We start from the raw sequence: 60,948 nt of genomic DNA on the forward strand, positions 1-60,948 counted from the left end.
TGAGCTACTTGGCTCACTTAGCTCCTCTTCATGGCTTGAATTTGAGCTCTCCTCATGGAACTTTGCCAAGTTGTTCCACAATTCCTTGGCATCGTTGTATCTACCTATCTTATGCAAGATATCACTAGGTAATGAAAATTCAAGAATTTTCGTTACCTCGTCGTTGATTGTGGATTGGTGGATTTGCTCTTTCGTCCACTCCTTCTTCTTGATAGGTTTTCCTTCCTCATCCATCGGTGGGGAAAACCCTTCTTGTACACAAAACCAATTTAACATATTAGTCCTAAGAAAATACATCATCCTTACCTTCCAATATGTGAAGTTGTCGTGAGACTCGTAGAAGGGTTGAATCGTGACATCTTCTCCATAGAGATCCATCTCTAGCCCGTGCTCCCCCGGGTGTTGATCCGTCGAAGAGCGGCCTCGCTCTGATACCACTTGTTAGGATCCTTCGTACTCGGCTAGAGAGGGGGGTGTGAATAGCCGCCCCAAATCGATCGCGTTTCTTCCTACAATTCGTTAGCGCAGCGGAAAAATAAACAAGGAAACGAAAACAAGAAGATCAAACCTCAACGCGTCGATGTAACGAGGTTCGGAGATGATACTCCTACTCCTCGGCGTGTCCGTAAGGTGGACGAAGCCTCTCAATCCGTCGGTGGATGAGTCCCCGGAGAACCGGCTAATACAAACTCCTTATGGGTGGAGAAACCTCGCCACAACACACTCTTGCAACAGCAAGTAAGGAGAGTACAGAAATACAAAGAAAGACAGCAAGAAATACAACAGTAAGAAAACTCTTGCTTGCCTTCTCTTCGACTGGAAGAAGCAGCAGCTCCAAGCGCCTACCACAGCAGGTGACACCGTCGTGGCATGAAGCTCACGCGAAGCTTCGGAGGAGCTCAACAAAGCTCAAGCACAGCAGCACTTAGAAAAGGAAGAAAGAGAGGCTCGCAGCAGCAGCCCTCTATAACCCGCGAAGAAAGCGAAGAAAACACAGAAGAAATCTAGCCGCTGCGTCACGGCAGTTGGATCGGCCTATGGACCGATCAGCCTATGGGTCGGTCCACGACCGATCCATTCCCTAACTTCGCTTCTGCTCTGATCGGTTCATGGACCGATCAGAAGCTCCTGATCGGTCACGCACCGATCGTGGAACCTCTCGATCGTTGTCCGACGGCCCGCATCGATCAGAATTAACTGATCGGTCACCGCATCGATCGAACAGAGCTTCGGTATCCGATCGGTCACCGCACCGATCGTAGCAACAGATCACCGATCGGTCCGTGATCGATCCGAGCTTGGTTTTGCCCAAACCAAGTTCCAAGACTTCCAAACCAATATCCGGTCAACTCGACCTCATCGTACATCCCAAGCATCCGTCACCCTCGACTCTCGAACTCCTCGCCAAGTGTCCGGCCAATCCTTCGACCTACTTGGACTTTCCAACACCAAGTCCGATCATCCCCGATCCATCCGGATTTTCCTTGCTCGCTTCACTCACTGTGACTTTCACCGCTTCACTCACCAGATTTCCACATCGCCTAACATCCCGCCAGACTTTCTCACCGCCTGCTTCACTCATCGTGACTTTCCACACCGCCTAACATCCCAGCTAGGACTTTCCCATTGCCTCGCTTCACTCACCAGGACTTTCCAACCGCCTAACATCCCAGTTAGGACTTTTCCACCGCTCGGCTTCACTCACCGGACTTTCCACACCGCCTAACATCCCAGTTAGGACTTTCTCATTCACCTAGCTTCACTCACTAGATTTTCACCGGCTTCACTCACCAGGATTTTCCCGAATGCCCGGCTTCACTCACCGTGACTTTCACCTTCACCTAGCTTCACTCACTAGGATTTTTCCCGTGCCAAACTCCTGCTTGGACTTTCCCCGCCAAGTCTCCATACTTGACTTTTCACGCCAAGCTCCCTCGCTGACTTTTCCGCCAAGTCTCCATACTTGATTTTTCCAGCCAAGCTCCTCGCTGACTTTTCCGCCAAGTCTTTATACTGGACTTTTCGAATCAGTCAACCAGTCAACTCGACCTACGGTTGCACCAATAATCTCCCAAACATCTATTCTTGTCCCACATCAAGAATAGAACTCTCTCACGAGTGTCAAACATCAACATGCAACACAACTAGGTCAACCTTGACCTAAGGTTGCACCGACAATCTTCCCAAGTCAAACATCAAAATACAACTCGAGTCACGTCAACTCGAGTCGGGTCAACCAGGTCAACCTTGACCTAAGGTTGCACCAACAGATAGGACTATTCGGAAAACCTCGAAAGGTTGGTTACTTCTAATGACGTCCAAGTGACTCACCAAGCTTAGAAGTTTATTCGAAGAATGCCTATTTGTTGAGACCAAAACTAAACCTGAATCTAACACAAGTTAAACCAAACTCTGTAATTAAATCTAATTCATCTCACAAAATTATAAGATTCCCTGATTGATAATCTAGATCGGGTGAGATGAATAAGGATTAAATTAATTAATTTTCAAACGAAATTAAAATTAATTAAAATTAAAATTGGAATTTCAAATTCAAATTAAATTAAAATTAATTAAAATTAAATTGAATTAAAATTATTTTTTTTAAAAAAAATATATATATCTATTTTAAGGATTAAACTTATTTTCTTAACTTAAAAATTTATTTTAAATTTTTTTTAACTTAAAAATTTATTTTAAAACTAATTTTTTTTAAAATTTATTATTTTAAATTTAAAAAAAAAATATTTTAACCTAAAAATTATTTTAAATTAAAAAATTTATTTTAACCAAAAAATTATTTTAAATTAAAAAATTTATTTTAACCTAAAAATTATTTTAACTTAATTATTTAAAAAATTCTTTAAAAACTATTTTTTAAAATTCTTTAAAAACTATTTTTTAAAATTATTTAAAAACTATTTTTAAAACTCTTTAAAAACTATTTTTAAAACTCTTTAAAAACTATTTTTAAAATTATTTAAAAACTATTTTAAAAATTTCTTTAAAAACTATTTTTAAAATTCTTTAAAAATTATTTGAAAAATTCTTTAAAAAAAAAAAACTATTTTAAAAATTCTTTAAAAACTATCTTAAAAATTCTTTAAAACCTATTTTTAAAATTCTTTAAAAACTATTTTTTAAAATTCTTTAAAAACTTTTTAAAAAAAAATTCGTTAAAAACTCTTTTAAATTTTTTTTTTAATTTTTAAAAATTATTTTAAAAACTCTTTTAAAAATTATTTTAAAAAACTTTTAAAACATTTTAAAAATTATTTTAAAAATTCTTTTAAGACATTTTAAAAATTATTTTAAAAATGATTTTAAAAACTTTAAAAATTCTTTTAAAACCTTTTAAAAATTATTGTTATTTTAAAAATTATTTTAACTAAAAATTATTTTAATATAAAAATTACATTTTTAAAATTATTTTAACTTAAAAATTATTTCAAAAATTATTTTAAAAACTTTTAAAAATCATTTTAAAACTATTTTAAAAATCATTTTAAAACTATTTTAAAAATTATGTATCATTTTGAAAAATTCTTCTTATTTTTTCACTGTAATAAAATTCTTTTAACTTAAAAAAAAAATAGTAATAATAATAAATTATTTCTATAGACTATTTTCACTTTCAAAATTATTATTTTGACTTTAAACTCATTTTTAATCTTAAACATCATTTTAACCTTAAAACTATTTTTTAATTTAACCTTACTGAAAATTAAAACTTAAATTAAAACTTAAAAATTTAACTTTAAACTTAATTATGTAATTAATAAGTAGAACTTAACTATTTAAGTTTAACTTTATTTGAGAACTAAGCTTGATTTGATTAGAACCTAGGTTTAACCTGAGTAAAAATATTAAAATTACTCTAAGTCATTTTTTTTCAACCTTTAAAATATTAATTATTTTTATTAAAACATAATTAAAGTTTGACTTAAATTGAACCTTACTTAACCTTGTTTAATAATGAGTTTAACTTCAAATTACTACCAAATTTAAACTAAGTTAATCCAACTTAAAAGGAAGTAAATGAAAAGTTAAATTATAACTAACACCTTCATCAATTAATACAAAATTTAGATTATATTAAATTATTGAATCAAGCAAAATTTAATCAATAAATTATTAATATTGATTAATTATTGAATTAATAACAACTTATCTTACTTAACATTACACTAAAGGTTAACTTATTTCAACTGAATATAACGTTAATTACGTTTAGTCAAATTTAAATGAACAATTTTATAAAGATAATTATACAATCACCTAAAACACTTAGGTACGAAAATATGTTATGGTTGTAAAATTTTATATTAAGGGGGAGTAATAAATAAGGAGGATTAATAAATTAAAGGAGTATCAAATTCAGGGGGAGGTTTTTAATTATCTCCTTAAGTGTTATTTTTTTAATCTTCTCTTTAAAATTTCTCTATAAAATTCTACCTCAAATTTTTTTTTTGAATATATTTAGCAAATATTTTCAAAATTTTATGTCAGGTTCAGGGGGAGAAATAAAACTAATTCAGTTTTTCAAATCGAATTTTAAACTTAAATTTGAAAATCAAAGCTTCAAAATCAATTTTCAAAATCAACCAATTTGAAAAGCTTATGCACTTGTGTTTGAGATTTTGTTTATCTAAACTTAGCTATTTTTCTAAAAGCTAAAAGCTAATGCTTTAAACAAGTTTTCAAAACTTTAAACTACCCCAAGTCAACTTGACTATTTTTTAACTTGGTGTTAAAAATTGCACTTTTATCTTTCAAATTTTGAACCAAACTTAGTTATCTTTCAAAATTTGATTACCTGATACAGTAACTCTTCACTATGATTATTTACCTTTGCTTATTTTTGATGAATGCCAAAGGGGGAGAAGGGTTAGGTGGTTAAGTTAGCTAAACCAATTTGAAAACACAAACTAACTTTAAAACCACACAAATGCATGTTGTTTCGTACATATGCTTTCACTAACTTAACCAGGTTGTCATTCCATCAAAAAAGGGGAGATTGTTGGTGCGGGTAGCACTAACGGTCTAACCCAGGTTTTGATGAATGACAAATAGGTTAAGTTAGTTGTGTTGTTGTCTGACACTTTGATCGAGTGTGCAGGAGAAGTCCAGACAGGTCGACGGGCCGACAGTCCAGCTAGGTCAATGGGTCGACCGGATAGTCGGCGAGAAGTCCAAGCGTCGACGGGCGACCGGACGCTAGAAGTCCAACTAGGTCGACGGCTGACCGGATAGTGGCGAGAAGTCCAAGCCGGTCGACAGCCGACCGGACGCTTGGCGAGAAGTCCTAGGTCGACGGCCGACCGGATAGTCGGCGAAGTCCAGACGGTCAAGGGCCGACCGACGCCCCGCGGGTAAGTAAGGTAAGTCACCGAGGGGAGTGATCGCGAGGACGCGCTCCGGAAGGAACATTAGGCCGATCCGCTTAGATCCATTTCGGATATCTAAGTCGAGATCGTGACTAGATTCCGGCCTCTAAAGACGGAATCTAAGTCATACTTTGCTTATCTATAAAACTGCGCTAACAATCTTTGCTGCAGGTACATTTGCCTCGGACTAATCTCTTCTGCAGGAGAAGGACTTTCTGAAGGAGGTTCTGGCGCCGAGGGTCCGGGCGCCCGGAGGCAAGTTTTATCCCTGACGACGCGACACTTGGAGCATGGTTGGGAGTGCTCGTCACATTCCAGTGCGCCCTAAGGGATTCAGCGCCGAGCAAGATATAAAAGAAGCCCTGCAGGAGCTTCAATATATCGCCTTCCGAGAACTCGAGTCCAATCACTCGCCGCTCAAGGCCCAACGACGTTCACAAAGCTCCGACGACTCACTCCGGCTCTCTTTTTAATTCATTGTTTGTCGGTTAGCTTTGTTTTCTTTCTTTTCATTAGCAATATTTGTACGTAAATTGTAATTATCCGAATTGCTAGTGAATTGCCCAACGAAAGTACTCAAGGAGTACGGGCCTTCGAGTAGGAGTCGTCACAGGCTCCGAACGAAGTAAAAATCAACAGTGTTCATCTCTTTACTTCTTTACTTTTCCGCTGCGTTTTAACTCGAGATTTTCGAATCGATATTCACCCCCCCTCTATCGAATCTAACGGTACAGAAATATCACAAGAAACTGCAACACGTATCATAAATGATACACAATTACAGACAGTGTCTCATCGTAGTGGGAGGGTTGTCAAGCAACCTAAGAGATTCATGTTTTGGGAGAGTCTTTGGACTTGATCCCAAAATGAATATGAGCCTGATCCCGGACATATGATGAAGCACTCCAAGATAAAGATGCAGCATCTTGGCTAAGAGTAATGAATAATAGAATTAGAATATATGTATTCTAATAAAATCTGGAAGCTTGTAGAACCACCAGATGGTGTAAAAGCCATTGGGTGTTAAACAAGTCTATAATAGAAAAGGAAGGACAGACGGGAAAGTGTATACTTTCAAAGCAAGACTTGTTAAAAAAAAGGGAAACCTTTTATCGGTAGTCATGCTAAAGTCTATCCAGTTTCTTTTTGGCAAGTGGATGTCAAGACAGCTTTCCTTAATGGAAGTCTTGAAGAAAGCATCAATATAAAGCAACCAGAAGGGTTCATTACAAAGGGAAAAGAGCATCTTATGTGCAAGCTCAATCAGTCTATGGACTGAGGCAAAGCTTCAAGTTCTTGGAACATCCAGTTTATCAAAGTAATCCAGACCTATGGATTTATTTAATAACCGGATAAGTCTTGTGTATACAAAAAGTGTGATGGAAACGTGGTGGTATTTCTTGTACTATACGTAGATAACATTTTTGGTAGTTGGAAATAATATCAGAATATTGTCAAAAGTAAGGGTATGGTTGTCCAAACAATTCGATGTGAAGGACTTGGGAGAATGAATATATTCTTGGGATCAAAGTAATAAGAGATCGCAAGAAAAGAATATTGTACTTATCCCAAGCTTCATATATCGAAAAAAATCCTTGCTCGTTTTAAGCATGCAAAACTCCAACAAAGGTTTCTTACCTTTTTAGCATGGAGTAACTTTATCTAAAGAAATGTCTCCGTAGACATCAAAGGAGATAAAGGAAATGAAGGCAGTTCTTTATGATTCGGCTGTCGGAAGCCTAAAGTATGCTATACACGAGATCAGAAATCTGTTTTGCCAAGGGCATAGTCAGCAGATATCAAAATAACCCTAGACAAGGACATTGTGTAGGACTGATGCGGCCGGCTAGAAGGGGGGGTTGAATAGCCCTGAAAAATCAAACACAACCCTTTCTCGTACGATTAAGCTAACACATAAAAAATAGATTAAACAGAAAATAAAGCATAAAAATGAGGCACCGAAATTGACTTGGTTACAACCGGGGAGGTTGTTAATCCAAGGATGAAGATCGCACTAAGAGCTCCTTCAGGCGGAGAAGCCTCGTTTACAGCAGTGTAAGCACAGAAAGACAGAAGCTAAACTAAACAGTGGAAGCACACAAGTGTTGTTTACAATTTCTGAACTGATGAAGAGCTTCTGGACCAAGGCTATATTTATAGCCTGGGGGGATAAAGTTTTATCCCCCAATGTTCAGATCGCGTAAATCGTGATCTTGGTCAAAATCAGGGTCCGGGCGCCCGGAAGCATTCCGGGCGCCCCGGAGCAAAAAGTCAACTGTGGTTGACTTTTTGTCCGGGACCACTTCTCCGTTAAGTCCCGCTTCAGTCTTCCGCTCCGGATCCGCTTGATTGGGTGATCTCGACATCGAATAGGGCTCACCCAACCCATCTTCCGGTCTTCTCGAGCGTGCTTCCTCCCGCCTCGCCCTCGGACTGCGTGTCCTTCTCGTCCACCAACAGACTCATCCGCAGACTTCGTCCCTTGATCGCACTGCGCCGACCTTCGCTAGGCCTCTTGCCCCGAGCAATCTTCCGCCTCAGCTTCTCAACCATCGCATGCTTCCTTCTCGTGTACTCTTCCGCAGCACTGCCCCTCGAACGCACCGCGTCCTTCTCGCTTGCCTTCCGCCGAGTACCAGTGCTCCTAAGCTCCTGCACACTTAGACACAAGGTTAGAAAACAACAGAACCTAACTTAACTTGTTGGTCACACCAAAACCAACCTTGGGGTTCCAACAATCTCCCCCTTTTTGGTGTGATCAACCCAAGTTAAGCTAGGGTTAACTAGACATAAAAATAAACTAACTAAATTTACAATTTAGTGCACAAAGATAGAAAAAAAAAATAGTTTTAGGCTACCTCCCCCTAGACCAATATTTATCCTTCTCCCCCTTTGATCACAAAAAATGGGGTTCCAAGAAAAAATCTAAGGGTTAAAGACTTAGAAAATTTTGAAAAGCTACCTTAAAAAAAATTTCTAAGTCAAAAGAATCTAAGATAGAAAAAGAATTTTGCAATCAATAAAACTTAATTAAATATTTTGAAAAATATTTTTGAATCAATAAAAGCAGAAAAAACTCTAAGTAAAATTTTAACTTAGGAAAAAATAATTTTTGAAAATTTTTCTAAACACTCTAAGTAAAAATTATTTTTGAAAATAGAATTTTAAAAAAAATTAATTATTTAAAAAAAATTTATGTCAAAATTTTGAAACATGTTTGAATAACTTTTTAAAGCATTAAATAATTCTAGTATTAATGTTTTATTAATTAAACATTTATTTCAATATTTGGCTTCCAGGCAGTGGCGAGGCACTAGGCCTTCTTGGTTATTGGAGCAACAACCACTTTCTAGTCAAAGCCCATAAAGAAATTTTTGTTTAATTTTCTCACTTAAAGCGCTAACTTTGATTTTAAAATTTACACTAAGCAAGATTTAGGAACCCAATAAAGGTTCCAACCTACTGGATTAACTAAAAATTTCTTAGGGACATATTTTCTAGAGATATTTTTAATTTGTCCCTGGTGATATCTATAATACCAATTCAAATTATTGAACCTTCTAAAATTGGTTTTAGATGAGCAAGCAGAGTTTTTCAAGTTTTCTACTTGAATTTTTAAATTTTGAATTTCTAATTTTAATTTTTCATTTTCTAAATTTGATTTATCTAGCATTTCTAACGGACAAGATGTAGCTAATATTGCTTTTAAATCTTTATTTTCATTTTCTAATTTGCAGCAATCTTTTGTTAAAATTTTAATGAATTTAAACATTTTATCAGGAGGAAGAGATCGTACCTCACTTACCTTGTCGATCTCGTTGTCGGTTTCTCCCCCTGAACTGCTGCTTTCTTCGGACGTGGCTCCCCCTTCATCGATGCTTTCGATGCTCATTTCGGAAGAGCTTGACTCGCAATCGTCGTCTTGATGACTCGCCATTAACGCGAGCCCGGAGAACTCCTCGACTTCCGATTCCGACGACGTATCGTCCCACGTCGCTTTTAGGGCCTTGCGCTTTTGGATAGGCTTCTTACCCTTGTCCTTCCCTTTGTTCTTCAGTTTAGGGCAATTGTCCTTGACGTGCCCTTCTTCATCGCAATGGTAGCAGCGGATGGTTCTTTTCTTTCTTCCCTGCGGATGGTTAGATTTCCTAGATTTACAAATATTTTTAAATCGCCTTACCATCATTACCATTTCCTCGTCGTCGAGAGAAGATTCTGACTCAGGTTCGTCTCTCGAAGCTTTAAGAGCGACATTATTCTTGGGCTCCTTCGGACCTGCACATCTTGACTCATGCACTTCAAAAGTTGAAAAGAATTCGTCTAATGAAATTTTTTCTAGATCTTTTGAAATGTAAAAGGCATCTACTAGTGATGCCCATTTTGAGTTTCTAGGAAAGGAATTTAGGGCATACCTTAGCGAATCTCGGTTACTTACCTCTTCTCCGAGATTCGTAAGTCTAGTGATGAGTTCCTGAATTCTCGAGTGTAGATGTGCAATTGTTTCACCTTCTTCAAATCGGAGGTTTGTAAGTTGGTTACGAAGTAAATCCCGTCTTGCAAGCTTGGCTTCGGATGTTCCTTCGTGTAACTCCAGGAATTTCTCCCAAAGCTCCTTTGCCGAGTTGTAGGTACCGACTCGATTGACTTCTTGTGTTGGAAGTACACTTAGCAGATGGAATTCTGCTTTCTTGTTTGCCACGTGGTCAGCCTGCTCCTTCTTTGACCATTGATTTCTTGCTTTGCCCTCTGGTGCTTCATAGCCAAATTCCATTGTTAGTAATAAATCATAATCTGTTTCAAGAAATACCTCCATTCGATTTTTCCAGCTAGCGAAGTCCCCTTCGAATTTTGGTGCGTAGATGTTGGATCCGGCCATCTTGTTGCTTCGTTCGGCGGTTAGTCCTCCTGAAGCGCCTCGGCTCTGATACCACTTGTAGGACCGATGCAGCCGGCTAGAAAGGGGGGTTGAATAGCCCTGAAAAATCAAACACAACCCTTTCTCGTACGATTAAGCTAACACATAAAAAATAGATTAAACAGAAAATAAAGCATAAAAATGAGGCACCGAAATTGACTTGGTTACAACCGGGGAGGTTGTTAATCCAAGGATGAAGATCGCACTAAGAGCTCCTTCAGGCGGAGAAGCCTCGTTTACAGCAGTGTAAGCACAGAAAGACAGAAACTAAACTAAACAGTGGAAGCACACAAGTGTTGTTTATAATTTCTGAACTAATGAAGAGCTTCTGGACCAAGGCTATATTTATAGCCTTGGTCGGGGCGCCTGGAAGGGTTCCGGGCGCCCTGGGGGGGATAAAGTTTTATCCCCCAACGTTCAGATCGCGTAAATCGCGATCTTGGTCAAAATCAGGGTCCAGGCGCCCGGAAGCATTCCAGGCGCCTGGAAGCATTCCGGGCACCCCGGAGCAAAAAGTCAACTGCGGTTGACTTTTTGTCCGAGACCACTTCTCCGTTAAGTCCCCGTTTCGGTCCGGGTCTTCTGCTCCGGATCCGCTTGATTGGGTGATCTCTGACATCTGGAATAGGGCTCACCCGAACCCATCTTCCGGTCTTCTCGAGCGTGCTTCCCTCCGGCTTCTCGTCCCTCAGAATTGCCGCGTGTCCCTTCTCGTCCACCAGCGTACTCATCCGCACCCCGTGCCGACCTTCGCGCTAGCTGCGTCTTTTGCTCCCCGAGCAATCTTCCGCTCCGGCGTTCGTACCTCGGAACCATCGCGCGCACTTCCTTCTCGTCCGCCGGTGTACTCTTCCGCAGCGCCTCGTCCCTCGGACGCACCGCGTGCCGTCCTTCTCGCTAGCTGCGTCTTCCGCTCGAGTACCTATGCTCCTAAGCTCCTGCACACTTAGACACAAGGTTAGAAAACAACAGAACCTAACTTAACTTGTTGATCACACCAAAACCAACCTTGGGGTTCCAACACATTGGACTGCAGTAAAGCATATATTGAAGTACCTTAGAGGCACTAGAGATTATATGCTAGCTTACAAGGCAGTTAATTTGGTCCCTGTGGGTTGCACAGATTTTGACTTTCAATCGGATAGGGACAATAGTAAGTCAACCTCGGGGTTTTGTGTTTATTTTAGGAGGTAAAGTCATAACTATGGAAGAGTGATAAGCATAGGTGCTTTTCGGACTTCACCATAGAAGCTGAGTATATAGCAGCCTCTGAGGAAGCCATAGAAGTTGTATGGCTCAGATACTTCAAGATAGACTTAGACATGATTTCTAGTTTGCCCAAAATTATTATAATAATAGTGGTGCAGCAGCAAACTCGAAGAAACCATAAGTCTATAAGGCAAGTAAACATAATAGAGCGCAAGTACCACCCAATACGAGAAATCGTATAAACGAGGAGAAGTTGTTGCCGCCTAGATTGCATCAGGTGATGACCTATAGATCCTTTCACTAAGGTCCTTAAGGCAAGAGCTTTTGATGGGCATGTTGAAGGGTTGGGAATCAGATGTATGGCAGCAGATATGGCAGCTTAGTCTTTTAGTATAAGTGGGAGATTGTTAGGATGTATACTAAAAGCCTAGCTTTTGGTATAAACATTTATCTAGAAAAAAGAATCACATTGGTCAAATGTTTACATTTATGATAAATGTAGTTGTTCAATTAATTTATATTGTAGATAACATGGTGTGTGGTGTCACACACAGAAGATCATGTTATCGGTTCCTTATAAATTATAAACAGTAGCTCACGACCAAGATGGAAAGGAACAAACCATTGGAAGGTCGTAGTGTAATTAGGTATTAGTTTATCTTAACTATATAATTACACTAGTACACTTAGAGTGCATTGAGTAGGACCATTAGAGGTCGTTCCTTTTATACTGACTTTATGAAGGAACAAAGACCTCAGTTATTATGGAAGTGTGTGCTCTTAATCCTAATATAATAACAAGCACATATATTTAATATTTATTTCTTTAATTTATCAATGGGTGAGATTTAGTTCGATAAATCAATAAGCCCAATAAGTTGGGAAATGATATCACTTATAGTGTGTGTTGTTGATTATAGAAGGAAACTGAGTCCTAGTGATCTAGGTTGAGAATGTCCCCAAGATGAGCTCATAAGGATTGTCATGTTAAACCCTGCAGGTGGACTTAGTCCAACATGATGATGAAGTTGAGTGGTACTACTCTTGGAGCTAGATATTAATTAAATGAGTTGTCAGTAACTCACTTAATTAGTGGACATTCGTAATCTTAAACACAGGGAGACTAACACACTCATGATAAGAAGGAGCCCATAATGTAATTTGGGATTGGTGCGGTAGTGCGGTAATAACTCTCTAGTGGAATGAGTTATTATCGATGAACTTGAGTTGTGTGTTCGGGGCGAGCACGGGATACTCAAGCTCATCGGAAGGCCAAAACCAATTTCTCCTCTAGGTCCCTGTTGTAGTCTCAATAAAGCCTCAAGTCCATCCAAACAAAAGCCTATCTTGGTGTCCAAGAAGGGGTCGGTTCATTGCTTGGTGACCAAGCAATGGCCGGCCACATATTCTCTAGAAGTGGTCGGCCCTTGCCTTAGGCAAGGGGGTCGGCCGCAATATTTAAATTAGGAAGGTTGTTTTTGAATTTTTAAATTTCCTCAGATATTTACAATTTGTAAAAAAAGAGATTTTAAAAATTTATAAAAATTTTCTAATTTAAATTAGGACACAAGGTTTTAAAAGAGAGTTGTAAATTTTATAAAACTTTCTTTTAAAAAGAAATATTATTAGAGATGTTTTAAATTTTAAAACTTGGTTTTAAATTTTAAAACTTTCCTTTTAATATCCACATTAGAGAAAAAAAGGAGAGTTTGTAAAATTTTATTAGAAGTTTTCTCCTTTTAAATTTTATAAAAATATTTTCTTTCTTTCCCTTTTAATAAGTGGTCGGCCACCTTTCTTGGTGCCCAAGCAAGGGGCCAGTCAAATAATTAAACATCAACAAATAGTTATTTAATTAATAAATCAATCTAGGATTGATTAATTAAAAGGAAAGAAAAAAAAAATTAAAAGGAAATAGGAATGAGTCTAATTTTTTATAAAACTCTTTCCATAATTTTCCGTTAGGAACTAATATAAAATGGGGAGAAGGGGAGGCCTTGAAAAACATAACAATTGATATTGTGTTGTCGGAGATCATCAAGTGGTCGGCCCCTCTCCCTCTCTTCCCTTTGCTCTCTTTTGCTCCTTTGTGGTGGTGGTGGTCGAATTCTAGAGAAGGAGGAGAAGCTTTCCGGGTGGTGTTCGTCTTGGAGGATCGTCGCCCACACGACATCTAAGAGGAGGCGAGGGATACGGCAGAAGATCTCGAGGTTTTTTAGCATACAAGGAAGAGGTATAACTAGTATTTAATTTCTGCATCATACTAGTTAATTTTTCTTTGTATAAATACCAAATACAAGAGGCATTCGATTCTTGTTTTTCGAATTTAATTTCGATGTTGTGTTCTTTTTCTTTTTTCCTTGTGATTTGATTGTTCCTTTTGGTTAACCTAGAGTTATATAAGGAAATTAAATATTAACTTTCCTTAAAAGGCTTTGTCTAGTCGGTGGTGGTTGCTCCCATATCCAAGAAGGCCAAGTGCCTTGCCTTGCAGTACTGGAAGCCAATTTTGGAAACTAATATTTAATTGAATTTATAACCTAGGTGATTTGGATCAAACGTGTTAAGTTCCGCAAGAGATCCAAATATAAACCTAAAAGAACATATAAGTTAAACTTAGAATAAAACGTGTTAAGTTCCGCAGGAGATATAAGTTTAACTTAAAAGAACACATGGTAGCTAGGAAAGGTTCAGATCACGTACAAAATTTTGTACAGTGGAGCCATTGGGTTTTCCGAGTAGCAACCAACAATTGGTATCAGAGCTAGGGTTTTGCCTCTGTGCATTTGGTATTAGTTTAATTATGCACATGTCATACATAATTTAGGTAGGTTAATAGTAGGATGTGCTAACTTTGTGGACGCAGGATCCAACTATTATGGCTTATAGTTATTATGTGTGTGATTGGACTATTGGACATGTCAAGGGCATTTATTATGTGTGTATGATTGTATTATAAAATACAGCAGGAGCTGTATTTAGTTTTATTAGGATTTTATTTTTTGATCTAGATACATATACATTCCTTTTATGGAATATAGGATCGATGGATGTAACCGTCCGCCAGTCATTTGGAAATGTGAGCCCCTCCATCCGGTCGATGTGAGCGACCAGAGATACCTGCTCGATTGGCTGCTGGATGACGATCGGTGATATCGAGCTGGCTTGCTTAGCCAACTCATTTGCAACCTGATTCTCCGCTCGGGGGATCTTCTAGATGATCACCTCTTGAAAACTGGCCTTCAGTTTTTCGAAGGCCTCCGCATAGAGCTTGAGCCTGACGCTGCTTATCTCGAAAGCTCTCGAAAGTTGCTGAGCAGCCAACTGTGAATTTGAATGAATCAAGACATTGCTGGCTCCCACATGCCGAGAGGCCTGCAGACCTGCTATCAACCCCTCATACTCTGCTTCATTATTGGTTGCTCGATAGTCCAACCGTACGGACAAATGCATCCGTTCACCGTGGGGAGAGATCAACAGCACTCCGATCCGCTTCCTTGCCGAGTGGATGATCCGTCCACGTACACTTGCTAGGTGGCTTCGGGCTCGGGCTCGTGTACCTCCGTGACAAAATCTGTTAGCGACTATGCCTTGATGGTCGTATAGGGTTGATACCGTATGTCGAACTCGCTAAGTTCTGTGGTCCATTTGATTAGCCGACCGGACACCTCTGGAATGAGAAGGACCCTCCCCAGGGGGTTGTTTGTCATCACAACGATCGAGTGCGACAGGAAATAAGGGCAGAGCCTTCGACCAACGAGCACCAGCACAAAGGCTAACTTCTCGAGACCAGTGTAGCGAGACTCAGCATCCTTTAGTATGTGGTTTAAGAAGTACATAGGTTGTTCTTCACCGTTCGGCCTCACAAGAGCCGACCCGAAGCATATTCAGTCGAGGACAAGTAAACTCTAAGGGCTTCCCCGGCGACCCATGCAAGGAATTGAGGTATACTTTGAGCTCTTCGAAGGCTTTATCGCATTCTGAGTCCCATTGGAACTTAGTGGCTCGGTGCAGAATCTTAAAAAAGGGCAAGCTCTGGTCGGCGGTCTTCGAAATGAATCTGGACAGCGCAGTTATTCGTCCCGTAAGGCGTTGAGCTTCCTTCAGATTTCTGGGAGGCGGCATGTCTTGCAGCGCTTTCACTTTACTGGGATTTGCCTCTATGCCCCGCTCGGTCACGATGTACCCCAGGAAGCACCCACTTTTTGCTCCGAATAGACACTTCTGGGGATTTAGCTTGACCCCGTAGGTCCTCAGCGTCCCGAAGGTTTCCTCTATATCTGCACAAAGGTTGACCGCTCGGATTGATTTAATAAGTATGTCATCAACGTATACCTCCAGGTTTCGCCCGATCTGCTTCCGGAACACTTTGTTCATGAGCCGCTGGTATGTAGCACCTGCGTTCTTCAATCCGAATGGTATCACGTTGTAGCAGTAAGTGTCGTCCGCAGTTATGAAGCTTACTTTCTCCTGATCATCACGGGCGAGCGGCACTTGATGGTACCCCTGATATGCATCCAGCATGCATATCAGCTCGCACCTAGCAGTCGAATCCACCATTTGATCAATCCGGGGCAAAGAGTAAAAATTTTTACGGCATGCCTTGTTCAGATCTCGAAAGTCGATGCAGACTCTCCACTTGTTACCCGGCTTGGAGACCAGCACCACATTCACGAGCTAGCTCGGGAATTGCACTTCCTGTATATGGTCAGCTTCCAAAAGCTTCTCGACTTCCGCTCGGATGATGACATTCTGCTCCGCGCTAAAGTCCCTCTTCCTCTGCTTTACAGGTCGAGCGTCCGGTAGGACATGAAACTCGTGTTGTGTGACGCTCGGCTAGATGCCTGGTAGCTCGTGTGTTGACCACGCGAAGACGTCATTGTTGCGCTGTAGGCATCTAATCAGCTCCTCCTTCGGGCTGGCTTCCAGGTCGGATGCAACGAAGGTGGTGGCCTCCGGTCGGCCATCCTGGATCTGTACTTCTTCTTTTTCTTCATAAACTAAGGTGGGAGGCTTTTCAGTTATAGCATTTACCTCGATCCGGGGAGCCTTCCGAGCGGACTTTGACTCGGCTCGGACCATTTCCACATAGCAGCGCCGCGCTGCCAACTGATCGCCTCTGACCTCTCCCACTTGGTCCTCGACAGGAAACTTGATCTTCTGATAGAATATTGAGATGGCAGCCTGGAATTCACTTAGGGTTGGCCAGCCCAAAATGACGTTGTACGCCGAGGGCGCGTCCACTACGATGAAGTTAGTGGTCCGCTTCCTTCTGAGCGGCTCTTCACCGAGCGAAATAGCCAATTTCATCTAGCCGACCGGCCGAACCTCGTTTCCAGTGAATCGAAACAGGGGCGTTGTCATAGGCAGCAGCTCAGCCCTATCGATCTGAAGCTGATCGAACGTCCTCTTGAAGATGATGTTGACCGAGCTCCCTGTGTCAATAAAGATGCGATGAATAGTGTAGTTTGCTATTACCGCTCGAATAATGAGGGTGTCATCGTGAGGCATTTCAACTCCCTCGAGGTCACCAGGGCCGAAGCTGATCTCGGAGCCGTTTGCCTTCTCTCAGCTGCATCCTACGGCATGGATCTCCAACCGTCGGGCGTACGACTTGTGGGATAGGTTGGAGTCTCCGCTGGTTGGCCTTCCAGCGATGATGTTGATTTCCCCCCGAGCGGTGTTGCTTCTATTTTCTTCCTCCTGAGCAGACGGTCTGGCTCGCTCTTGGGAGGCTCAGGGGTTGCTTCTTGGTTGGTGTGGATGTCGCTGCTCGGGTGACTGTCTGGCTGTTCGTCGTCCGGCGTTCTGATGATTATGATGTCGGTCAGGCGAAGGCGATCGACGGCGATAGTTCCTTGGCTTAGTGACCGGGGCGAGACTCCGACAGTCGCGGGTGTTGTGGGTTGCCAATTGATGAAGTGAACAAAACATGGGAGTCCATACATTTCCTCTTGGCTTAGGTCGTTCGACCTTCATGTGTTGGACAGCGCGCGGCCTTGATTCCTGATGCGGCCTCATCCCCTCGACCCGGGGTCCTCTGGGTGGTTGATGAGTGGCTTGAGGCCTCCGCTCGGCCGGTGCTGCTAACTCTGCCGGTGCTTCCTTTTTACGGGCCGCTTGCACCTCCTCCACGTTGATGTATTTGCTCGCCTTTTTCAACATATGGTCATAATCACGCGTCGGTTTCCTGATGAGCGAGTGGAAGAAGTCGTCATCCATCAGCCCCTGGGTGAAGGCGTGCATCATGGTTTCGGATAAGATTCCGAGAATGTCCAGAGCGGCCTGGTTCAATCGCTGGATGTACGCTCGGAGAGTCTCTCTGGCCCCCTGCATCATGGAGAACAGACTGACACTGGTCTTTTGGTAGCGCTTGCTGCTCGCAAAGTGGTGGAGGAAAACCGTTTGGAAATCCTTGAAACTCCGAATCGATCCGTCTGACAGCCTCCGGAACCAACGTTGTGCGAAGCCGGACAGGGTGGTGAGGAAGACCTTACATTTTACTCCATCGATGTATTGATGAAGAGTGGCGGCGTTGTCGAATTTACCGAGGTGGTCGTCCGGGTCGGTTGTCCCATTATACTCTCTGATCGCTAGCGGAGCATAATGCTTTGGGAGCAGGTCTTGTAGAATCGCCGCAAAGAACTGGTGATTGATCCGCTCGGGGGATGACTCGGTTCGAGGCGCCTTTCCTTTCCTAGCATCCCACATGGGCGCTTCATCGGATGATCCCTGGTTGGCTTGGGCCAACTCGGACGGAATCTGGAACAGGGCCTGATGGAAGGGAATAGGGGCAGCGGGTGCCTCTCCTGGCGTGCCGGTCTGCCCTCTATTTTGTGCCCACGTAGAAAATTGCTCCGGTCGGTCTTCTAGTTCCGCTTGGCCCCCTGATGCTGAGGTGGCCTGTTGTGCCAACCGCTCAGCGTGAGTCTTTTGCTACTGCTCCACTATCTTCGCTGCTCGCGCCTGGATGAGCGCGTCGAGCTCTTCTTGGGAGAGCGTCACAGTATGTTGACGTCCAGCTTCTTCCATCTTCTTCGCTCGGATTTAGGTGTGTTCCCACAGACTGCGCCAATTTGATCATGTCCGAGTGTTGAGTCGACAGACGTTGAGGATGTGGCGCTCTCGTTGACGGCGTACGATCCTCCAACTGGTGTGAGCCTCCGGTGGAAACCTGCAAGCACAAAATCGGGCCGGGAAGGGGTTTCCGACGACGGCCCTCCGACGCTCAAGTCAGCTCCGGCGAAAAGAGATCGAAACATTGTAACGAGACCAAGAGCTACAGTAGATGAGAATGCATACCTCCGTCGAAGCCTAGGGTCTTTATATAGGACCCCTGGGAGGCGCGTAACGCTTCTCGAGACGTGTGCGCTTCCCAAGACATACCTCAAAATGGATATGTCAGAAAAGTACGTTTGGCGCCATACCGCAACCGTCCGAGCATATCTCTGCCTTGACAGTGGAAACTTCCATCGTACGATTCTCTGTCCGGCCCGGCCGCCGACCATGCTGTTTGTCGGCGGCACATGTCTCGAGAAGGATATCACCAACTGTCCCCTTCGTCTTCTTCTGCCCCTTTTGTTTGCTGCTAGTCTGAACGAGAGAGGTGCTTGGACTCACTGTCGTCCGAGAAGGGACATGTACTGGACTGAAAGGAAGAGACGCTCGGCCCGTCAGTCACCCGGTAGTTCGGTGGACATCATGGCTGAGCCGAGCGGGCTGTCCACTCGGCTGAGGGCGACTGGCGCAGTCTTCTGAACAAAAGGAGTCCTGCTTGGCTTGTGAGCGTCGGAAGCTCGGCATAACGGCCGAGCTGTCAAAGCGCCAGCTCGGACGCTATCCGCGCCGATCGCTCAGATAGGTTAACTTTGACTACGACCGCCACAGGGTCGTTGACCATCCTCGAGGCGGGCCCCTCTTTCTTACCACCGGATCAAAATATATATATATATATATATATATATATATCATCCACATGTAAATAATTCGAACTAAACAACTCAACTACAAAGATTATGTATTGTCAAATCCTTCCGTCTCCTTATTCCCTGCATCATATAGATCTAGTGAGTCTAAAGATACAACAAGTTCAATCATTTTTAAAAAAATAATCTTTTAGCATTTAAGAGAGATATCCTTTCCTTTTTTTTTATAATTTACCATGTAAGAAAATGAAAACAATGACATTAGTTTCATGAATTTCTTCATAAATTACAAGAATTTAATTCATAAGATATGGTTATTTTATACTTCAACCTTTGATCATTCGGCCAAACTCCTCTGTTTCAGTAAGGTTCATCGGATCCTTCTTAAGTCATATTCCCAAATCTCTTTTGTTTTGATAAGGTTCATCGAACCCTTCTTAAGTCAAATTTCCCTACCCGTTACATTGTTATATACAAATCACATTATTAAAAAAAAGACATTATGCATAGGAAGACATTGCTAAACAAATAAAATGATTCGCTTGCAAGCTAAACAAATAGTCAACTTCTGTGCATCAACATCCTACTAACAATTATGATAATATGCTAAAACAAACCGTCAACTTACGTGCATCAACATTCTACTAACAATTATGATAACAAAGTTCAAGGTACTAATAGATGGGAGGTAAATAAAAATAAAAATATTATGATAAGGATCTTGCCCTTGTGTTCTCCCATCCACCCTTCTTTATACCTCACCTTCCCCTCCGGCCTCCTTCTTCCCTCACCCGAACATCCCCTACAAGTCAACAGCAACCTCAAGCCCCTCTAGCATCTAGATTTTTCAAGAAGCAACCCCCTCCGACCTCCTTCTTCCCTCACCCGAATAGCCCCTACAAGACAATAGCAACCTCGAGCCCCTCTAGCATCCATATTTTTCAACCAACAACCCCCTTCCTCCTCCGGCCTCCTTCCCTCACCTGAACAGCTCATACAAGATAGCATCATCCTTGAGCCCTTCTAACATCTAGATTTTTTTCAACCAACAATCCCCTTCCCCCTCTAGCCTCCTTCTTCCCTCACCCAAACAGCCCCTACAAGATAGCAGCGACCTCGAGCCCCTCTAGCATCCAGATTTTTCAACCAAATCGTTAAAATTTCGTCAAATCTTCACAATAAATTCCAAAATTTAAATGCAAAACACATCAAAATATCATTCCATATGGTGCAGTAAATACAAAAACAACAAAAAAGGAACCTTGTCTTGATGTTTTGCGTACGAAAGATAACCAGCGAGATGTAGGGAAACACGACTTTAAACATTCTTGCGGGGTTCTTCTTCTATCTCCTCCAAAGTTGTCAGGGTTCGGATGAGAGTGTAGGGAGGCTGGCGGCTTCAAGAGTTAGGGGAGAGAAAAAAAAATATATAAGAGATGTATTTAAAAGAGTAAGTCGGGTCGAATTACTAGCAAATCAGGTTGGGTTCGTTAACCTATTAATTACTTAAACTCATAACTCTTATTTTATTTAAATGAACTGGTTTTTTTTACACTACAAATTCTACTTAATAGACTTGTTGAAAAATTATATTTAGATTGTGAATTATTGTGTGAAGCCTACCCTATTAGTATTTTAAATAAATGACGGTGTCTCGTCCCTTTAGATGGTCTGATTGCATTAATAATTCACTTAAATATTATCCACGGTTTAAAATCTCGTATCGTACTTTTTGATATGAGCAAAATATTTTGACCGATTGGCATGCCCCAAGGTCCTACGGTCGCCACGGAGGTCTCCCCCAAGCCTCGCAACCACTGCATAGGGGTCATGTGGGCCCATGGTTGCTGGTGCCGCTAAACAAGAAGGGTCAAAGGAAAAAGGAGTCAGGAGTCACGAGCAAGAAGGCGGAACTTAGCTTTTAATTAAATAACTTAGGTTAATAATTTCAATCAGCTCTTAATTATAATAGAGATAATTTAAAAAGGATAATTAAACCCTAATAAAATTATCCTATTATATATATATATATATATATATATATATATATATATATGGTTTAAGCTCACTACCTTACCAAAATTAAGAAATAGGCATCTGATGGACGTCATAACAAAATGTTTGAGCTTGTAGTCATATTAATGGATTATGTAGCTGCCCACTTGCTACAATCACATGGGAGACTCTCGACGAAGATAATAGCTAATTATTCAAGCCAAGTGTAGTTTTCCAAATCATTGATCAATTAGGTAGTTCATTTTCTTGTAAATTAGTAGACAAAGTGACTACTGTAACTTATTGTTTACGTTGAATATAGATAGCATTACCAAGAGTTGAGTCCATTGGGTTTAAGAAAATGATGCCACCAACGTATGAGAATTACCAAAATGTTGTAAATTTTGATTGCTCTAATTTATAGTTTAATAAGTTATCTAAGCCCCTTTTTCATAATTATGTGGCAAAACATTAAGTGAAGGTAATAGCTGTACGTAGCTCATCATTTTGGTTTAGTAAAATAATTTGAGTACTTTTAGATTTTTTGGTTTCTCTTCACATGCAGCTTAAGCAATTCTGAATTTGTGCTTCATAGAAATCTTGAAGGAGCCCCACTCCACAGGGTTAGCTTCAATTATGAACCAATCCTTCAAGACAATACATTTTTCATATTTGCTTGTCGGTTGAGTCTGCACCACTTGCAGTATGAGGATGCACTGAGATAGAATGTACCTTTTTTCTGGTGTTGCAGGTTGGTATTCCTGGATTATTTGCATGTGGCCTTGTCTCTCTTTTGTTGCTAAACCTGGCATTGCCTTGTGGGTTGTGTTTGCAGTTCTTCCACTTGTTGTCATTGTGCTTGCTGGCTGGAAAAGAAGAGAGAAAATCCAATGGTCTAGGATCATGCATCATTGGACATATGAATTAGGTACGAATCACACTGAAAATGAATCCGACTTAATCTTCAGATTGGCAAGATCGATCCACAACTTAACCTTTCTTTGTCATTGCCTACTTGCTCAATCCGTTGTTGATTGTTTGATTAAAATTCTTTTACGGTGAGAAAACCTCGATCTGATTTCTTGCTCATTAGCCAATATAATACAATATAATTGAGGATGATTCTCTTCTTTGATGACAAATTAGTGACTATGCATTTCAAATGTTCAGGACTGTATAAAATTGGAAACAAAAGAAATACTCAATTGCATAAACTAATGCCTGTGTTATATGATGCAATTAAGATATAGCTTGAGTTAGTAACTCACCAATGAGCCTTTTTCTAACCCCACGGCCACAACTACTCCGCAACCAAAATATTTCCGATATCAAACGACACGAAGTTGTACCTTTTGTTTAGTGTACAAAATGATGACCTTCTTAGTGGGTCCACCATTCTTCCAATAAAATTGCGCGGGCAGATAACTTCTAGAGCCTTCTAATGCGGCTCCACTTACAGGATGTCTCAACTTTTAACCGTCTATACCGCCAATTACTTCTGCCCCTAACAACACTCATCCTCATTCCCATTTAAAGAATCTTTATACCGTTTCTTATTTAAACTCCTTTACTTAATTTTTTTTTCAATTTTATTTAATTTTTATTTAATTTTATATTTTTAATCAAATTTATTTATTTTTATATATATATATAATTTTTAACGTATATGAATCTCTTCCTTATTTTAAATTACCTTCTAATTCGATAGTCCATTAATTTTATATATATATATATATATATATATATATATATATATATATATAAATATGAGTTTTACTTAAATTTTTTTTCAATTTTATTTAATTTTTATTTAATTTTATATTTTTAATCAAATTTATTTATTTTTTTATATATATATAATTTTTAACGTATATGAATCTCTTTCTTACTTTAAATTACCTTCTAATTCGATAGTCCATTAATTATATATATATATATATATATAATCTTTTTTTTCAGTTTTATTTAATTTTTATTTAGTTTTATTTCTTTTTCTTTTAGTTTTATTTTTTTAATAAGTTTTATTTATTGTTTTTTCATCATTTTATTTATTTTATTTTATTTTTGACACATGTCAAAATCTCTCATTCCTTTTAAATTATCTCTTCTTAAACCCTTGACAACTCTTGATATATATCAGAACTTCTCTCTCTCTTTAAATTAACCTCTAACCTCCCTCTCTCTTTAAATTGTCACATCCAACCTTTGACACATGTTAAAATCTCTCTTTCCTTCAAATTACCAACCCTATAACTCTTGATACATGACACATGTCATAACCTCTCATTTTCTTTAAATTACCCTTTCTCCAAACCTCGACACATGTCAGAATACCCCCTCCCTTTAAATTACCTTCATCCAACCCTTAACACATGTCAGAATCTCCCCTCCCTTTAAATTATCCCCCCCTCCAATTACACATAACACATGTCAGAACCTCTCACTCTCTTTAAATTACTCATTCTCCAATCCTTGACACCTGTCAAAACACCCCCCCTCCCTTTAAATTATCCCTCCTCAACCTTGACATATGTTAGAACCTCTCCTCCCTTTAAATTACCCACTCTCCAATCCTTGACACATGTCAAAACACTCCTCTCCCTTTAAACTACCCCCTCCAACCCTTAACACATGTCTAATTTTTTCACTCTCTTTAAATTATCCACCCTCCAATTCTTGACACATGTCAAAACACACCTCTCCCTTTAAATTACCCCCTCCAACCCTTGACACATGTCAGAACCTCTCCTCCCCTTAAATTACCTACCCTTCAACTCTTGGCACATGTCAAAACCTCCCCCTTTAAATTCTCCTCTCACACTTCATTTTCAATCACTCTTCAGACACACCTCTCTCCACTGCTATCCCCTCTCAGCCTCTCCTCTCTTTCTAGAACATAATTATTTTTTTAGTCATTACTTTTCATAATTCATAGAAGAAAATTATGGATGACTATTTGGGTTTGTTTTCAGATAGTTAGTCAATTGAGAATAATGTTCCTAATGAAGAGAGTATCTCCAACAATAGTCACAATTATATAGTCAAATTTACCAAAAATCAGGTTAGTTATTATCGTTGTTTTATGCATATTCGTTATTTATTTTACAAGTAGAGAAATTATGTTAAGATTGGATAATCTCATACTTATATGTTTTTGTTATATTTTTTATATAGATATTTGAAAGTAGAAAAGATATGATAAATTGGGCAAAGATAGTTGGTCTAAAGAATGGTATTGTAGTGATTATTAAAAATTCTACTAATTTAAAAGGTGACAAGCTGCCAAAGTGTCATCTTATATATGAAAGAGGTGGAAAGTACAAATCGCCATGATATCTAGTTGATGGGCAATCCTTAAAAAAAATACTAGGACTAAAAAATGTGAATGTCTATTTGAGTTGCGACGTATATATACCAATACCTCCAAATGGTATGATGTGGGGTTTAAAGGTTGTCTGTGGTTTTCATAATCATCAATCAGCAGAATATATTGATGGTCATGAGTACCGATGTAGGTTAAAACTAATAAAGAAAGAATTTATGATCGACATGACCTACAACACCACACCTCGTGAAATTCTTAGTATTTTGAAGGAAAGAGACCAGTCAAATACTACGGGAATCAAAAGCATTTACAATATCATTTTCATAAACAAATCCGCTAAACGGGGCGGCCTAAATTCTATTCAATATGTCTTGGAGCAATTAATCAAGAAAGAATACCTCCATAATTATCATACAAATCTAGACACCAACGAAATCACAAATATTCTTTGGGTTCATCCAAAAAGTCTAGAGTTGTCTGTCAACTTTTCGTCTGTGTTGATCATTGATGTCACATATGAGACCAATGAATATCTGATACCACTATTAGAGGTTGTGCGTATCACATCTGCAATGCGAACTTACTCACTTATGTTTGCATATCTTAGTAATGAGAGGGTAGAGCAACTGACATGGGCATTAGGTACCTTAAAGAAGTGGATGGTTGAAAAGAAGGCATCGTTGCCATTGATGTTTGTTTCAAATTGAGATTTGGCGCTTATTAATGTCATTGAAACATGTTTTCCCAATGCACGTCACATCCTTTGTATTTGGTACATAAATTAGTGTGTAATGAAGAAATGCACCCCTATGCTTGGTCTGGAGTGGCAACATTTTTGTGCGTTATGACACTCACTCATTAATTCATCAACGCAGTGGTCTTACCAGCAGAAGTGGGATGTCATGTGGGAGGAGTATCAACGATTCGAGGTTGTTCTAAATTATCTTTGGGAGACATGGTTACACCTTTACAAAGAGCAGTTTGTTTCAGCATGGGTTGATACATGTATGCACCTTAAGAGTAATTCAAGTCAAAGGTATAATCATTTTATATCTTTATTATTTCAATTTTGTTCATTATTGTACTATTTCAATTCTTTTAATTATTAAAACACAATGCATTTTTTATTACAGGGCAAAGTCTGCACATGCGAAACTGAAGTTATATTTAGGAGATATCATGTCATCCTTACAAATATCTTTTGAAAAAATACATAAAATGTTGAGAATTCAGTTCGGGGATATTAAAAAGTTGTTCGAAAGATTTCTCAACATTTCACGCCATCGACATTTACATGACGACATTTTCAGTCAAATAAGGTGTAAGATTTCATTAGAGACAATGGAGTTGATTTCTGGTCAGCTAAAATACGTTGAGGAAGCATCTCACCAGCTAACTGGCAGATGTAATTGTTCTATCAAAATTGTATACGAATTGTCATACGAGCACGATCTTACACATTACCGTTACTTTTTTATTCCAATTTTGCTACAGAGTATCAACGCTCTTTGGAGGAGATTGTTCATACACGTACATTGGTTTAATGGCGAGGGAGAACGACCCAACAAGACATCCCATATTGTTGAGATATTAGATGGGATAGATCCACATATCCAAGAGCATATGATAGACAAGTTTTTCGATATGATAGATTCATCTAAAAATATAGTTCGAGCCTCTTTGTACAACACAGAACATAGAGGTCGACTTATAGGTCGAGATGAGCAAAGTAGACGTCGCATGCCTTCTTTTGCAGATGCATCCACTTCAAGATCTAGGGTGTAACAACCCAAATTTCTCCATTTCGAGTCCCAAAAGTAATTTAAAAATATTTAAAAATGCTATATAAAAATTCTAGAGATTTTTAGAAATTTTTATATAATTTTTGGAGGTCGTTTGGTATTTTTACTAAACGAAGGAAGTTTTGACAAAAAAATATTCAAGTCAAGATTCGAACCGTGAACCTCGGACCTGAACCAAGCCTTAAACGAATCCAGCTAGCCAACTATTCCAGCAGTTGTTTCTTATTAAAAAAGGAGAAATATTCTATTTAAGTAGTAGTTAATGAATAGGAAATAAATAGGAAGAAAAAATGATTGCAGCCGAGATTCGAACCAGCGAGCCACGCCTTAAGCAGAACGCAGCCAACTAACTGTGCCAGCGGGCTTTGCTAATTTAGGAATGAGCGGAATATATTTAAGGTATAGTTGATAATGAAACGCTAGTTACAAAAAGAACTTAGGTATTTCCCCAGCCCTAATTTCTTCCCTTCTCTCGAGTTCGACGGCGCCTCTTCTTCTCGGGCGGAAATACAAAGGAAGCTAGGGCACGATTCCGGCGGCCGGCGGGCGACTAACTCTAGGGGGGTTCTTCACCGTCGTGATCCTTGCGTCAGGGAGGACTTGTGAGCACGAAGAGGAGCCGGAAACCTCGAGTGGTCCGAACCCTAGAAGCTGTCCTTCTCGGCTGTAAGTCCAAGAGATCGCATGTAAGTTGCTCACTCACCTGCAGTAAGAGTAGTTCCGAGATTTTCTGCCCTTGTTGTTGTGAATTGAGGTTTCGGATCTTTGTGTTCATGATTTCCGAAGCTTGCTGCTGTGTTGATTTTTGAAGCTTGCTGCGGTGAATTGAGGTTTCAGATTCTTGAGTCTTTCTTTGGTTTTTGAAGCATTCTGTAAAGAAGGTTTTCTCTTGAAGCATGCTGTCATTTTTGTAGAGCAAGCATGTTGTAGATCAAGCATGTTATGTAGATTCTACAGCCCTTGTCGTTAACATTTCATTCCACAGCTCTTATGATTAGTATTTCATTTTACAGCCCTATGATCAGCATCTCAAATTTAGGTTTTCTTTGCTACCCTAATGGGCATGATCGGATTATATGTAACCCTGCAGATTTGGGTTTTTGTTGCTAGACAATGGGCAGGAAATGGTTCAGATTTTAGATTTTTAGTTTAGTTCTTGAAAGTGGATTGACATTTAGTTGCTTGCCTCCTGGTAACCCATTAATCTCAATCTTATAAGCATAGTTGCTACTGATCTTGTTATTAGAGACCTAGACAAAGCTAAGGAGGCTTTGCTTGTCCTATGAAATAAAGAAATAAATTGGTAGGATTATATGTGATCTAGTAAGTTTTATCTAATAGGAATTGGTCAATTTATATGGATACTTTGGGACGTTTATGGAACCTTATGTCCTTTGTGTTTTTAAGATGATGATACCATGATTTAGGTTCCTTCCTCACCTCTACGTGGAAGTTAGATAATTATTTATGTTCCCATTAAATTTAGAACTTGTAGGTTTCAGATCCATAAGGGTAGTCCTAAAATTCTATTTTAGAAGTTATATAGTTATCACAATGTGCACTACAAGTTGTTTCATGTTTACCCTTAGAAGTTAGAGAAATTTGCAATCTCAATATATAGAGTAGAACTTCCAAGTTTTAGATTCTTTAAGGCTTGGTTTAAATTCTATTATAGAGGTTTAGTTGTCATGATGAAGCACGAATGAGGTTTATGAAAGTTTTCTCTTATAGCAGTGCAGTTTTATTTCAATGAGCATTCACTTCTTTTGTTTGGCAGTAGGCGTGTTCTATAATTAGTAGAAGTGCAGAATTTTTGATTCCCTATGGAATTCTAGGTGGGAGCAACTTGTGTTAACCATGTTGTTAGATCTGTTGTTGTTTTCTTGTGTTAACCTGTAGTTTTAGGTCTCCTTATCGTGTAATTTAAGCAATTCATATTCGAATTTTTCAGTGGGTTTTAGTTCCAGAATTTTCAATAAACCATCAGTTCTGATTTTTGTTATTTATACATGTATCATGAATAGATAGCCTTAGTTTCTGAGGATTATGAGTAGCTATAAGTAAGAAAAGACCAAGGTCTTGATAGGATCTCTAAATTTCAGAATTTGGGATCAGCAGCACGCCAAGTGCTTGAAGAAATGCCGAGACATTCTATATTAAAAGAATTAGAAGATAAGAAACATTTTAGTTCTTTCCTTGCTTGTGGAAATTTCTGGTGTAGATTAAGAGGTTTCAAGTATATTCCTTTGTAGATTTGTGAGGTTTTGTTGGGTTAAAGATGTTCTTTACATGATATGATAAGTTTTGAGGAAGTCTTTAATGAAGATCTCATCACAGTAGCTTAGATTTTAGCCTTGTAGTTTAGAATTGAGTAGCTAGGGATTTAGCCCTCCTTCCTTGCTTTCGGATTGTGTTTGTACGGAATTGAGGAAGTCTTTAGGCACGCTTTCTGATTGTGTTTGTACAGAATTGAGGAAGTCTTGCAATTTAGAATTGAGGAAGTCTGTAGGCATGCTTTCTGGATTGAACTTCAAAAGAATAGACAACTACATTTGGTGAAGATTCAAGTTGGTTTGTTCTTGAAAGGATGACATTCTTCTTGATTAATATCTCCATCCTTAATTCTCTTTCAAACTGGACAATTGAGGAAATGGATAGAATTGGATTCCAATATTTATATTTTGACAAGCAATTAATTAGAAGAGTGATTCAATATATAAAATTACGCTACAGACAATGAGAAGATATCATGCGTTAGATTGAGGGATGATTTGGCATCTACTTGAGAAGAAGAAATGAGCTTATCTAGACCTTGCATTATTAATTGATTAACCTACTGTTAGACCCATTTTGTTATTAATTCTTTAACATGCAATGTTAAGCTGTTTAGTGATGTAGATTAGCAATTTAGTACAGATTTCTGTTAAGCATTCGTGCAGATTTCTGTTAAGTATCATAGTACAGATTTTGGTTAAGAATTATAGTTTTAGAATTTGTTTAAGCATACAGATTTGAGTTTATTTGCTACTTCAATATGCATGATTGTGTGTTACCTAGTTGATTTCACTTATAGATGCATATGGAAAAATACCCTAACAGTATTTTGGGTTTAAGAAAAGTATAAGAAAGATAAAGAAAAGAAAGAAAAGGCCAAGGCCTTAAGTAGATCCCAAAGTCAAGACTTCAGGGATTTTGGCACACAAGGTGCCTATTAAAATGCCAAGACATTTAAAGAAGAAGTAATTAAGATTATAAGTATTTTACTTTTAAGAAGAGGCTAGTACCCGACTTCGCAAGGTTGTCGTTAAACAAATCCAGGTGTCCAATTCCAAGGTCTTGGCCCTGGTAGACCAAGGTCTGCTCTTTTAGGATTGGTGGCTCGCTAGCCCAACCTATTAGGGAACGCGCATATGATGGTACTAAGCCTGGGCCTAAGAGAAGTTGATTACTATTTTGAAGTATTATAAGTATAAGTTTTTGAACAAGTAAAACAAGTTTTACCTAAGTATAAAGTATTAAAGAATAAGTTTTAAACAAGTGAAATAAAGAATATGTTTAGAACAAATGAAATAAGTTTCATTTTGTTTTAAAATCAGCAAGTTGAGTTTTCTTTTATGCTAGCATGTTATTTAGATTAGTTTACTGTTCTTTGCTATTAGAAGAGCATGAGTAGCTTTACATGTTTAGCATTTCAGTATGTTTGTTTCTTTTACTAGTAGATGAGCATGAGTAGTTTTCCTTTTGAGCATTCAGTTTTAATTTTCAGTATATTCACATGCATATCGAGTTTTTGTGAGTTCGATAGCGCTTACTAAGCATTTTGCTTATAATTTGCATTTCCTCTTACTGTAGTTAGAGGAAGATGACGAGGAGGTGCAGATGGTGTGTGATGTCAGGACTATGGGAGAGACTTGGGATGTTGTTGAGTTTTCCGCATTGTAGTGATTAATAAACATTGAGAATGTATTTTGAGTTCCATGTCATTTGGATTGTTTTATCGTGTTTTGCGAAAGTTGGTTATTTTGATTATATATGAACTACGTGGGTGTTTGATATATGTTCCAGCCACCTGTGGCTGTGTATACTGTGTATGTATTGATGTTTATGGTCACCGGTATAGGGGAGATTTTGTCGAAATTTTTCAGTAGGGATTCCTCGTGGTTTTGATCACACCGGTTAAGTAGAGTTAATAGTTAAGTAACGGTCACCTTAGAGAGTAGTATAGTGTAGTAAGAAGGGTGGTCGCTACATAGAGTCTCTCAACCGACTACAACATCTCAAGAGAGAGGAAGACGTGGAAGAGGGTCGAAGGTTCGCAATACTCAAACGACCCATGATCACTCTCTAGTTTCACCCATCCATGATACTTATACTGAGAAATTACTTATGTCTCTGCTGCGTTATATTTCTCACATTGTTAACGTTCAACCTGACGGTCATTGTGGATTCAAGGCGATAGCTGCACTAATTGGGTATGGTGAAGAAGGTTGGTTTCAAGTACGATCTGAGATTATAGAAGAGATTCAACAAAATAAGGATCTATATGATCAACTTTATCTAGATCAAAATTCCGTAGTCAATCTATTATTCTCATTGAATTGGTTCGAGCTGTGGGCACCAGAAATGTATTGGACGGATTCTATGCTTTTGGAAATTGTCATTGCATCAAAGTGTAATCTTGTACTACATACATTTGATGAGAATATTAGGAGTTATTTTACTCACTTGCCATTAAGAACTCCTCCAGTTTTAAACCAAGAACGTCGAGAAATAGCTATTGTCCATGTTGACAATCACTTTGTGTAAGTTTTCTTACACCCTCATTATCTTGTACCACTCATTCCAACATAGTGGTGGCAATATTCATCGTACGAAGCTAAATGATGAATCACTTGTTATAAGATACGTGTTCATTTGTGGTACGAAGTAATAGGTACACCACCAATATATCATGAGCCAAATTTAAAAATAATATTGATTAAAATTTTTTTTTTATATAGTTTCATATATTTTTTTTTATATTATTACATGTACTCTTGATTTCAAAAAAAAATATTTATTCATAAATTATAAATATATATACTATTAATTATTGATATTTTTATTACTTTCATATATATAATTTTTATTTTGATCCATATTTTTATATTTTTATATTTTTATAAATAATAACTTCTAAAACGTAAAACTAAAAAATAGATTACAAATATATAATAAAATATTTATTCAAAAATAATAAAAGTGATAAAAATTGATAAAAAAAATTAAAAACAAAAAACAAAACCAACAAACGTAGACGAGGGAATAAGGAAAAAAGTATAAGGATAAAAAAAACATGGGGCCGAGAGAGAAGAGTGTCAGGAGTGTGAAAAGCACCCCTTTTACCCTATATGGGTCAACGGTTACATCATACTCGGGTCTTTTGGTGGGCCCCACGTGAACATTCAATCCGTCAGCTATCCCTTACTTCAGATTCAAATATCATTCTAAAAATTAATTTTTAAAAAATAAAATAAAAAGTGATTCAAATTTTAAAAAAAAAACATTTAATATAATATTTAAAATTAAAGGCGTTAAGTTGATATTGAGGAGCTTAAAACGTAGTTTAAGAGTCAACAGTTTTGCACCGAGTAATGACTTCAATCGGAATTGTGCTGAGCAGAAGAGCATGCCATTAACCTTAGACCATCAAAGAATCAACGAAGGAAAAGCATCAAGGCTCGTCATAATGGGTGATTTCTGTGAACTTTCTCCTCTTGAAGCCTCCTTAAAAGCCTAGTAAACAGCAGTTCTAGTTGTTGGATCCTGTCACTGCATTAGAAGCCGATAGGATTCGTTGGTCGTCTCGTAAGTATACTCATATCCGAGAGCATGAGCTCGATCCTTGAATTCTTGCATATCGTTGCCAGGCACTTGGATGCCTACCAACACATTTGCACCAGCTGCTCCCTGTTGAGAGCAAAAATAACCTGTAAATGAGTTGTTGTTTCCTTCTATATCAAGCAACAACCGTAGTTTGAATCTTGACAAAAGTTCGAAAATCAACCAGAAAACTGTTTGGACGCCCATTTTGAGATGTTCTATAGTTTGTTTGCCAGTTAGTGGAATCAAAATTAACGATATGCGATAATTCAATGGTTAATGAGAAAACAAGAGGAAAGTACCGAACCTGAGCTCGATAATGGAAGAGGCTGATATTCCAACGCGGACTAAAGCAATCCAAAAACTTCATGAGAGCACCTGGCCTCTCGGGGAATATGAATCGGCAAAGTAGTTCATCTTGAACATTTGATCGACCTCCCATCTGAATAAGTAATAAAGACAAACTTTCACCTATCAATAACAAGAAACTGTTTGTACAAATCGCACAACACAAATGTAACACATCCAACGATAACTTCAAATACAAATGTGTACGTATATAGATCCAAGAATCATACAAGTATTAGCACAAACATAGATAGTATCAAAATTATCACCTAATGGAAATTAGGTTCCTTTCCGATATAACGCACACTGACATGTAACTTACTTTCTTTTGACCTTTTAACAAAAAAGGATGCAATTTACATTTTTTTGATATAGCAAAGTTAGGAATGTCTGCATGGTGATAAGATAATGATCCTTGAAAGGGCCATCTGAAGCAATTAATGGAGTTCCACTCATCTTTGATTATTCACCCTTCTTTATATCATATAGGATATTCTCAATATCCTAAAGAAAATGAGAAGTACATAATTTGTCCATGATATATTGGAAATCATGGCATCAAATTACATCATAAGATTAAGTAGATTAATGCCCGAGTGACTTACAAAGTATCTGAGGTGATCCTTCGCTAAGTCATCATTAGTAAGATTGATGGTTTGAAGTTGTGCAGATTTCATGCGGTTCACCATGGCTCCCAGTTCTGTCTCAGTATGAAGTCCAACACTGCAGTATCAAATTCCAAGTTCCATTTTAAAGATAAAAAATAGTCAAATATTTTTATTACCAAATACCAATAAAAACTGTAATACTAACAAGACATCCGAGGTTGAAATAAGAACTCAATAAGATACATAGGAACATAGATGCCCTTTCCTTTCCCTTTCCAAATGACAACTTCTTACTAAGGGTGTGTTTCATAGGAAACAAAGCCTAAAATCTTACACTAATATCAACATTCACTTGCCTGTAAAGAACAAGAGCATTTTCTCTATGAGACTCATATCTGTATTTAAACTCGGTTATATTCATCGTGCCAACCTGCAAGGCACTCATATGCTCATAAATAACCGAGTACATAAAGGCCAATCAATCACCAAAGCAAAAACTTAAGAAAGTACCAGTTTACAAAACATCTTGAAGCTCCCATGCTCCTCTGGTAGAATTGTTGCAAGTACAGCTTCTCGTTTTCGACCGACATCAGCAAGTTCAGTTACCAACCTCAGTCTGTCGAAGTTCATGTTTGCGCCACTAGTTATTGCAACAATACTTGCACCTTTCAGCCCATAGTACTTGCAGTATGCCTCTGCACCAGCTAGAGAAAGAGCTCCAGCTGGTTCTAGGATGCTCCTTTTCTCCTCAAACATATCCTGCAAGAGAACAAGTCAGTTAAAAATCCAGCTGGTTCTAGGATCATATGTTACTTTCAGGATTATGTATTAGCCATCAAATCAATGCTTAAAATCAACTATGACTGTTAGTTACTTTGAATTCTTAGTAGTGATGACATGCAAACAATAGTTACGCCCTCGAAAATTCTTAAAAATACTCGCTACATGCATGAGATTCAGACATTTATATCCAGTACATTGGTATTAACGGATAAGGCATTTACTTAATTTGTACAAAGGAATAAAGGATCAAAAGCTTATCCTTTCTTTTTGCTTTTGCACCAGAAGAATTTTGCATTGAATACCCACACATAAACCTATTGGCAAAATATTGGGGCAGTTCCACAATAATACAAATGTAAGATAATTACCTTGATAGATGCACAGATTGCATCACGACTGACAAGAACCACACCGTCAACAAGTTCCCGGCATAAGCGAAATGTTTCTTCTCCAACTACCTTCACTGCTACACCATCAGCAAATCCACCAACTTGATCTAGCATGATCCGCTGACCATGATATAAAGATAATGCCATTGCATTGGCATCAGAGGGCTCAACACCAATGATCTTCACCTGTAAAAGAACAAATTAATGTAATTACACCAGAATTTCCAGGTAAAATGTAACCTGTTTGGTAAATGCTACTTAAAAGCAAGCTGGCAATAAGCATATAACTCAACTCCAGCTATAGAACAGGATGATCTATAATACATATAATTTAATAGCCTCAAAGAGATTGTTGTGCTGTCCTATGGAATTATCCAAGTTCTATAACAAAATGTAAATCAATCAACTAACAGCAAAATATTCTTTGCTAAGAATTCAAGAGTGAGCAGTTAAGTATAATATCAGTTTATATTCCTTGTCAACCAAATATAAATGGATAGGTCAGGCTAATGGTATAATGCTCAAACATTGAAATCAAAGGCTGCACTTGAAATTAAGGATATTATCAAATGTGCAAACCTCTGGACGAACTCGTTTTACATAAGCAGCAATCCCTGCTATTAATCCACCACCTCCAACTGGCACGAATATTGCATCAAGTGGACCTTTCATTTGGCGAATGATCTCCATTCCAATGGTTCCTTGGCCTGTAATAACATCTGGATGATCAAAAGGGTGTATGAAGGTGCGACCTTCCTGCTCCCCGAGCTGCTTGGCATATGACTGTGTCTCATCATATGAGTCCCCCTTAAGGACAACTGTTGCACCTAATCTCTCAACAGATCGCCACTATGATAAAACAAAAGAAGAAAAAAAGAGCCAAAAAAGTGAAATGAACACCGAATGAAGGGAAAAAACCAAAAAATTAATGGTATTCCAGTGAAAAAAGAAACCTTAATTTCTGGTGTAGTAACTGGCATTACAATGACAGCATCACAGCCTAATTTCTTAGCAGCTAATGCAACTCCTTGAGCATGATTTCCAGCAGAAGAGCATATCACACCTTTATCCAACTGCTCTCTTGAAAGCTTAACCATCATATTGTAAGCTCCCCGTAGCTTAAATGAAAAAACCTGTAAAGAAAGCTCAATCGTTAATCAAAGTCACAGAACAACCAAGTAACAAGCCTTTTTTTCTCTTTGGTCTCTGGACAGCCTAATTTATTTTATGTCTAAGCATATAAAAGTTCAAGTTTAACTCCCTGTTGTGATAAGAACAAGTCTAACCGTCATGTAAAGAAACAGAACTGCTAGTAGTGGCCTATTCGATTTTTTATTTTTGATTTTATTTTATTTTACTTGGGAAACTATGCTCTATACTTCCCAACAAAAAAAATAAATAAATAAAGCACCTTTTTTGGCTGAATCAAAGATACAACAATACTCGAATTCAGTCTTGGTGAAACAAGGGAAGTACAGAACTAGGAAAAAAAGGGAAACCCTCCACTACAATCAAGAATATTCATCACATCTTTGATTGAACCACATTACTCATGGAACCCAAGAAAATGAGCAAGCAGTGGAAGAATTAAAGAGTAATAGCAGAAGAGCTTAATATATGGGGAAAACAGTAACAAACCACCTCTGAAAATCGACAAACAGATAAGGAAAGGAACCTGCAAAACCACATATTGTCGATGGGACCAAATAGGTTACGAACGTTCAGTTCAGATAACACAACATCATCCAAAAGACAATGGAAATTGAATTCAATTAGTATCATTTGGAGATCAAATGTAATTGAAATAACTACCGGTTGCAAGTCCTCCCTCTTGAGCCAGAGATTGGCCCCGAGCCTCTCCGACAGCTTCGTGGCCAACTGCAGAGGGGTCTCGATCGCGACGTCGTATACCCTCGAGGAGAGAACATTCTTCAGATACTCCATCGGCGTGAGCGCCCCACTCGAGCGTTCCTCCTCCGCCGCCGGTCGGGTCCTCTCTGAGATGCCCCCAAGGGAGCCACTTTCGTACTGCAACGAGTCCGCCGCGACCTTATCGAGTGGAAGGTAGATGGATCCGGCTACGGAGGCGGCTGCGCCATCCTTCCACTGGGTGGTGACGGCGGAAGGCATGATTAGGGTCCGTCTTCCGCATCCACAAGTGGAATCGGCGACGGGTAGGTTCAACGAGAAGGCGGTCTTCTTGATCGCCGCATCGCAGACGGCGAGGGACGGCAGTGGCCGGGCAGCGACGGCGAAGGAGTCCATCGCTCGCAGAGAGAGAGAGAGAGAGCGCGAGAGTGAAAGAGAGCAAGAGAGAGGAGAAACTTCTTAGTAGAAATAGGGCGCTCACGGTAAGCTCATTTCAATAAATAGCTAGGGATTAACGTCAGCGAACAGAATATTTCGGATACCCCGATTCTACCCTCTTTACAATTAATAAGAAATTGTGGGAAGATCGAAAGGGGGAGATTGTAGCACGGTGATAAAAAGTGAATATATTTGTCCTAATATTTTTGTTAATTTGTCTCAGAATTAATACGAAGAAGAAGATAATTATTAGTTTTTAAAATAATGATTAATATATAAAAAAAATATTTATTTTAATTTTATCAAAATTCAAATTTAAGACTTTCTGATAATAACAACTTATGTACTAGTCATTAGACTTATCCTTATCCTTAGAACACATGAGTGGTCGACGGATCCGGTACAGTAGCGCTTCTAATTATGTGTCTGAAATCGGAAGAAATTTGTCACGGACCGTTTGATGTCAGATCGCAACAGTCAGTGTCTAGCTAATAGGTTAACATTTAACACGTGTGTTTTCAATTTTAAATTTATTTTATTTTTGTTTTGACTGATGTCGTGGCGGTCAAAAAGGGTGGCTGATTGGAGAAGCGAAACGTGATTTCTTTGTATTTTTTTCGAATCAAAACCTGATTTCCATTTGTTCAGGATTAGGGTTGACACATAAAGGGACTTATATGGTAATACTCTTAATAATCACACCGTCCGAGTAAGTCACATTAAGCGACTCGTGACTCATAAAAAGTTGAAACGATAATCATAAATCGTCAAAAAAAATTTACTGTGTATATCATTGCTTATTTTAAGATAACTTATTATCATGTCTAATCTTTTAATATAACTTATTATCACGTCTAAGATTTTTTTTTGATGTACATATCATTCTCATCTTTCGATATAGTTTATTACCGTAATCTCTTTATTAGTACTAAGGTCTCTTATACCAAGTGGAACAATACAAAAAGAGATTTGAAAGAAAAAGTATTGATCTATAGAAAATAATTTTATTTTTAAAATATTATCCTTATTTTTATTTTTTTTAGTAGGACAAGACTCTAATATTTTTATACACCTACTTATAAAAAATTGAGAGGGGAAACTAGTGGTTAAATTGATAAGAATAAATACTATACTTAACGAACTCCCTCTTACAGCAAATTACTGTAACAAACTCCTCCTTATAAAAAATTAATTTAATATCATACTTTATCTTAGCCAAACAGTCAAGAAAAGTATACTTTCTATGATTAATTAATGAGAAAATTACTAATAATACATCGCAGTTTAGTCTTGAACTTTACATACCTTATTAATATATTTATAAAAAGTACTAATAAAGTTTAAAATTATTTTCAATTTGATAAAAAATATATTAATATAATTTTATTTTGAGTTGGTTAAAATTAGTGAGTGAAGTACATATTCGTAATAAAATAGTAAGATTATTTTTATTATTATCCATTAATATATTAATAATTTGACCATGCATTTTTCAGTTTTATATGTGGTTTTATAAATTATAGTTTTAATTATGAAATAATATCTATTGATTTATATGTTGAGAATGTTAATACATTGGACCCTTTTATGGAAATAGGTAAATGTATTGAAGTGTTAGGAGATCCAGTGGCTAGCGCATGAGATGTTATCATCATAAGATCTTGTGTTCAAATCTCGATATAGCCGAGGTAAATATCTTCCTCATGCACCAGCTATTATTCCAAAGGCTAGTAATCAACCATGATTTACCTCCTCCGAGTTAGCACTGGGACAAGTTGACGGGGGCGTTAGGGGCAAGCGTAGTCACCTTTTTACCACCAAAATACAATCATGGAATGGAGTTGTTTACCTCTATATGTGAGATAAAACTCCACCGAACATCACATGGGCACACACACACATGCATGCACACCTAGACCCGACCTCGAGCCCGGCCAGTTCTGCTTCATTAAGTGTAAAATCGATGAACCGACGATTAACCGCTAGTTCGACCTGTCGGTTCAACAGATTTTTTTTTATTTTCTTCCGTTGGAACCGATGGCTCCTAGCCATTGAGAGAGGGGGTGGGGTTTTTGGGATATTTTTTTCAATGGTTAGGATCATTTGACCATTTTTTTTATCAATAGCTATGATTTAGTGCCCATTATTATCCAAACACTACAAAAAATACCGCGAATAACGACGGAATATTCCGTCGGCATTCCGTCGGTGAATGAGGATTCCGACGAAAGACCGACGGAATTTTTGATATCGATAAGAATTGGGTCGGTGCTTAATTTATCGACGGAAATGATATTCAGTCGGCAACTACCGACGGGTTAATGTATTCCGTCGGTATATATTAACGACAGAAAACATATCCCGTCGGCAAAGGGCAAACGGATCTTAACGGAGGTTACCGACTGAATAAAATTCAATCGGTAAATTCCCGACGGAATTACCTATTCAGTCGGTAAATACCGATGGAATAGGTAATTCCGTCGGTTGCTCCTGACGGAATACTTAATTCCGTCGGCAACATACTGACGGAATTACCTATTCCGTCGGTATTTACCGACGGAATAGGTAATTCCGTCGGGAATTTACCGACTGAATAGGTAATTCCGTCAGGAGTTTATCGAAGATGTACTGTTTCGCTTCGATAAATTTCCGACGGAACGTGTACTTCCGTCAGAAATTACCGACGGAATTAAATATTCCGTTGGCAATATGCAGTAAAAAATTTGTAATGCCTCCCCTGCATTTCCCACTTATCATATATACAATGTTTATATAATAAAAACCATCACAAAGGATGGTAACACAAACACAAGTCAGACATCAAACACAATCCGTACATCAATCACAATCCATACAATCAACACAACATACAATATACTCACAAACAAATGATAAACTATCTAAAAAACAATACAAAACATACTAATAAGTGGTCATATCTCAAAAATTCAATACAAAACAAAATATAACTATCCAAATATCAAGTACTGACAATCATAAACATCCAAAAGTACTGACAAGTGAAAGTCAAATACAAAATATCCAAACGTACCATGATACATCACCTACACATATATCCAAATATAATCCTGTAAAAGTCAAATATAAGAGATTATAATCAGACTGAATCGATACAAATGTAATATCTAACTCAAAAATTGTAATATATAATTAATTTTACATGTAAAAAATTACCTGGATTATATTGTAGATATCCAATGATAACACGGTGGTGAATGTATCAATATGAACTCCTAAAAAATATAAATCACTTAAGATAAACATCTTATAATATCTAAATAGAATAAATATATTTGACTTAACTAATTTATAAGAAATTTCTTTAAAAAATCAAGTTATAGTTAAACATACCTCAAAAAAATCTAAACATCGGCGGAGTCTGATGGGTCTTGGGTCTCCTCTAACTAGGGCTGCTGTGAATGAGGCTGCTGTGATGGGTCCCATCTAGCAATGATTGCTTGCATCTGGGCCAATGTCTGCTCTTGAGCAGCCCACTTCTTCTCCCACCTCTGATCCATGGTAGTCATCTCAGTCTTCAATTCTTGGTTTTCTTTTCTTAATGACTCCACCTCAGAAGAAGAAGAAGAGGAACTCGTACGACCCCTAGGAGTCCTCAAGCAATCAAATACGACCTTGGTCTGGGAGCCAAGGTCGTAGAGGGAGGAGTTCTTTGTCCTTCCACCCACAACATCATAATAAATTTCGTTTATTTCCTGGGTGGATAGATCCTGTGACTCCCCTCCCTCTACTGGTGGTTGAGATGTCTGAGCAACCCTGTTTGTCATTTCCTCCTGTGTAGAAAAAATTTACAATTTCTATCTTATACATAATTATTAAAGCTAATTATTCATTATTAAAGATTACATATAAATTGCAAGTTAATAATTCAAACCCCAATGTTCTTTGATCGAGCATCAACATATGTGTCATCCTTTCTCTGGTGAGTCTTGAGAAAGATCTCCAGGCAAGTAGGTTGTCTTTCTAAAGAACGCTCCTGCATGCACAAATAAGTTTGGCTAAAATTATACAAGTTTATTAATAAATAAAAATTTGATTTATATAACTTTAAATTAAAATCACCAGATCCATAGTGTGCTCAACAATGGATCGAGATCCTGATGTATGCCGAGCAGATCCGGTACTCGGGCCACCTGGCTCTGTATTCCTATTCGCTCTTGCTTTTAGAGCCTTTGTCTGCCATCTTTCTGCAGACCAAGTGGTCGCCCATGCACTCCAGATCTCGTCGGATACATAAGCTGGTCGTGTGTCATCCTTTCTCACATAGTATAATAGGTCTTTGTACAACTTGGCACAATAAATATTCCAAGTTGCTGCAAATTCTACCTCATGCTCATCCTCCCACATATATTTTTTCTGTAATTAAAAAATAAAATTTTAGTATATTAAAGGATACATATAATGTACATATTCAATTTACTTACCACAAATTCTTGATAATAAAAATCCTTAGATGCAGCATCTACATGTCTCCATGTAGTCCCAGATATGCAGACTCTTTCCTTAAATTTCCGTGTGATATATGTCGATACTCGATGGTCGTCGGGAGTAAATCTACATATAAGCAATATCAAGACATAAGATATATGTTATAAATAAAGAACTTGAAATACTAATACTAAAAAAATACTTACGACTCTCCAACAACCCTAAGGACGGTGGATCCACGGAGTGGTGCTGGAAGATCTGCCATGATACCTTATATCTACAAAAAAAAATTACAGCACATCATAATAAATCTTTACTAACATGATAAATAAGCAACAAAACATGATTGAAGCATTATTAAACTTGTATCACTTGAAACATTATAAATAAGGCATTATGTGCACAATTTCATCTCACGATCATCGTATCATATTACCGAAACTCTCCTCTCCACTAATAGAAATGTGATAAAATTTGATCCAAATTATCTGATCCATGAAACTGTAAACTATTATGATATGTAAATATAGTTTCCAGGTACATCGCAATGCTTATTTTTAGTCTCGCCTATTAACTACGAGATCCTCTATGATGTTGGTATGAGAAATTAAAATGTTAAACATAACTTTGAGCAATTCTTTTTCTAGTTTTCTTTAGTTAAATTAGATATCTAGCTGTCCTATAAACCATTAATAAACCCTTTGTTCTTGTAAACACATTAAATGTCTCATATTGGCAAGTATTTTGTTTAAGCTAGTTTCTGAAGATTTGCATGATAATTGAAGAAATGTAAAGGATGTTCAAGTTATTAAGTTGACTACTACAAAGAATGTTCGAGTTATTAAGTGTCACTACAGTTTGATGAATCATCAAACATCAATAATAGCAATTGGATGTTGTTCCAAAAAGTCATGTCCGCTGCTTTTTGTAAGCTTTCAACGGTCGCTTGCTCACTGCCGGCGGGCCGTCGCTGGGGGCTTCTCGCGGCAAGCCAGCCGTCGCGAGCAACTGCCTACGGCTAGCCTACCGCGAGCAGCGGCTGGGTTGCCGCGATAAGCCCCCAGCGACGGCCCGCCGGTAGCGAGCAGGCGACGTCGTCCATGTGAAAACCAACAAACGACAGAAGAGAGCGAGGAGCATACCTGAGTCGCTCGTTGCGGAATGCGGTAAACAGGAGAGGGCACGAGGCTGCTGGACGTAGAGGAGATCGCCGAATCGCCGGAAAAAATCACCGACAGAGAGAAAGAAACGAAGGTCGCGCGAAGAGGGAAGGGCTCCGTGCCCTAATTGTAATCTGTTTTACCGATGGAATCACGGTTCCATCGGTATTTACCGACGGAATTACAATTCCGTCGGTGTTTACCGACGGAATAAAATATTCCGTCGATAAATACCTCCGGTTAATGGGTCCGCGTTAACCTTTTTTAAACCAAACGGGTACAATTTAGAAATATTACCGACGGACATTACATTCCGTCGGTATTTTCTGACGGAATTAACGTTCCGTCGGTAGGTTATACGCCCGCACCCGTTAAATTGAAATTTAATTGAAAATCTACGACATTTACCGACGGAATTAATAATTCCGTCGGTGATTACCGACCAGATAATATCTCGTCGGAAACCCCCGACTGAATTATATTCAGTCAGAAACTACCGACAAAATTATGGTTCCGTCAGCACGCCCGTCGTTAATTATGGTCATTTTTGTAGTGAAACTTTATAAATAGAGAGCTCATTTCATCATTTTCACACACATATTCTCTACTCTTAATCTTAATTTCGTATTCTCTATACATTTTCGTCTTTATTTCTACGTATTTTCGTTTCCAATTTTCAATTATAATGGAAGGAGGTCATGGAGGTGCATCATTTCGAGCTCGGAAGGGAAAGAAAATAGTAAATCCACGGGAGGAGAACCCCAACATTCAATGCACTGATAATGAGATCGAGCACCTTCCAAATCTGACACCCGAAACACAAGGAAGTACCGATGCAATTACTTCTAAGGTTCAGAAAATTCCTCCTCTAAAGTCTTCTATTTTCACTAAACATTTTAAGAATGTCAGTCTTCCGTTAGGAGAAATGCATGCAAAATGTAAGCACTACAATGTTTCATACAAATTTCAAGCTGCCAACGGTTATGGGTCGTCAAAACGACATGTAGAAACGAAACACCTGACGGAATATGGACTCAACCTTTCTTAAACACAATTATCAAGATTTTCTTCGACTAGCGCAGTAGTACTAATTTCGGTTTATTTTTATATTCGGATAATAAATTAAGAAAATTATTAGCTAAATTTGTTTCCGTAAAACATTTTTCTTTTAGTTTTAGATCTAAATGCATATTTGAAGATTTTGTAAAGAATCTTTTAATCTATGTGTTAAACGTGTTCCTAGGACTACACTTACTCGTATAATTAAAAAATTAGTAAAACCAGGAACAAAAAATTTAATTGATAAATTTAGTAAATTAGATAATAAAGTTTATTTATGTTCCGTTATTTGGAGTGATCATTGGCAAACGCATTCGTATATGGGTATGACTTGTCATTGGCTTGATAACTTTTGAAACCTCTAAAAAAGATTGTTACCGTATAGAGTTTTTGATGAATCACATAATGCTCATAACATTGCACAATTATTATGTTTAATTTTAGAAGAATATGGATTAACTCATAAAATATTTTCAATATCATTAGATAATGCTAGTTATAATATCGCTTGTATAGATGATCTAAAGTTTGTTTGTCAACATATTATTGGTGGTTTATTTTTTCATATTCATTGTGTATGTCATGTTTTAAATTTATGTGTTTAAGATGAATTAAAAATTTTAGAAAATTATATCAAACTAATTAGAATTACAATTTCTTATTTATGGTCTCATTCATCTACAATGAAATAATGGGATAGGTTTTGTAAAACTAATGGAATGAGACCTAAAAAATTTCCACGTGATGTACAAACACGTTGAAATTTAACGTACCAATTATTACAAGATTTATTTCAATATAAAGAATTATTATGTTTATTTTTTACACAAAATACTAATACTAATATATATTTATTTTTACAACAATAGAATATTTGTAGTAGTATTTATGAAATTTCAAAAGAATTTAATGATGCAACCAAATAATTTTTCGGTATTTATTATCCCACTGTTTAATTAGTTTTAGAAATTTTTTTTAATATAGTATTAATTTTAAATAAACATATTAATAATAAATCATCTTCTTGCATCTTAGCTATGAAAACTAAATGGGAAAAATATTTTTATTTTATTCCTGAAATTTATTTAATTGTATTTACTTTAGATCCTAGATTTAAATTAGAAGTTTTACAAATAAATATTAACTTTATATTATGATGCTTTAATTTCAATTAAAGATTCTTCTTTCTCTTGATCCAGTTAATATTATATATAATATTAAAATTTATTTATATAATATTTATAATCAATATTATATAAAATATGGAACACAAATTAATATTTCTGAAATACAACAAACTACTAGTATTAATTTAAAACTTACAAAAGTATAACTTTTATTAAAAAATGAACGAAACATCCACGATGATCCTCAAGTTTCACACAGAAACTTGAGAATTATTTTACAACTTCTTTTAATTTTAATGAAGCAGATAGCGAAAATTTCGATATCTTAAATTAGTGGTCATAGAAGGCTCAAAGTTTTCTCATCCTCTCTGTGATCGCCAGAGAAATTTTAGCTTATTCAGTGTTAACTGTTGTTGTGAAGCAGACGTTCAGTACTGGCGGCAATATATTAAATGAATGACGATCAACTTTGTCTCCCGACTTATTGGAAGCTCAAGCATTACTAGACAATTGCATCAGAGCCGAGAAAAGAATACAAGGAATACAACTTTCAGATGACAAAATTGAAGATTGTGACACTGAATGACTGAATACAACAGGAACAGGAAATAGAAGTGAATGACAATATAAAAGGGTAAAAATGTAAAAAAAAAATTCATGGGCTTTGATTTCCCTATACCCTAAGGGGATACTTAGGTAACTTAAATAAGTACAAGCCTTTTTTAAAAATATTTTTTATTTTTTTAATATAATAATCTTGAACCATGGCGAACCGTGAACCGGTGGTTCCGAACCGTGAACTATAACTGTTTTGGATGGTTAAGGTTAGGAGTCAACCTATCAGGAACCGTCGAACCGATGATTTCATATCGTTGAACCGTCGATTCTGAATCATAATCAGGTCTATGCACACTCAATCCTATGCTCATCATATGGACTCCACCTCACACCAATCATAAAAACGTACATTATCCATGTCCATGCACATCACATAGACTCCATGCACATCACATAGACACCAGTAGCTAAAAATCGAAGTTGAGGTAAAAGCTTCTAACTATGCACACTACATCAAAAACTCATCATTGCATCACAAGCAAACCAATCTAACCTTGGTGCACACCATCATATGGTCAACAAAATATTACACACGGATTACAGCACATGGATTGAAGTGTAACATCATGTCAGCTTGAGATCCACCATCCAACACACATAGATTTGAATCTTCCAAAACAACCAATCAGCATTCGGAACAATGCCTTGAAATCGGTATTTATTTCTAACTTCTCACACATAATAAATTAGTTAGAGATACCTAAATATCGGGTCTTCATCTTACGATTTCCACCCTTATAATGTTTCCTAAAAATCTACTGCAAGTTATCAAAAGATTGGAGATTATGATGGATTTCTAGCCATTGTTTTACCTTGCTCCAAAGGGCATAAGCAACCGAGCATACAAAGAATAAATGATGGTTTGATTCTTCTTGTTGTTGGCATAAGACACACTCCTTATTTGGTTCATACATCATTCTATCCGTGGTTCTCAAATTACCATGAGCAAGTATCCATAGTATGAAGTGATTCTTTAGTATGATTTCCAGCCTCCACACCATTGAATTCTATGGAACTTCTGGTCCCCTTGGCATGAAAAATTTGTAAGCATTTGTAACTCCTTTCTTGTTTCAGATCTCCAAGAGCCTCTTGATCAAAGGTGAGTCTGAATCTTTCTTTTGTCATGTCCAAAAATCTACATCTTTTATATAATAGTGACGTACCCACTTAACCCAAAGTGGATTTATTTTTTCTTGAATATTCTATAGTATTTTATTCAATAATGCTTCATTCCATGCTAAGAGATCTCTAAGCCCATAACTACCATCATGTTTAGCTAGACAAATATTTAACCATGCAATAGGTGGATGCTTTGAAGACCAAATAAATGTGCGGCAAATGTTTTTATCTTATCAATTACACCATAGGAGTTAGGAAGAATGGAAAGTAAAAAACATGTCATACCTTGAAGAACTGTGCCCACTAGTTCCAAGCGGTCGACGTAGGATAAAGTGTGCTTAGGCCGTGAGTTGATTTTCTTTCTAATAGCCTCAAGAAGTGGCTTATAATTTGCAATCCTTAGTTTCTCCGTAGCTAAAGGGATGCCTAAATATCTAAAAGGAAATTTGCCTTCTTGAAAACCCATAAGTTCAAGCAACTGGTTCCTCATGGTAGTGTCTACTCCCGCAAGAATACTTGTGTCTTTTGTGGATTTGCCCTAAGTTTCAAGATCCCTCTAAAGTAATTCAAACAATCCACTAAGTGGTGTGTAGATGATTCATCCGCTCTACAAAATAGCATAAGATTATTGACATATATAAGATGTATGATACCCACCTCCTTACACATAGGATGAAAATGAAAAGAAGGTAACATGGAGGTTGTCTTTAGCTTCCTTGATAGAATTTCCATAGATAGGCCGAATAGAAGGGGAAAGAGTGGATCTCCCTATCGTAGTCCTCTTTTACCACTAAAAACCCCACATATGCCACCATTGAAAGAAATAAAATAGGATACCGTGGAGACACATATCTTGATCCATTCACAAAAGCGTTGGGGAACCCCTAAACCAACGAGACCGGCTATAAGAAAATATCAATCAACCATATCAAAGGCTTTCTTCAAGTCTGTAAATGAGATCCTTTTGCGAGCATACTTCCGAAGTAATTCTTGAGTTAAATATATATTATCACCAATAGAACGCCCTTGAATGAATGTCACTTGAGTCGGATCTAATAAGAAATCCAAAACATGTGATAGTTGACTAGCAAGTATTTTTGATATAACTTTGTAGAAGACATTACAACAAGATATTGGTCTATAGTCTGAAACACCAATAGTATGATCTCCTTTTGGCACTAGTGAGATGAAGGAATTGTTGGTGTTGGAAGGTTGCAAACATAGTCCCACATTGAAAACACATGGAAAAGATCATGGGTTTATAAAGAGAAAGATATCTCCATTGGCATGAGGCCTTTTGAGGAGAGCCCAAGAGCAAAGCCATGAGAGTCTAGGCCCAAAGTGGACAATATCATACCATTGTGGAGATATCTAAATTCTTTTCGATCATACAGGAATGATTTCATTGCTTGAGGATCTTGTCATGTTGAAAATAATTCTTGCACAATTACAATAAAATCATTATCAACAATATCCCATGAAGAAATAAAAAATTTTGAACCATGACCATCCGGTCCCTAAGCTTTTCCGCATCCAATATCATGTCCCTGGCTTTGATTTCTTCCACATCAGCCAACTTAGATCGACCCAATGTTAACTTCCGCCCCTCAGGAGCATCGTTGTCCCATGCATTGCACACCTTTTTTGACCAAGTAAACTATGGAAATAATCAATAAATTCCTCCGCTACTTCACCTATACTTGTGGTTTGTTCCCCACTCCTTTTCTTGAGCATAATAATTACATTTCTCTTGTTATATATTTTCACCACATCATGGAAAAACTTTGTGCATTTGTTCGCGCTTCTCAAGTAAATATTCTTTGCTATTTGTTGATAAAATTATTTTTCCACTTCCATTAATAGAATAACTTTCTTCCTTATGTGACTATACTCCAAGGGGATTGGACCACAATCAAGAATGCCTAGGTATTTTTGATGATAATACGATGACTTAAAAAAAGAGAGAGTAAGTGTCTAGGTATTTTTAACTTTTATTCATCGGAGGTGGTCAATTTGACCCAATAAAATTTTCTCATCGATTATGAGGTAAATCTAGGAAACATGGGTTGGACCCAGAGTGGGCAGTTGCCCACACTAGGCTCGGACAAACAAAAACTATTAGATAGTTGTTGACGATGTGAAATTGAAATAGCCTCTCTTTGTGCTTTTATTGTTTCTATATATCAAAGTTGTTGTATTTTTTTCCCTTTCTTGGATCTCGAGCTTCCGTTGGTTATGCCTTTTGTTCACAACCTTCTATTCTGGTAGTCAAGGGGTAATAGCCACTGCTCTTTATTCTTTTAAATTTTTTTAGAATTGGATTTAATGGCTAAATCCCAATAATATATGGTTGATTTATGACCTCGTTGTGATTTGTGAGTTGGAGTCAGTCACTACCCTATCAGGCAATTACGTCAAGACTTGTGAAGCGGAGAACTTTAGCCGCAACACTAATGTCGGGCCTATCACTGAAACTGAATTAAGAGAGGGTTTCCACAACTTGTTCGTCGACAATAGCCGCAATTTGCCTACACTAAATCAATATCTTAGCTCTGCTTTGTCGGGAAACACAAATGGATCATAGGGAATGGCCCAACATCAAGAATGGTTTGAGCACAATCGATGTTTATTTGCATTGCGTGGGAATCGAACTCTCATTGCTTGGGAGTTTCGTTCATCCATTTTTATTGTTTGGGAAACCCGTTCGTCAGTTTATATATATATATATATACTGCGCAATTTTCATAACATATTTTTTTATTTTATTTTTCTACTATAGCAGTGATGAACGTTAATCTATGTTATAACAACTATGGAACCGTATCTGCTATAATATTATTGTAATTTGTTCAATCACATTGTAGCAGTTACTATAGGATTGGTGCATATGTGAGAGGGGGGTGAATCACATGTATTTTAAAAAAAAAAATCTATTTTTCATTTTATAATCAAAGTGCATAGCGGAATAAAATAGAAATAGAAATGAAAAGAACACAAAGAATTCGAACACAATGAGTTACTTGGTTTGGAGCCTTCGATGACTCCTACTTTAAGACCTACATCTCTCAGACCGTATCGATTGGGCAATCCACTATAAACCTCTTTTGGAACCGTTGGAAGAGGAAATCGAATACAAGATATTGAAAAAGGGAAAGTGTAATAGCCTACACTCCCTTTTGCAAATAATAAAGAGATGCAATAATTAACTTCATTACCAACTCATAGAAAGAGGATCCGGAAGCACTTAGGAGTTAGTGTCGATATACTGGTAGCAGTAGTATAGTGACAATCAGACATGTTCACAATAAAAAGGTTTTTGTAGTTCGTAGAGAAGATATGTCTTAAAGGCTACTCGAACAGGGCTTATATGGACTGTCTGAGGTGCCTCCAGCGGCAACTTTTATCCTCTTATCTTTGGAAATGATAAAACCTATAACCTGTGGATTTTATCCTCTAGAGGGTGCTTTCAAAGCTCTCCGAGGAGCCTCCATCCACATGGGAGATCCCTCCACGCCCTTCCGCGCGGGGACTTCAATCGAAGAATCCAAAGCTCCTCCACTTGAACAAGAGGCACCTCGAATCACTGTTCACCCGAGGCTTGAGTCACTTTTTGCTCCTAAAAAATGCGTTAGTCCAAATAACAAATTATACCTTGTAAAACAGAGTTAACACGATAATAAAATAGCATTATTAATTAGATTATATCTTCCCAAGACCAGGATCTAGTCACGGTCTTAGCCTAGATTTCTAAAATGGGCATAAACTGGACTTACACCTAAAGTCCCTAATTAGGACTTGATATTATTGTAACACCTTTCTCCAATGTCTTACCTTACTTACTATGCAGAATCACTTCACTCACCTTTGATCCACCAGGTTTTCCCATTAGTTATCAGGTTCGTAGACCCAATTAGACTTTGCCCAGCTGTTAGGTCTCGAAAACTTAATCGGACTTCCGCAAGATATCGAGTCACTCCTTGACCTATCTGGACTTCTGTTGGTTGGTCCTAGGAATATCGTACCAGTTCCCATGTACAAAAATTTTGTACAAGTCCTGAACCTTTCCTAACAACCTATTGTGTTCTTTAGAAATTAAATTCAGAATCGCAAACGGAACTTAACATTATTGATTCCAAATTTAACTTATCTGTTCTTAGAGGTTTAGACTTGGATCGTAAATGATACTTAACATTATAGATCCAAATCCACCTAGGTTACAAATTTAATTAAATATTTATTTCGGAAATCGGCTCCCAGGTCAAACATGGCAAGGCACTTGGCCTTCTTGGGTATGGAAACAACCACCACTGTCTCGACAAAGCCTCTTAACGAAATATTTAATTTCCTTATATAACTTAAGGTTTAACCAAAAAGAACAATTGAATCACAAGATCAACAAATAAAACAAAAAAAACACCACTTCGAATTACAAATCCGAAAATCTAGAATCTCTAGCCTATTGTATTTGGAATTCATACAAAGAAAACTAGTATGATACGGAAAATAATTACTAGTTATACCTTTCTTTGTAAATAATAATCTCTTGATCTTCTACCATATTCTTCTTCTTATCTCGGACGTTGTGTGGGCAACGATCTACCGAGATGAGAACCTCCAACACCTTCCTTCTTGCAAGATTCGACCACCAACCTTCAAGCTCTAAGGGATGCAAGAGCAAAACCTCCTTTCTCTCCTTCTCCTAGCTAGAACCGGCCACCAAGGACTCCTCTTGTGTTGATGCCGCCGACCACCAAGGAGGAAGAGAAAAGGAGAAGAGCAAGGAACTTATGGCCGACCACCACCAAGGAAGAGAGGAGAGGAAAATAGAATAGAGTTCTGTCTCATAAAGGCACCCCCTCCCTCTCTTTTATAATCCTTGGTCTTGACAAATAAGAAAAGTTTTAATAACACAAGAATTAAAACTTCCTAATTTACTTCTGGAAATTTTAATAAAAAATTCTCTATTAAAATTTCCTTCATGGTTGGTTATAAAAAGAAACTTTTATAAATTAAAATCTCTCTATTAAAACATGTGGGTGATCTACAAAAAGGAAAGTTTTCTCTAAAATTAAAATCTCCTTTCAATCTACAAATAAGGAAAGATATCAAATCTTTTCTTAATCTTTTGTAGAAACTATAATAGGAAAATTTTAATTTTAAAACTCTCTTTTAAAATCATGAACATGATTTCATAAAAGGAAAGTCTTATCAAAAATTTAAATCTTCCTTTCAATCTACAAATAAGAAAAGATATCAAATCTTTTCTTAATCTTTTGTAGAAACTATAAAAGGAAAGATTTAATTTTAAAACTCTCTTCTAAAATCATGAGGATGGTTTCATAAAAGGAAAGTTTTATCAAAAATTAAAATTTTCCTTTTAACTACAAATAAGGAAAGATATCAAACCTTTCACTTAATCTTTTGTAGAAAGCTATAAAAGGAAAGATTTTAAACTATTTTTTAAAACCATGGTATCCACATAAGAAATGTTTAAATAAAATCCTTTTTAATTTAATGTGGCCGACCACACCAAGCTTGGATTCAAGCTAGGGTCGGCCACACAACTTGGCTCATCCTATTTGCTTGGCCGACCCAAGCTTGGATTCCAAGCTTGCTTGGTCGGCCACCTTAGGATGGGTATAAAGGTGGGTATAGGTTGGTATAATACTTTATTAATAAGAGGCTACGATAGGGACCAAGAGGAGAAATTAGTTTTGGTCTCCCGATGAAATTAAGCTTTCCATGTTCGCCCCGAACACCCAACTTAATTTCATCAATAATAATTAATTCTAATAAAGAATTATTATTAAACTACCGCACCAACCCCAAATTACATTTTGGGCTCCTTCTTATCATGAGTGTGTTAATCTCCCTGTGTTTAAGATGTCGGATGTCCACTAATTAATTGAGTTACTAACAACTCTAATTAATATCTTAGTCCAAGAGTAGTACCACTCAACCTTATTGTCGTGTCGGACTAAGTCCACCTGCAGAGTTTAACATGACAATCCTTATGAGCTCCTCTTGGGGACATTATTAACCTAGATTATTAGGACACAATTTTCTTCTATAATCAACAATACACACTATAAGTAATATCATTTTCCAACTTATCGGGCCTATTGATTTATCGAGCTAAATCTCACCCTTTGATAAGTCAAAGAAATAAATACTAAATATATGTGTTTGTTATTATATTAGGATTAAGAACACACACTTCCATAATAACTAAGGTCTTGTTCTTTTATTAAGTCAGTATAAAAAGAACTTACCTTAAATGATCCTGCTCAATACACTCAGAGTGTACTAGTATAATTTATCAGTTAAGATAAACTAATACCTAATTATACTATGACTATTCCAATGGTTTGTTCCTTTCCATCTCAGTCGTGAGCTACTGTTTATAATTTATAAGGAATTGATAACTTATCTTCTGTGTGTGACAACACACACTATGTTATCTGCAATATAAATTAATTGAACAACTACACTTAGCTTATAAATGTAGATATTTGACCAATATGATTCTTATTTCTAAGTAAATGTTTATACAAAAAACTAGGCTTTTAGTATACATTCCAACAACTTCCACACCAGCTATCATGTCCAACACACCTAGCCAGATTTCAGTCCGGTGTCAGGTCCTTCAAACTCGTCAAGTCCTACTCACTTGGTAACAAGGTTAGATAACACAACCCTTAACTTTAATCCATTTAGCAATTATTAAAACTTAGATTTGACTATTTGTGTTAACTGCACCAACAATTACAAATCTGTAACTGCTACAACATAAATTTAATGTTATAGCAGCTACGGACTCATAGGATCTACAACACGATTGAACAAATCATGACCACGTTATAGAAGTTACGGGTCCATAGTTGTTACAACACAAACTTAATGTTGCAGCAACTACGGACTCGTAGCTGCTAAAACTTGACTGAACAAATCATGACCATGTTGCAAGAGCTATAGTTTTGTAGCTGCTATAATACAGATTTAACGTTGTAACAGCTACGAACTCGTAATTGCTATAACATGATTGAACAAAATCATGTCCACATTGTAGCAGATCCATAGCTACTACAACACAGACTTAATATTGTAGCAACTACGGACTTGTAGCTGCTACAATTTAATTAAACAAATCATGACTATATTATGGTAGTTATAGTTTTGTAGTTACTACAAAATAGATTTAACGTTCATCACTACTATAGCAGAAAATAAAAAAATAATGAAAATTGCACATAATCATGTAACATATCAACTCTATATATAGAAAGAGGGGAAAAAATGTTAACATGCACAATAAATTTAGACGCCGTTCCTGGATGACTCTCACAGACAAAACACTTGGGGCGTTCAGGACAACACCCAAATTAATTGTGCACGATATATATATATATATATATATATATTTTTTTTTGTTATATAGTAGGAAAATAAGAAATTAGATTTTCAGCATTTTATAATTATAGGTTGGTTGTACATTGATATAAAATGGGTTGGACCGGTTATCATCTGATTTGGGCCGAGTGGTCCACGGCATAGAGTCGAAGCTGACCTGCCTGTGTTGCGGATTAGGCCTGGAAAGGCCCACACGTATGGCTTGATATGAGGCTGTGTTAAAACTAATACGAGTAAAAAAAACTAAATATATACAGTGAAGAACAATTAAACAAAAAGCATATTTGAAAATATAAAAAAGTCACAATATATGATATTTTCAGTAATTCTTGCTCACTTAACTTAAAAATATATACCTAACTCGCAATAATGATAATTTTTAAACCAGACCACGAGCACACAATTAATTGGTCACGATTTCATAATCCCGAGTATTTTGATTTAAGTTATCATATATAATATTTAATAATCATATAATTAAAATTATAGATAATAAAATATTATTTAATTTAATTTTAAATAATATAATAAAAATTTATTTATTTAGAGATTTTAATGTATAATATGTTATCTTGTGTTTAATCTTATTATTTTTAAATTAAATTAATTTGATATTTAATTAATTTTTGTTAAATAAATTAAATTAATAATATTAATATTTAATAATAATAATAATAATAATAATAAGTTGATAATATATATAATAAATAAATAAAATTGATTTTACAGATGTAAACATTGTTTCAATTGAAGATTTGCTACAGTTGGTGGATGTTCTCCGTCAATGGACTCTTGGTTACTTTTATAGCATTGAATCTCGGCGTTGGTAAGGCATAAATCTCTATAACTCATATAAATTCACCTCATTTGTTACTTGTCTTTTCAGTCATCATAATTTGTCTCCTCCGTGTTACTCCTGGGGTGAGCTGATAGGAGCGCTATGGGCAAATATATTCATCTTTTTACCACTTACCACTTGCCACTTGGTTACTTTCGTAGCTACTCATTGGAAGTCATGTTTGAATTTCCAGTTCAGTTATAACAAAATAGAATTATCTAAAGAAAGTTATCTCTAGAAGAGATGCGTCCTTTGTTTATTGGATAATGATGCGGCCAAATAGGGATGTTCACCTAGCACGGGGTAAATTGTTAAAGTAGAGGTCAAAGTTAAGATTGTTAATGTCAAAATGTCAAAGGGTCAAACGGAGGATAGGTGCAACGGTCGGTCTGGGCATTCAGTGCCCGACCGACGGGAGACATGCCCGAGCGGACCACCCATCCAGCTCGGGATAATATTGTTGGTGCGGTTAGCACTAACGATTTAACCCAGGTTTTGATGAATGACAAATAAGTTAAGTTAGTTTTGTTGTTGTCTGACACTTTGATCGAGTGTGGAGGAGAAGTCCAGACAGGTCGACGGGCTGACCGGATGTCTGGCACAAAGTCCAGCTAGGTTGACGGGCTGACCGGATAGCTGGCGAGAAGTCCAAGCGGGTCGACGGGCTGACCGGACGCTTGGCGAGAAGTCCAGCTAGGTCGACGGGCTGACCGGATAGCTGGCGAGAAGTCCAAGCGGGTCGACGGGCTGACCGGACGCTTGGCGAGAAGTCCAGACGGGTCGACGGCGGACGTCTGGCGGTAAGTGAGGTAAGTCACTGGAAGGAGTGATGTGAGGACGCGTTCGGGAAGGGACATTAGGCGTCGATCCGGCAGATCCATTTCGGATGTCTAAGTCGAGATCGTGACTAGATTCGGTCTCGGAAAGCGGAATCTAAGTCATACTCTTTTATTTATCTGTTGAATTTTAATTGTGCTGACAATCTGTTTTACATCTGCCTCGGACTAACTTTGTTTTGCGGGAAAAGGGAGTTTTCGGAACAAGGTCCGGAAGGCGAATTCTATCCAGTAGAGTCGTCGCCACGTGGAGCATCATGGTTTGTGCGGCTACATCACATTCAGGCACCGGAAGGGATCCAGGCGCTGGAGCATATAAAGAAGCCCCGGAGCTTGTGTCAATCAATTTTTACTGAGAACTCTTCTACTGCTGGTCTTGCTGCTCGACGTTCAAGTGCGACGTCAACAACGCTCCGACAAAAGTGCTCCTCCGATTTTTATTTAATTTTCTTTGTCGGTATTGCTTTATTGTCACTAGCATTTCCTGTACTTATTCTGTAATTATACTTCGACTTGTTAGTGATTGCCCAACGAAAGTGGTCAAGGACCACGGGCATTCGAGTAGGAGTCGTCACAGGGTCCGAACGAAGTAAAAACATCTATGTCTATTTTATTTTTCCGCTGCGTTTATACTCGTCTTTTTCGAATCGATATTCACCCCCCCCTCTATCGAATCTAACGGTCCTACAAGTGGTATCAGAGCAGGTACCGCTCTGATTTGGTGCAACCACCAATCAAGCAAAGGGGGGACTTTTTTAAAGAAAAATTAGATATCGTTTGTCTTTTAAATAAAACCTTACGCTTTTCGTTTTTTCCCTCCAAAACGGTTTTTGAACAATACATCGCCATCTTTTCACCATTGTTTAGTATTTAAAAAATATTACATTTTCAAAATTTTGAAATAATATTTTTTCCCAAATATTTTAATAATATTTTAATAATATTTTATTATTTTTTCCGAAAATAGTGAAATACTATTTTTTCCAGCACTGCTAATCCAAGACCAAGTCTTGGGATTTTTTTTCTATTTCTCTGTGTGCAAGAATAATAACTTTTCAAGAAGGACGAAACCCCCACGAACCACCACCATACGATCAAGATTTCAACTATTGGAAGTGATTAATGGAATGCTTCTTAGGAAGCGTAAACTTTGATTATTGGCTGATATTGAGAAAACCTTCTCAGAACTCAGAACTAAACACAAATGTAAGTAAAATCATTTGTAATGTTTTACCTAACAATGTTTTATGCAGATTAGAAAAGTATAAAGATGCACATGAGCTTTGGACCCAATTGATCAAATTTCACGAGGAGCCGATGGAGCTCGAGGATCAAGTAAAAATTGAATCCGAACTCGGGTTAGATCCAATCGAAAAGCCTACTGAATTAGGGGTTGCGCTCAAGGTTAGTGATATTTACCAAAATACCCCTGCTAATAGTAGTTTAAAAAAATATGAGCATTGATCTGGTTATTTCTGAAAATAATGTAGTTGACAATAATTACAAAAATACCCCTAGGATATTATCTGATAAAACAAATCCAATTAATTTAAAAAATTCAAACTTAAACCTAAACAAATCTGAAAACTCAAATGATAGAGATGACAAGGTCAATATTGATCTAAATAAAATTAATAAATTATTTAATAATCTAGACAATATTAATCTAGAAAATCCTATCCAAACCCAAGATAATTTAATTAATAAAAAATTAAATTTTAACGATAAGAATAATCAAATAAATTCCACTAATTATATCAACTTAAAAAATAAAGAAAATATAAGAATAAAATCAAACACTTTGATAAAATCAAAACTAAATTTAACAAAATTAAAATTAAATGTTAAAAATAACATATTAAATAAAGATAATCTGAAAAATTCAAAATTAACAATTAATAAAAGGTTAAAAGATAAACCTTTAAGGAAATATAATTCAAACAATTTAATTAATTCAAATTTAAAAATGAATAAAAACTTAAACTTTAAAAATAAGCTAGTAAAGAAAGATAATTCAATTAACCTAATAAAAGTGAAATTGAAAGAAAATTTAAATATTAAATACATTCCCTTAAAGAAAGATAATTTGACTAATTTAATTAATTCAAAATTAAAAACTTGAATCTAAATTACAAATTAAACATTAGATTTTAACCAAAACCTAACTATAATAAACCCAGAACTAAAAACTAAATTAATGACCAATAATTCAGGGGGAGGTTCCAGAATAACCGACAGGGTAACCCTAACCAACCTACCCGAAAAGGGTAACCCCAACCAACCTACCCGACAGGGTAATTAGGACTAGTTATAGAGGGTTCAAGTTTAACTTGAATCATGGTACGGATGAAGTTTTTTGATGATAGTACGTTGGGGAAGCTTGGGCATCGCATGTCTAGAAAGATATGGCTTCAATCTGGCGCATTTGGCCAAGTGGAACCGACCGAAGTTACCTTTAAATGGATCCTAACTAGTTAGACCAAGGTTTAGTACTAAGCTCCGTGGATAGGACTATTCGGAAAATCTCGAAAGGTTGGTTACTTCTAATGATGTCCAGGTGACTCACCAAGCTTAGAAGTTTATCCGAAGAATGCCTATTTGTTGAGACCAAAGCTAAACCTGAATCTAACACAAGTTAAACCAAACTCTGTAAATAAATCTAATTCATCTCACAAAATTATAGAATTCCCTGATTGATAATCTAGATCGGGTGAGATGAATAAGGATCAAATTAATTATCAAATTAAATTAAAATTAAATTTTGAATTTCAAATTAAAATTAAATTTCGAATTAATTAAAAATTAAATTTCGAATTAAAACTAAATTAAGTTAAAAAAAAAAATTAAATTAACTTTAAAAAATATTTTCAAATTTAACTTTAAAAATTTTATATTTAACTTAAAAAAATTTTAACTTTAAAAAAAAAAAATTCTTTTAAAAACTCTTTTAAAAATCATTTTAAAAACTTTAAAAAATTCTTTTAAAAATTATTTTAAAAACTCTTTTAAAAATCATTTTAAAAACTTTAAAAAATTCTTTTAAAAACTCTTTAAAAAAACTATTTTAAAAATATTTTAAAAACTATTTTAAAAATTCTTTAAAAATTATTTTAAAAATATTTTAAAAACTATTTTAAAAATTCTTTAAAAAAACTATTTTAAAAATTCTTTAAAAACTATTTTAAAATTAACATTAAAAATTATTTTAAAAATTCTTTAAAAAACTATTTTAAAAATTCTTTAAAAACTATTTTAAAAATTCTTTAAAAAACTATTTTAAAAATTCTTTAAAAACTATTTTAAAAATTCTTTAAAAACTATTTTAAAAATTCTTTAAAAACTATTTTAAAAATTCTTTAAAAAACAATTTTAAAAATATTTTAAAAACTATTTTAAAAATTCTTTAAAAAAACTATTTTAAAAAACAATTTTAAAAATTCTTTAAAAAACAATTTTAAAAACAATTTTAAAAAATTCTTTAAAAAAAAAAACAATTTTAAAAATTCTTTAAAAAACTATTTTAAAAATTCTTTAAAAACTATTTTAAAAATTCTTTAAAAAATATTTTAAAAATTATTTAAAATCTATTTTAAAATTTCTTTAAAAACTATTTTAAAAATTCTTTAAAAAAACTATTTTAAAAATTCTTTAAAAAATATTTTAAAAATTCTTTAAAAACTATTTTTAAAATTCTTTAAAAATTATTTTAAAAATTCTTTAAAAACTATTTTAAAAATTATTTTTAAAATTCTTTAAAAACTATTTTAAAAATTATTTAAAAACTCTTTTTATTTTAAAAAATTATTTTAACTTAAAAATTATTTTAACTTAAAAATTATTTTAACTTAAAATTATTTTAATTAACTTAAAAATTATTTTTAAAATTACTTTAACTTAAAAATTATTTCAAAAATTATTTTAAAAAAAAAAACTTTTAAAAATCATTTTTTTTAAAAAAAAAACCATTTTAAAAATCGTTTGAAACTATTTTAAAAATTATGTATCATTTTGAAAAATTCTTCTTATTTTTTCACTATAATGAAATTCTGTTAACTTAAAAATAGTAATAATAAATTATTTCTATTGATTATTTTCACTTTAAAAATTATTATTTTGACTTTGAACTCATTTTTAATCTTACACATCATTTTAATCTTAAAATTATTTTTAAATTTAACTTAACTGAAAATTAAATCTTAAATTAAAACTTAATATTGAAATTACAATCAAAATTAAAAATTTTAACTTAAACTTAAAATTAAACTTAAACTTAAATTAACCACTAATATTAATTTAAATCTAAAATCAAAACTGAATCAAACGTATGTTAATTTACATAAAACATATTATAAAAATCATTTTAAATTCCTTTTAAATGTTGTTTTAGAAATCCCTTAAAAAATAATAATAAATAAATAAATAAATAAAAATAATAATTATTATTATAACTAACACTTTCATTGACCAACTCAATCAAGTCATATGAAAATTAAATTATTTCACTAAGTGTTAAATTATTAAATCAAGTAAAAACTAATCAATAAATTATTGATAATGCTTAACTGTTATTGAATTAATCTTATCTTATTTAACCTTAAACTAAAGTTAAGCGCCTGAATCTAAAATTAATTAATAATTGATTAATCAAATTCAAATAAACAGTTATACCAAGGATACAGAGATAATAATATAAGTGTTACTAAATTAGACAAATATGTTAGGCCTTTGAAATTTAACACAACCAAACCTTAGTATTAACCTAAGGGGGAGATATTAAATTAAGGGGAGTAACCAATTCAGGGGGAGGTTCAGTGTTTTTCTTTTTTCCCCTAGAAAAATTAATAAATTATAGGAGAGTAATAAATTAAAGGAGTATCAAATTCAGAGGGAGGTTTTTTTTAATCTCCTTAAGCGTTATTTTTTAATCTTCTCTTTAAAATCTCTCTAGAAAATTCTACCTCATTTAAAAAAATTTACTTTGAATATTTTTAGCAAATATTTTCAAAATTTTAAGTATCAAGTTCAGGGGGAGAAATTAATTAAAATTTTGTGTGTTTGAAAAATATTTTTTTACATCTATTTTAAAACTAACTTATTTTTAAAAAAACACCAGTTTTCCTAAGTTTAATCCCACCTAATTTTTAAACCTGATTTTAAAAGTTGAATATTGCAAATTTAAACTTATTCAGTTTTGTAACATATGCTTGAAAATTCAACTTTCCAAACTTAGCTATATCAAATGAGCCTTAAAAATTTACTTTGGCAAATTTAATCTCCCTTGTTTAATTTTTGCTGTGCTTTGAAAAATTGAAGTTGAAAATCAATTTAACCCAAGTCAACTTGACTATTTTTTAACTTGGTGTTAAAAATTGTAGTTTTAACTTGATTGTAACTCTACACTATGATTGTTTACCCTTGCTTATTTTTGATGAATGTCAAAGGGGGAGGGTTAGGTGGTT

At 36.3% G+C, this 60,948-nt stretch overlaps 1 protein-coding gene across 1 annotated transcript; it reads right to left on the reverse strand.

The window, feature by feature from the left end:
- Positions 1–32,103: 32,103 nt before the first annotated feature.
- On the reverse strand, positions 32,104–36,891 carry LOC122005849 (threonine dehydratase 1 biosynthetic, chloroplastic-like). Its single transcript, XM_042561071.1, has 9 exons — positions 36,361–36,891; positions 35,502–35,681; positions 35,128–35,397; positions 34,528–34,734; positions 33,887–34,135; positions 33,733–33,806; positions 33,374–33,491; positions 32,728–32,862; positions 32,104–32,507 (listed from the first exon to the last, which is right to left on the reverse strand). Exons 1-9 carry the CDS (start codon positions 36,811–36,813, stop codon positions 32,367–32,369), a joined length of 1,827 nt encoding a protein of 608 aa, XP_042417005.1. The 5' UTR covers positions 36,814–36,891; the 3' UTR covers positions 32,104–32,366.
- Positions 36,892–60,948: the final 24,057 nt, after the last annotated feature.

The sequence above is a fragment of the Zingiber officinale genome, chromosome 7B (assembly GCF_018446385.1).
Source record: "Zingiber officinale cultivar Zhangliang chromosome 7B, Zo_v1.1, whole genome shotgun sequence".
Taxonomy (NCBI): Eukaryota; Viridiplantae; Streptophyta; class Magnoliopsida; order Zingiberales; family Zingiberaceae; genus Zingiber; species Zingiber officinale.

Excerpts from the sequence above, each read along its gene's own strand:
- LOC122005849 (XM_042561071.1), bottom strand. The coding sequence starts at position 36,813 with ATGGACTCCTTCGCCGTCGCTGCCCGGCCACTGCCGTCCCTCGCCGTC. Across the intron at positions 34,735-35,127 it reads TAAAACGAGTTCGTCCAGAG|GTGAAGATCATTGGTGTTGA; the intron begins GTTTGCACATTT and ends GTTCTTTTACAG. Across the intron at positions 32,863-33,373 it reads AGGATCACCTCAGATACTTT|ATGGGAGGTCGATCAAATGT; the intron begins GTAAGTCACTCG and ends TTACTTATTCAG.